Below are 72,089 nucleotides of genomic sequence, written 5' to 3'. Positions count from 1 at the left end.
TGAAACGTCACGCGCCGATGCTCACAAGTCAGTGGTTAGTAACTTTTTGACTCCGACTTCCTCTACTCCGTGCGTTTCTCTGCCCAGGAGGACGCGATCATCTCTGGCTTCATTCACTCCGGCACCGACACAGCACCATGGACCCTGGGTGATCCCACAGCGGAAGACACGAGCCAGGACCAGAGCAAGAACCTCTCCGCCCCTCCCGGTCTTCGAGATCTCCACCCGGAACCGCTTCTCCCCTCTTCGCGAGTCGGAACGCGACGACGCCGTGATCATCGGCACTTCCATGGTCCGTCAGGTCCGTGCTACCTCAGGTAAGGGTAAGGTGCGCACTCACTGCTTTCCTGGTGCTCGTGTTCTTGATGTCGCCGCACAGGTTCCCGAGATCCTGAACGGTGACGAGCGCGTCGGAGCCGTTGTCCTCCACGCGGGAACGAACGACATCAGGCTGCGGCAGACGGAGGTTCTGAAGAAGGACTACAGGAGCCTGATCGAGACGGTACGCAGCACAGCACCTGAGGCAACGATCATCGTGTCTGGACCGCTTCCCACGTACCGACTAGGACAAGAAAGGTTCAGTAGACTATTTGCTCTAAATGAATGGTTAATGTCATGGTGTAATGAACAGAAACTGCTCTTTGTAAATAATTGGAATCTGTTCTGGGAGCGACCTAGGCTCTACCGTGCTGATGGCCTGCACCCCAGCAGAATCGGAGCGGCTGTGCTGTCGGACAACATCTCCAAGACGTTGCACACCATCTGACTAGTAAGTCAAAGTCCAATTCACAGTCTTTGCTGTCCCAACTTAATTGATATAAGTGGTGTAGAACATTATATAGAAACTGTGTCTATTCCTCGTCTAGTGAGGCCAAACAATAAATCTAGTGTAGGATCTAGGAAAAATCTTATTGTAATTAAACCAGAAAATCTAAATATCAGTGAACAAAAACAATTTCTAAAACTAGGTCTTCTAAACATTAGATCACTCACACCTAAGGCGGTTATTGTAAATGAAATGGTCACAGATAATAGCTTCGATGTACTTTGCCTTACTGAAACCTGGCTTAAACCAAATGAGTATTTCGGTCTAAATGAGTCTACTCCGCCAGGATACTGTTATAAGCATGAGCCCCGTCTGATCGGTCGTGGCGGCGGTGTTGCAACAATCTATAGAGATATTCTTAATGTTACTCAGAAAACAGGTCACAGGTTTAATTCGTTTGAAGTACTTGTGCTAAATGTTACGCTCTTAGATGTAAGAAAGAAATCCCTATTATCTCTAGCCTTGGCTACTGTATATAGACCTCCAGGGCCATATGCTGAATTTCTAAAAGAGTTTGCAGACTTTCTCTCGGATCTATTGGTCAATGTCGATAAAGCAATAATTGTTGGAGATTTTAACATACACGTAGACAACAAAAATGATGCCTTAGGGGCTGCGTTTACAGATTTATTAAACTCCTTTGGGGTCAAGCAAAACGTCCGTGGTCCCACTCATCGTCTAAATCATACACTAGACTTAATTATATCACACGGAACCGATCCAACCGATATAGATATTATACCGCAAAGTGACGATCTCACTGATCATCACATGGTAACTTGTATAATACGTACTGCTGAAATTTGTCATGTTGCGCCGCGTTATCGACCAGGCAGAACAATCCTTCCGACCACTATAGATAGATTCTCAAATAGCTTACCTGATCTATCTCAGCTGCTCAGTGAACCCAAACAAACAGATGAACTAGAGGAAATGACCAGCAGTTTGAGCACCATTTTCTCTAGTACATTAGATATTGTTGCACCAATTAGATTGAAAAAGGTTAGAGAGAAAACTAAAGCACCATGGTACAATAGTACTACACATGCTATCAAGAGAGAAACTCGTAACTTAGAGCGTAAATGGAAACAAACTAATTTAGAGGTCTTTAGAATCGCGTGGAAAGACAGTGTGTCACGTTATAAAAAGGCTCTAAAAGCAGCCAGGGCTGAGCATCTCCGCAAACTAATAGAAAATAACCAAAATAATCCAAGGTTTTTATTTAACACCGTGGCTAGACTAACAAATAAACAGACATCACCAGAGCAAATTATTCCGTTACAGTATAGCTGTAATGATTTTATGAACTACTTCAATGAGAAAATAGAAAGCATCCGAAACACAATTGTAAATGTACAATCCTCTATGGTGTCTTGTGATTCAGCCTCAATTATCGCCCCTCAAGCACAACTACACCGCTTTACAACTGTAGGACAGGAAGAGCTAAATAAACTTATCATTGCATCTAAACCAACAACATGTTTATTGGATCCAATACCCTCTAAACTACTGAAAGAAGTGTTACCTGTAGTGGAAGAGCCTCTTCTCAATATTATTAACTCGTCTTTATCTTTAGGTCATGTTCCAAAAATATTCAAGCTGGCAGTAATAAAACCTCTTATTAAGAAACCGCAATTAAATCAAAATAACGTAGCAAATTACAGACCCATTTCAAATCTTCCATTTATGTCTAAAATACTAGAAAAAATTGTGTCCGCTCAATTGTGTTCTTTCTTGCAAGAAAATGAGATATATGAAAAATTTCAGTCAGGATTCAGACCGCATCATAGCACAGAAACTGCGCTAGTTAAAATTACAAATGATTTACTTTTAGCTTCTGACCAAGGCTGTATCTCAATACTAGTTCTACTCGATCTTAGCGCTGCGTTCGACACTATAGATCATAAAATACTCTTGGATCGACTACAAAACTACACTGGTGTTCAGGGACAGGCATTAAGCTGGTTCAGATCGTACTTATCGGACCGTTACCATTTTGTCTGTTTAAATGGGGAAAAATCGAAGATAACGTCAGTAGACTATGGAGTGCCGCAAGGATCGGTGTTAGGCCCTCTGCTATTCTCAATATATATGCTGCCACTTGGTAATATTATAAGAAAACATGGAATTAATTTCCACTGCTATGCTGATGACACTCAATTATATATTTCATCACGACCAGATGAATACACTAACTTATCTAAATTGACAGAATGTCTTAAAGATATAAAATGCTGGATGACGTGTAATTTCCTGCTATTAAATCCAGATAAAACTGAGGTATTACTTATTGGTCCAAAAAACTACCCACAAAATCTCTTACAATACAACTTTAATTTAGAAGGATGTCCTGTTACCTTATCCACTACAGTAAAAGACCTGGGTGTTATACTAGACCGAAACTTGTCTTTCGAAAATCATATTTCATATGTTACAAGAACTGCCTTTTTCCACCTTAGAAACATTGCTAAATTACGTAACATGCTATCTGTTTCTGATGCAGAAAAGTTAGTTCATGCATTCATGACCTCGAGACTAGATTACTGTAATGCTTTATTAGCTGGTTGTCCTGCATCCTCAATAAACAAGCTACAGTTAGTGCAAAATGCAGCCGCTAGAGTTCTTACTAGGTCAAGAAAATATGATCATATAACACCGATTCTATCATCTCTACACTGGTTACCTATTAAGTTCCGTATCAATTACAAAGTACTACTACTGACCTATAAAGCCCTAAATGGTTTAGCTCCTGTGTATTTAATGGACCTTCTATCGCCCTACAATCCATCGCGTTCTTTAAGATCCCTAAATTCGAGGCTTCTGGTCATTCCTAGGATATCTAAGTCCACTAAAGGAGGGAGGGCGTTCTCACATTTAGCTCCTAAACTCTGGAATAGCCTTCCTGATACTGTTCGTGGCTCAGACTCGCTCTCCCAGTTCAAAACTAGATTAAAGACGCATCTCTTCAGCCAAGCATTCACATAATGCTTACCTTTTATACCACTGTTGAATCAGATCGAATGCATTAATATTATGAACAGCAGCTACGCTAATTATTTCCCATCTGCTTTTCTGCTGTTATCTCGGGACGCTAGTCCCGAGGTAAATAGCGTTCGTCAGCTCCAGTTTGTATCCAGCCTCTCACGGAGACTTCAGATGCCCCAACACCTGCGATGAGACGACTCGACGCCTGTGAAGAGACGACTCAACGCCGGCGATATGTTATGCCCTAAATTAATACATGATGATTAACTAACTGTATTCTTCTATGTACATTTCTGAAATGCACTTTCTGTAAAGCTGCTTTGAAACAATATGTATTGTGAAAAGCGCTATACAAATAAATTTGAATTGAATTGAATTGACTGGCCCTTACACATCTCTTTTATTGTAGGATTTTTCACAACCTACCCCAGAAACTGAAGCCTCTACCTCAATGGGCTTCAGAAGGAATGTGAACAAGGTAATGCTTTAAACCCTTGACATAAATTACAGTCAGTCCTATGTTTGTAGATAGTCATGCCACTTTTTGTGATTTGATCAACCTCCAGAAAACTTGTAATGATCATGTTTGTGGTGGAATTGTTTCAGGTGGAAACAGACTCAGTCAGGGCCCTTTATAAAAGGAGCCTAGAACTAGACTGTGAGCTAAAGGAGCTAGACTGTGAGCTGAGGAGGCTCCAAATTAAAAAAATTAAATTGGAGATCAAACAGCTGGAAAAAACAGATCTCAGTATGTGAACTTTTTTTTAAACAAGTAACGCTTTAGTATGAACACTATGAATGTCTATTAATGTAATTTTCTTGCTCTCTTTCTTACTCCCTAGCCACATGACCAATAAAACAGTTTGAGTCCTATCTGCAGTGTCAGTGTGCTTTTATTAAGTAAAATATTGTGTTGTGATCGCATCTCTGACAGCTGCCCCAGCTGGGTGGTCAAGTGTGATGGGGTCAATTTCATCAGGGAGAAGCTGGTTTTGTGGTGGTTCTCGCTCCTTTCTGATAGTGGCTATATTATGCAGAATGGCACATGCAGCCACTATCTGTGATGCCCGCTCTGGTGACACTCTTAAACGCCTAAGACAGTTGAAACGTGCCTTTAGGATGCCAAAGGTCATCTCGATCTTGACCCTGGTTTTACTGAGGGCCACATCAAAGCGGTTTTGTGGCCCTGTCTGGGGGTCAGGATAGGGCGTTAGCAAAAACCTCTGGCATGCATAACCTCTATCTCCTACCAACAGGCCATCAAAAAGCCCTGTCATAGAACAGAAAAGGGGAAAAATTTGTAAGTTTTGCCATTAAAATAAAAAATGTAAAGTGTACTGTACCAAATTTAACTTGCCTTCCTCAAAGCCGCTGACACAAAATAGACTCACTGAAAATGCGTGAGTCATGCACTGAGCCAGGCCATTTGGAATCCAAGCTTGTGATCATGCATTCATGATCACAAGTCATCTGCAGATGAAATGTACAGTAAATCATTGTCTGAGATTGCATTGAGATCAAAGATTGATCTCAATGCAAATAAAAATAATTTCACATAGGGTATAGTAGCCCTACCTGAACATTAAGGCTGTGAGAGGACTTTCTGTTCACATAATCTGCCTCATGTTCTCCTAGAGCTGTGGAGATTGCAACATGTGTGCAGTCTATTGCTCCTATGACTCTAGGGAATCCTATCATAGGAATTAAACATATATATTTAAAACATTTCTTAACAGGTAGCTACTGCAGACTATTGTATAATAGATTTCTAAGTGTGAATTTTTTTTTTTTGAAGAAAAAAAAAATTTGTGTGAAAGGCTACATTTGTTCATGTGATGTCACCCTATCAATATATCTTACCAGCAATTTTATAAAAGCCCTCTTTTATGGACATGGTGGATAAATGTCCAGGGAACACAATGAAGCTATTTATGTACCCCTGCAGAGCGAGGACCACCTTGCGAATGGTCCGACAGACCGTGTTTTTCCCTAGATTCTCTGCATCACCGACCGCATACAAGTATGTACCACTTGCAAAAAACCGCAACGCAATACATACCATTTGCGGTACAGTAAGTGCATGGCTTCGACGAGTCACATTTGTTATGTGCGGCTCAAGAAGTTCGCAAAGATAAGACATTCCTTCCGCGGAAAATCTGTATCTTTCATACAAGTAAATATCAGGAAAGTCAAAGGAATTTTGTCTGTCCCTAAAAACTCTTTCTCTACGAAGTGCTCGTCTAACAATTTGCGCGGAGATGTCCACGGGATTTGGGAGAAAAGGTGAAGCCATTGCAACAGAGAACAGACGCTGGGAATCAGTTAAGTCACCTATATGTTTCTTTGCTCACAGCTGATTGGTCAAACTTCAGTCTGAGCTCTCGAATCCAGAACTTAACCTGCCCCGGAGCAGGTTAGCCGTGCAGCGTAAGATACCATGGCAACGAACACCGATTAAAGCCGAGCTGCTTTCATAGTACCTAAAACCCAGAGTTGGCGGAAACTAAGCTGAAACATAGCTGGCTAGCCACCTAAACCGGCTTCATGGTATAGGCCCCAGAAAGTGTTGCTTAGTAGCTCGATCCGAGGCCAGCTCTGTATTGGCCCAAGTTGAGGAAACAGTCGGTGAAATGTTTGGAAATTTCCAGAGAAAATAAAATTAACCCATTGTTTCTTCAGAGGCTCAGATGAAGGAACTAAAAAATACTTTTGTGTTCATGTGTACATCCACACTGAGCAACTGCCATGCTTCGGCTGCGCAGTTCCGCCTGGCATTGAGGGCTGGCATTATGCAAATATTTGGAGGCGTACATATTAATGATCCCGACTATTGCGTCACAGTCGGTATTGTGTGGAGAACCGACCGTTTTTCAGGGGTGTTTTTCATAAACGTGAATTAAATGAGAACGCGAAAACAGTCCAGTTTGAGATTCACTCTATGTCATGTCCATGCACTGAACTCTTGTTATTTGACTATACCAAGGTAAATTCAATTTTGAATTATAGGTCACCTTTAAGTTTATTTTTAAATAGCTGTGAGTAAATGGCTTTTGATGTTTTTCTTTATTTTAAGATAATCTGCACTGAAATACACCATCCTAACAGTCTATACTGTTCAATATTGGAGTAAATTAGTCTAAAATAAAACCTAAATTATATGCCAGGCTATGTAATAGCTATCAAATGTTCAACAAACCAGAGATAAACGTTATTTCGTTACATTTTAATGGTATAGCGTCTATACCAGTCAATTTATTCAAACATTTATTCATTTTAGCTATAAAACTGTTCTGTTCTAGATTATCGAAATGTATCTATCTAAACCAATGAGACTTTTATGTTGGCCTGTTAAAAAGTTTAAACTAAATAAACAGCATACACGATAGGTATATGTTACACTTTTAGGAATCAGCAATGTCACTTCCTGGTGCAACACATTTATTTATCTGTATAAAACACAAGAAAAAGCATTGTTCAAACAAGGAGCACATTTCTCTGCACTTTCGCGCTTCATCTCGTGCTGAATACTACTTCTACACTCTTATCCTGCGATACCTTCACAAATTATCCTAACCAATCACATGTCTGATGTCTAAGCTGATACGTCACATTACTCTTTATACAATACTCAATTCTCAAGAAATACATGTTCTATACACAAACACATTAACATAGATCTAAACATGTGCTGTGCCCGCTATCAAACGACATAAAAGGAAAGGTCTGACAAATAACATCATTAAAGTACCACAACCTCTATGAGTCATGCATTCAAACTCAATAAACATAAACATGTAAATAGCATTTGGAATTAGAATAGATATTCAGATATCAGCAATAGTTTAGTCTATATTCACATTACTCTAGCATTGATAACTGCACATATATTTCTAATACTCTTTCATATCACTGTTTCACTTGTCTTTAATCCGTTTTACTCTTCCATGAAATATGCTAATGAACTGACTACATTATGAACTAGGTTTCAACCGTTTAACAGTTACCGTGTTATCACTATAAACTCACAAAATAATTAATAAACTATTTTACCTCTAAATCTGACTGGGGTTCTTATTTAACAGTATTGACTTATAGCTAGTGATGTTAGGTCTGACACCGACGCTCCGAAGCTTGCTTCAAACTCGATCAGTCCTTGCAATGAACCACTGCTTCGGAGCTTGTATCAGTACGTCACTAGTCACGTGAAAATGACGTCTGAAGCAAACACACTGATTCACTCCTGTAGTGAACCACCTGACTGCTTTGACAGCCCGATCCAGTGTTGACAGATTTGAATCCTGGCGGCTGTATTTCTTATAAAAGTGAAGCCAAACCATGGCAACACCGTGGGTTGTAGTAGTCAGTGTTTGGATTGGCGTTATTGTTGAGGAGAGTGGATTTTATTTTTTATTATTAATTAGAGAACATATGAACATTGTTACATAAAAACATGTATCAAAGACAGAAACTTCAAAAACCCTCTGCTACATTATACAAGTACAACCAGTTACACAAGCACATCCTTTTCAACATACAAAAATATCAGTCCCACCAGTTAAGTTATAGAGTTCTGCTTCCTACAGCTAAACAAGATAAAGCTTTCACACATGATGCTGCCCTGCTAAAAAAAACCTATAGAAAACATTACAGAAATTCTATTGGATTTAATGGTTTACATAATGGAATTTATGGTTTTCATAGGAATTTTATTGGTTGTAATGGTAATTATAGTGGTCTCTGTGGGTCTCTACTGATATGTGTTGGGTTATATTGGTAGGGGCATTAAATCCTAATGGAATATGTCCCAAACACACTACAAAAAAGAAATTATTTTATTTTATTCTTTTATTTATTCTTTTATATTTTATTCTATTATCATTTTAATAGAAACCATTAGAATTTCTGTGATGGTTTCCAACTTTTTTTAAGCTGGTCTGATCTTCTGTCTTTGTCTAAAGAAATAATTACACACATTATGCTTAATGTTTTATTATCAAGGTGAACACATGAAATTCATCAGTATCTGAAAACTTCACCTACATAAATGAGTTTCACAGCACTAACACTGTTTCAGCTTTGATCGCCTCGGTAAACACGTAATAAACGGGGCGTTAACATTAGCCTACTTGCATTTTATGGTTGTCAGCTTTGTTGCATTACATTTACTTCACCAGGAGATGGTGCTGCAATTTCTCTCTGAATGAAGCTTCGAGTAATGAACCATTTTCGACACAATTGTATCAGAAAGCAATAATGCTTCGAAACGCTTCATTTGGCCATCACTACTTATAGCTGACAAATATATGCGAGGACTAATAAACACGATCTCGTGGCACGAGATCTCGTCACACCCCTAGTTAAAAGTTACTAATTTTCCTGTTGAGTAGTTAACACTCTCGTCCGCCATTTCACGCATGACACTCTTAATCACGGTCAAAACTTCACACTTTTCTTAACGTCTCAGGCACGAACTACGGCTCTATAAGAATACAATACTGTTATGCATTTACCAGTATATAGGTTATTGTCAGCTTACCTGTATAAAACACAAGAAAAAGCATTGTTTAAGCAAGGAGCACATTTCTCTGCACTTTCGCGCTTCATCTCGTGCTGAATACTACTTCTACACTGCTAGCTAGTCAGCCACCCATGCGCTGTGCAACTCCCGGGTGCCCCCTGCTGACGACTCCGAGTCTCACCAAATTGAACACAATGCAATAAAGTAATACAAGCAGAGGTGGGCTGTCAGGGCCATCAGGGCCTTCTCTGCTGGCCCTGTCAAAATATAATATAATATAATATAATATATAATTAATATATAAAATATATATATATTTTTTCATTTTTACGATTATATTTCCTGAAAGAATATGGTTATTTTGTTGAGGCTGAGCTGGATTTTCCATATGGTCATCGATCTAAACGCATCACAGCTCCGTGGACCAGCATTAGTAGTATAGCTAGCCTTCCGTTGAAGCTGCCATTTCCCATTTGATCTTAACTTTGACTGACGTGTATCATTAGCCAATCAAAATTTGATGCGCAGTGACAGAACGCCCCAGGGGGGAGCGATGTGTATCGGCGCTAGCCCCCGCTGATGTCATCAGCCGTTTGAAAATTCGGCGGGTTGTGAGCAATGTCAGTAAATGTCAGCTTTATGCCCTCACATGCTTGATCGCGATTCGCGACCATTCCAGAGTCCACCGCATCAGTTGAGCGATCTTTCTCCGCTCTCAAGCGCATCAAAACGTATTTAAGGAATTACTGGACAAACACGACTCTCTGCACTGGCATCTATACACGAATCCGACGAGCGTTCTGTGTAGACTGCCATCTTGTGGCGACGCCATTACGAGCTGTTACCGGGATGTAAACAAACCTCCGTGATAACGCTCCGTCGATGACACAGCCAGGCAGAATGACTTGTTGGGTTGATGATGTCAGACAGTGGCCTCCAGTCACAGATGAAGGTACAAATGATCTTACAGATTATTTATGAAAATAGCTTGGCAAGCTAGCTTGGAGGAAACTATAAAAAGATCTGTCCATTTGGCAACAATAAATAAATGAATGACATCAAATAAACAAATTCATGTTTTTCATTTGTGTCCATTATTTACCTCATTTTCAAATTACAAAAGGCAAGGGTAAGGTACAGCTAGAAAGTATACATAATATCGACCAATTAGTGTTTTAAACCATGGAAAGAGGTCTATATAACCGCAGGAGAACAATTATGTCACATAACGTTACATTAAGCTCAGGAAAGCCATTTATTGACCATAGCATGTTAATTGAATAGAAAAAATAGCTAGAGAGGAGATTTTGCTGAGCACTATATTACATAGCCTATTTATTATTATTTTTTTTTACTTAAATCATTAAATAATTGTTATTATAAAAAAACTTCATTATTTAAAAACCGTTAATTTAATTTGTTATTTAAAAAAAATTCTGTCACAGTCAAGCAAATCCAACATTAACAACAGACATAACAGTAATGTTACTAACGTCACTGCCCCAATGCGCCCTTTACTGCCACCACTGAAACAATTTAAAACGGAACATGTTTTCCCACTCGACATTATAAAAGTTGTAACGTTAGTGACAGTCGTAAATCGCGGGCTGTTTATTCCAGTGGACGCAAGTTGCAACTAAAACAATAGGAGGCAATGGCGCAACGCTACCCAGCAACAGCTCAGTTATGGCGCCCGCTTACTTCCATAGATAAGGAGCTGCTTATTCACCCTAAGCAGGACGCACAACTGCATGAGGAGGTCATTGAACGTTTCATCAGAAATGATCGGAGGATGTATTTTATTTACAAGTAATGAGTGAGTGTTAGGCCGATGACACACTGGCTGCGTAGCGTGAGCGTGGCGTTTCTGTTGCGTGGCGGCTGCGTCGCGTTTTCTGTGTCTTTGCACACCAGAAACGTGTCTGACGCGGCGCTGCTGCTAGGTGACTTCATAGGTGACTATAGGCTACTTCATGTTAAGCATAAATATAAAGCCTTAAAGACACTGTCAGCACTATTGACAGCAAAATAGACTACACAATATTTCGTTCTGTATTGACAGTGCAATGTTTGAAAATTTATATTTATTTATAAATTATATTTGTATCTAAATTTATGTCAAAACCTAGACTTTCAACCATCAAAATGTAATTTATTAATATGTATTCGTGGACAAAATAAAAATCATCTTTTCCTATTCTATTTTGCCTGGAAACGCTTCGGAAACGCTTCAAACACGCTTGCGTGTCGCGTAAAAAATAGGCGTCTGTTCTATAAATTTAAAGGGGGGTGCACTGATATCTGTCCCGTTTTACATTCTTAGTGCTACATGTATCTTGTGAAACAACTATCTGTTATACCTGACACTCAATACTTGGATATTTAAATAATAAAAAGGATTTACAGGGGAAATAACCAAATACAATTTAAAATATTATTAATATTATTAAAGAATTTTTCTAGTATGTTGTCGGTATGATATATTCTTCTTGTCTTCGACCTTCGGGTAACAGTTTAAATCCTGCAGCGGCTGTTGCGATTTTCATGCGATGATGGGATGTAATATTTAACCCGTAATTATTTCATCTGAAAATTGTAATGATTTAAACGGTCTATTTTGGGTAGAGTAATTCTAACCAGAGTACATGACATGTTGGTGAAAATACGTTTTAATTATTTTTATTATTATCAATATTAATGAAGACTGTATCTAGAATAAGCTTAATTCGGCTTACGATATGATGATAGCGTATTGTTAGCATAGTCAATGGATGATTACATAATTTCTTATTTATTTGGTTGACAATCGTAATTATTACATCAATCTTTTTGGCGAATCTGATCGACCTGAAGTCGTGTTAGTCTCGCGAAAGCTGGTGCGCTATAGTCATTTCACAATATGATTTTACATGTTTATTATTGGTCGGGGATGGTTTTCATAGCAAGGAGTTTTGGTAAAACTCTGTTTACTGTTTGATATAAGTTAAATGAGTCTATGAATACAGGCTACATTTATTACTAGCAAGCGTCAGGTACTTTGTAAGTCTTTTTCAGAAGTGTTTCACATAGTAACGCATATCGTTTGGGACCATCTGAGGTTGTTACGTCATTTGTTTCACCGGTATGTACCCACAGTAAAATTATTTTATTTTCACATAAGGTTGTTTAAAGCTTGCATAATATTCTGTAGCATAGAGACCCATAACGTGGGATTTGTTGTGATGTAACCGTGACAATGGGTTTTCTCTTATGGTGAACCGTGTTATTGTGTCGACATATTTCATAGTAATAAATGGACTGCATTTATATAGCACTTTCACAGACCCAATGGCCACCAAAGCGCTTTACATATTTGTCTCACATTCACTCACTCATTCATACACTGACGGCGGTGTCAACCATACAAGGCGCCGTCCAGCTCGTCGGGAGCAGCCGGGGTTAGGTGTCTTGCTCATGGACACCTCGACACTTGGTCAGGTGGAACCGGGGATAGAACCACCAACCTTTCGGTTTGTAGACAACCTACATGAACCACTGAGCCACTGCCACCCCAGCTACTATAATACTATTCTCTTAATAGATGTAATTTTATTACAGTCTCTGATTTAAAAGCCAATGGTTCTATTTGCTGTGTTTCTATTATGGTTAATAGAGTTGATAGATTAATCATGTTTGAAAAGCATACTTTTTGGCCACCAGGGGTCGACATGCTTAGCCATGCTGATATTGATTGTATTTGCACGTATTTGTGTTATGCAGGGTAATTGTTTTAAAGTGCGATTTAAATGTCTTATTCATTTTATTTTTCTATAGATATGCTTTTAGTAATTAACATGCATTCTAGATTTTAATTTCTAAATTTTAATGTTTTTAAATGTTTAAATTTCTATTATTATTTATATAGATTATATAGATTCATAGATTATAAAAATTTGTTCATCATATGTTTCGTTGTAACAGGTCTTTTATTTTCTAGAGCCAGACATTGAACTGCTGGCTTTTCAATCCATAGACCTCTGTAAGTACATATTTTCAATCTTTATACATTTATAAATATCTACAAAAATGTACAAATTAAATTTACAAATTTTCATGCTGCTCCACCCCCATGTTATTTTTATTTATTTATTTTTAGTAACAGCCACGCAGGCCCATGCCATAGATGACTCAGACCACAGTAAGATAGATTTATCTTACGATAGACCGCAGAAATGTAAATGTTTGCCATTTAACAAACCATTCCACCACTTTTCATCTTTCCACAGAATTGATACAACTGATTACCCCCCCAGGATTTGTGGATTTGACGTACGAATCTCCCGAAGAACAAGCCCCAGCTACCAGTCACCCTGCTAGAATCATTAGTCCTATTTCGACGACTTCGATATGTTCTGATGAGCAGATGATACAATGTGATGATGTGATTGACCTAACGCTGGACTCCGATGAACAGCCAGGAACAGGTTTTCGCGAACCAACCTGAAAACGCCAAAATGTGTTGGATTCCAGGCTAGCAATTACGCCTAAGCTGGAGCAAAATAATGGTAAAACCATAATTTATTAAAATCCATGTCTCATTAATTTGATTATGAGTCATGTATTTAGTTATTCTAATCATACGGCGTTGTGATATACTTTCAGTATGAGTATTTAATGTGTGTTTTGTCATTTCTCATTCTACACAGATGAACAAGGAGATGATACAGAAGATTTGACAGCATGGACAGAAACTCAGCAGGATCGATGGGACCAGGTCTCCTGGACAAATGATGATTACGACGTGGATGCCGTGAGAGCTAGACAAACACCGTATCCTTTTCACGATCTGCCTGCAGCTGAAGAAGTAGAAGAAGAACCTGAAGAAGAAGTGATTCACCCTACGACTGTGCGGACTGATCAACCTTGTTGCGATAGTGCTCTGATACACGTACTCATTAACAGACTTATTGCTCAGGGCGATGAGATTTGTCATAGAACAGTCGCGCTACACACCGAGTACCGTGCCCAGTTAGATGCATACTACGAATCATTATGTCGTCGAATAGACGACGGTTTCAATTCGATTAATGATCGAATGGATGCTCAGGACATTAAGATTTGTGAATTACAGGTTATTTTATCCGGACAGCATTTCAGATTCCAAGCCGCCGGGGATGAGAATAACGAATTAGTACTTTTCATATTAACCCTCTGGGGTCGGCTATCGCGCCGGCGTGACGAGCTCACTTTTTTCCTTATCAGTGCAAAAGAGACTCAAAATACTCTGCTGATTTTGATCTTACATATAAGTGTTGTACATCATTAGATCCTGTTAAGTGTCTATTTTTTTGTGGATACTCAAAATAAAAACAAAGTGTTCTGCTTTTTGTCAAATAAAGAAAAATAAACATGATGCAAATTTTGCCTTCTCTCTGTAAGTGAAGTTCATTCTGAAGCGCGTCGGAAAATGAACTGTAACTCAGTAATTACTTGTCACACAGGCACGAAAGATTTTGCGTTATGAAGCTGAAATTCTCTTCTTTTAAATGAAGTAACTTATATAAAAAATAAGTATTCTCAGTTTATGTAATCTGTATGAAAAGAGAGAGATGTCAGTCTTTTTCCTTTCAGCTAATTATAGCGTATGATACGGTGGCCGAGACAGCTCAACGCGCTGCAACTGAAGCAAACACATGCAAATAGAAAAAAAACACATGCAAATAGAAAAAAACACATGCAAATAGAAAAAAAACGCGTGCAAATAGGAAAAAACACCTGCAAATTAAAAAAAACATCTTGCATCAGTTTCACAACACACGTGTGCTCCAAATCCAGAAACGCGCTGCAAAAGTTCACAACACAACCAAATACATAAACGCGCTGCAAATAACACAGACCACAACGGAAATGTTTCCAGGGGAACCAAATAAGTGACGAACCCGGCTGGGACGTGCTTACTGCTCGTGAGCGTTTCTGTGCCCTACTCCCTTCGAATGGCAGACGGCAGAGCCCTTAAAGTGGGACTTTGGAGTGAGCAGGGCTCTAGTCTGCCATTATAGCCGTGTGGAACGCACTTGATGAAGGAGCAACTAAAGACAACGTAATTCCTCATTATTTTCACCTGGGATGTTCCCATGACAACGCAGCACGGCGTCCATCAGCTGAAGAGCTGGTCTTACGACAGAAATATAATGCTGTTAACATAACGGTTGCAAATACATTTGTATTTTTACTTTTTTTTTTATATGCGTTATATATCTGTGTGTCTCAACTTTCAAATTTTGGACCCTACATTACCTAACATTTCTTACGAAACTTTTCTTTATGAAAATGTAAACATAACATGAAACAATTTGTACAGTGTAACTGATGTATAGATAAATATCTTTCCTTCATGTTTTTCTTCTTTATCTTTTTTATTTATTTATTTTAGTTTCCAATTCATTGTTCTTTTCTCATTTGTATTCTGATGACATTGAACATATTGTTAATACATTTTGTATCTATCTATGCCAGCACGTCCCAGCCGGGTTCGTCACTTATTTGGTTCCCCTGGAAACATTTCCGTTGTGGTCTGTGTTATTTGCAGCGCGTTTATGTATTTGTGTTGTGAGCTTTTGCAGCGCGTTTCTGTATTTGGTGGTGTTGTGAGTATTTGGAGCACACATGTGTTGTGAAACTGATGAAGATGTTTTCTTAATTTGCGGGTGTTTTTTTTATTTGCACGTGTTTTTTTCTATTTGCACACGTTTTTTTCTATTTGCATGTGTTTTTTTCTATTTGTATGTGTTTTTTTCTATTTGCACAAGTTTTTTTCTATTTGCATGCGTTTTTTTCTCTTTGTATGTGTTTTCTTCTGTTGCAGCGTGTTGAGCTCTCTCGGCCACCGTAGTATGACGTGTTAATGTGACCACGCCCACTGAGAGCGCGCGCTATTCAAACGCAAATGTTGAGGCAAGTCATGAAAACGGCCACATCAGCTGGATAAAACATCCAGTTTAATAAGAATCTTGTACTTTATCTCGTCTTGCTGCGCTGAGTATCAGTATATAGTATGTTTTGTCAAAAATAAAATAATCAACTGTTATAGTGTTTGTTCCAATGCAAGCTGGCTATATCAACATAATGAATCCTTAACTTTGAAATATGTATGATACCTAAAAAATAATACTTTTTAAGAGATTTATGGAAAAGACCATTTTCTTTTCAAGAGGTTTCAAACTCTTTGAACCAATTCTATAGCCCATATAAACTATTTGAACAGGATTTGTTTCCAGGTATGACTAAAAATGTGCTTTTGACTTTCATTTATATTTTGATTATATATATATATATATGTGTGTGTGTGTGTGTGTGTGTGTGTATATATGTATATATATATATATTGTCCTCGCATTCTTTCTTGTGTGACACACCTGAATGAAAGGCTCATTATGCGGGTCTTTGTCTTCTCAGGTGAGAACCAACTAATTATTCATGAGGGGGTTGGGCCGTTCACGCCCATTCGCATATTGCCTTTCCAAACAAAAAAATGTTTTTCACAATTTAAAACAATCTATTGTTTTATGTGAATGATTAGGAAGGATGATTTTCAGATCATTTTGAAGCGACAACATCCATTAGTCAAAAGTCTTGTGGACACATATTTAGTATGTGTTTTGTGGCCTTATTTCAGAAACTTTAATATTTAGTTTTTTCAATAACATGCATTAACAATATTCTCTCAAAAATACAAACATGTACATACATGTTGCTCACATATTATGGTAGCCCTGTTTGTGCTAAATAGAGTGTAATTTCACCTGTGCCATAAATATGTTTATAAGCAACTGAAAAAGCACAAAGCATGTCAAAACATCTCAAGGACCCCAAAAACACCATAGACCCTAACCTATTCTGTATTAATTGCAATTTAATCTATTAGGATTGTTTTCAACATTATGTTGTCTGATTGTATTACAATTTCTATACTCAGGCATGTGTTATTTTTTTACATCTGTGTGTTTGATTGATTGGATTTTTTATTGTCATAACTGTGAATTCTCAGGGTTTGTGATATCACATAATTGCAGGTCAATAGTGAGATTGGTCTAAATAAAAAATTAAAATGGATCATGATGAAAAAAATTCCACAGCTAATGCACAATGCTGTCATCCAGACCAAAATCTCTCAGACCAGTTAAGTCGAATGTTTGAAATGCAGATGTGTGAACCCCATCGTATGTGTGATGCTTTACAACAAATTAGTTTTTGAGTACTTATGTTTTTTTTTTTATTTTGCGACATAAACAAATGTTTACCATACCAATGTTTGGTATAATTTTTTTCAGCACAACATCACCTATATGACCAGACAATTAGTTTTTCACTTTGATGTACTTTATCAACATATTGGACCCAAAATCACACAAAAAAACACAAAATCCGAATAGAAAAATTATAGCTTTTCTACAACAAAAAACATAAACATGCTCAATAAAGCATTTTAAAAGGTTTAAAATGTAAACACAAGTTGTAAATGTCAACATATACAGGTACAATTAAGATATACTCAAGCTATATACAAAAAAATATGATTTACACAAAAAGCGGGTGTAGCCATAGGTTTTTTTTTCTTTTCAGCTTTGCCACTTAAAAAAAAATAATTGTGCACACAATTATACAGAGAGCTATATTTAAGGCCTTGCATTCCCAGAGTATGAGGGTTCCCAAATAGTGCAAATAAAACATAAAAAAGTTAAAATTGAGATAAAATCAAACTATATACAGCAAAAAGCAGGTTTTGCAATAGGCATTTTTTCTTTTTTGCTTATAAACTCTACAAAACACTTCATGTACAATTACACAGACAGCTACATTACAGGGCTTTCATTCCTTGAGTAAGAGGGGTTCCTCAATAGTGCAAATATACCATACAAAAGGTAAAATGAACACAAAATCAAACTATACATACAACTATTTACAGCAAATATCAGATGTGTTTTTATTTTTTTTTTATCTGTGCCACTCCACAAAACAGTTTATCTAAATCTACTCCTAAACTATCTACACTACTCCTAAATCTATTCAAACTCTTCCTAAAACTAGCAATCTAGCTCTAGCTCTCTCTCTATATATAATGTATTTTTGTCTCTCTTTGTCTACTCCGTAAATCTCCTGCCTTTCAATTTCGCTGCTTTGCTCAGTTGGCTCCTCCTCCATTCCTTTAAAGCAGCCTGAAGAGCAGAGTCAGCAGATTCACACATTTTTTCACATCCGTTTTGTTTTATGACAAAAAACGACAAAGTTATTAGAATAAATGCAAGGCCTGTCGCATCCCATCTTGCGTTCTTTTACGAACGCGAATATTTTTTTTATATAAAGTTTAAATGATCATATCTCCGTTTTTACTTGGTCTATCAACACAAAACAAAAAGTATAATAGAATTTCAAGCCAGCACTTTCGACAGAAGTGGACGGCAGCGCTCAATGCGACTTTGTTTTTTTGCTTCGTCATCTGACGAACTTAAACTAGTCATGTGGCTTGATCACGCCGGCGTGATCGGCGACCCCGAAGAGTTAATGTAGATGCAACACCACAGACTTCTAATTTATAACATTTAGAAATAGCTAGTCAACAATTCCCCAATATTGATTTATGTGATCGGTTACAGGAAATATTAAACGAATGCTATATACAGATTGAACTTAACGAGAATGATATTTTCTATGATTTTGAAACCCGTTATGAAAATGGCAGACACGTTGCTAACTTTGTATGTGCGATCACTTTTGAAGGTGAGCAATTTGTAGCGGAAGGTACCGATTGCATCGCGATGCTAATCACGCATTTCAGACAACCCCGATACAAAGGTAACTGCTTCATAACCCATTAAGCGTCAAAATTCGACTCATTTCTTATTCTGGAGTATTTTTGCAAAGCGGGACTTAAGGTTGACCTCATAATGCAAGGATGTAAATTAATCTTCCTTTACGATGATGTTTTTGCGCAACGGTATATAGATAGCTATGCTTTTATCCCCATGGCTCTGTCTAAGAGGCCTGCGGCATTAAGCTTGACCACTACTGAAAAAGGTTACTTTCCCCATCTTTTCAATAGGCTGGAAAATGTGGGGTATAACGGCCCCTATCCTGAATAAAAGTAATACAATCGGGATAACATGTCCGATAAAGATCAAGTAAAGTTTGATGCTTGGTACAGCACGACAGCGGGTAAGGTGTTTTACTTCAGGAAAGAGCTGTACAAATATGGGATAAACGATGTTATGTTATTACGTGACGCATGCATGAAATACCGCGAGGCATTCATAAAATGTACTGAACTCGACTCTTTTGGGTTCACGATGCTAGCTAGCTGTTGTATGGGCGTGTTCAAAACACATTACTTGGACAGGGCTACGTTAGCACTGACCCATAATAATGCATATGTCCAACAGAGTAAGACCTACTCAGACGTTTCAATCAAATGGCTCGAGTATGTAAAAAAGACTCGGAACGTAGACATTCACCATGCTGTCAACCATGGCGAAGTGTCGATCGGTCGCTACTTTTTAGACGGGTACTACGAGCAGGCCGGCGTAAGGTACGGCTAGAATTTAACGGCGGCGTAAGGTACGGCTAGAATTTAACGGCTGTATGCATCATGGACATGAATGTCGCTTTCCCCCTTATCAGACGCACCCCTTGTTAATTGTCCCTTATGGAGTTCTCAGGCGTCAGTTTGATGATAAGGTTGAAATTCTGCAGAACGCGTATGGTTTGCGAATTGAGGTTCTTTGGGAATGCGAGTGGGCCAGAATGAAAAAGACAGACCCCTCTGTGATAGAATTTATGAGCACTTATTCGAAACCTGAGAGGACTGGAGCCGAGAGAGGCTCTGTTTGACGGTCGCACTAATGCTTATAAACTCTATCACAAAACGACAGATGGCGAGAAAATAAGTTACGTTGATTTTACCAGCTTATACCCCTTCTGTCAGGCCAGGAAGAGCTATCCGATCGAACACCCCCAAATCATTTTCAAAGATTTCGAACCGATTGAAAATTATTACGGGTCTTATCAAGGCTACAGTATACCCCCCACTTAAATTACTCCACCCGGTTTTCCCTTACCAGGGAACTACACTGCGACCAAAATGGTAGCATATGCGACCTTTTGAAATGCCATTGCGACCCTAATTTTTAATGGGTCGCAAATGTATCACTGACTATTTTTGTACCTACCTTATGTTTTAGGCAATATGCTACGATTTACTATGAGCATTTATTAAAACAGAAATGTGTAGCCTATTTTAAGTATACGTTTGTATAACGTGCTCTGAGCATTCAACACATCAGTTGGCTTCAGCCCCGCGAGAGAGAGAGAGAGACGCGGGCGCGATCGAACTCTGTGTGTGTGTGAGAGAGAGACGCGGGCGCGATCGAACTCTGTGTGTGTGTGTGAGAGAGAGAAGCGCGGGCGCGATCGAACTATGTGTGTGTGTGTGTGTGTGTGTGTGTGTGAGAGAGAGACGCGGGCGCGATCGAACAGTGGAAACATAAAAACATACTCCGTCATTTTGTTCATACAGGACATGATTCAAACTGCAAAGTGTTTACTTATATTTGTGTACAATCGCAATAAAACACAACATTGTGCTTTTGTCACACACTAAACTCTTGTCAAACTGTAACCTACAACTGTAACCCAACCACACACACACACACACACACACACACAAACACACACAAACACACACACCGTTTTAAAAGCAAAACATTTATCCAACCCCATTTAAAAACAGTCTGTGTGTTCCATCTTTTGGAGATTCATCATATCGCATTGGTTTCCATTTCTTGTCCTCGGAGTCGGAGCACTAATCTGTTTATTTTTAAGTTACACATTCTACATTGATTAAAAAAGAAAATCAAATGTGTTTTTAATGGTAATTATTTTATACGGAAATCATTTATTTATAATTCAGATGATAATAAAGTTAGGGTTAATTAAAATTAAGGAAAACAATATATATTGATCTGAAATATAGCAAATTAATTTTAAATTCATTCAGGTACAATTACCAAACATATATCAAGGTCATTTTGTCTTTTTATTAATTTAATTAATAAACTAATTATATAAAACTATTGTCAGTGCACTACAAATAAACTGGTTCTATGTCTTTATTAATAAAACTTAAAAATACAAGGCTTAAGACATTTATAAAAATACCTTCTGCATTTTTGTTTTGCTTTTCACTCCATTGTACCGAAATCGTACCGAACCGTGATGTCTGAACCATGGTATGAACCCAACCGTGATTTCTGTGTACCGTTCCACCCTTAATGCAGTACAGTTTCATTATTGTTCATTATTATCCAGAGAGCGGCTTACTATAAATAATTTGTGCGACCAAATCATGTTTTGCGCCAGTAACTGAAAAAGTTAGTAGCGCAAGTGCCACCAGTGGAAAAGGTTAGTGTAGTTCCCTGCTTACAGATGTGGCGGAAAACTCTTCATCAGCCCCACGTTACGGCAAAACAGACCGGCCGAGAAAAGTTATTCCAACGCATCCTTACTGTAGTTGATCAGACTCTCTATAATGCACCCGTAAGGATACGTGCTCGAACTCTGGCTCACATCGACTTGTGAATATATAGTGGCTTGTGAATATATAGTTTATCAGAGCAACCTTTGCAGGGTCTGCAATCTCTGTGCCATTAGGTTTTGTGATTTTAAGTTGTAGATATAATAACGTATTATTAAGATCCACATAATCATCGCCATTCCCAGCTATGAAATATATAGCTGATAAAGGGGGGACTTCTAAATAGCCGTTTTTCTCAAGAACCGTTTGCGTTAGTGTTGCTTTCGTCAATGAAAATTATGACTAAATATTGTCGTCAACGAACCTTTATCACGTGACGAAAACGAGACGAGACGCAACGTAAATGCTGGTCATGTGATGATGACTATAATTAAATGTATAATGCAATATTGTTGACGAATAAAAACGAGACTAAATGTGGTTTACAAAATAAAAACTATGCTAAAATGTCTCTTCATTTTCGTTGACCAAAACGAGACGAGACGAAATGTTAACGTTATTTCGTCTCGTTTACTTGCATTATTATTATTATGCAGCATTTCTGTTTCGTGTGTCACTTCAGGGGCGGCATCAGATCGCACTGCGCAGACGCAGGCGACTTCACATCCTCAAGCCCCACTCGCGGCATTATTTAGAAGATGCAGCTGCGTGAGTTACGGCTGTTTCACACATACTCCGTGTGTAGTGCGTATGCGGTGCGTGTTGCGTGTGTATGCAGGAGCAGCACGTGCTATTGTGCTTTCATATGTGCTGCGTTTGCCGTGCGCAATTGATCTACGGCTGTACCACAATCACAACATTTAATCTCTATTTTTTATTTCAAATCAATATTTTTAGCCTACATCCATTATGTCGTGTTGTTGAGGTACTGTGTAGATCTCTGCTCTGCTGTTATGCACGCATCGCTCCTGGAGCGCAATGCCGGACTGCATCCGCATGTGGTGTGAGCGCTCTAACCCAGTGGTTTTCAAACTTTTTCAAGAGGGACCCTTTTTTTTTTCTTTTTTTTTACGCGATCCATAGGCTTGTGCGCAGAAAAAAAATCATCTCAGCACTTTTTTTAACCACTTTTGATGATGCACGTGCACTTGCTGATCCTTGACGCGATTGCAACGCAAAGTCGATTCTGAAATAATTTGATCAAGCTATAGTCCTACATACAGGACTTTTAACCAATTAATAGCTTATAGTTTGCTGCATGCTTAAAAAAATACAAATACACAAAACATATTCCACAACAAACTCTTTAAATGTAATATTCATTATATACAGAACAGAACAAGAATAACAAAAATAATAACTAAACAAGCCAAAACGAAATAATTTAAAGGGAAAGTAAAAGTAAGGGGCATTATGCTCACGTAGCCTAACTCTCTCATTAGAATCAAAATATTTTAAAATTCGCGATGTATTTTATGGTCAACTATTCTTTATTATAGGCTTTGTAGCAACTTCACTCACGTTGCAATATCGACAGGAAAAAAATCATCCTTTCACAAAAATGTGCTTGGAAACATCACAGTTGAGCGGTGCTTACGCTGAATGGTACGAATTGTACTACTGACTATTTAAACAGAGCAGTGTGATTTTTATATTAGGTTGATTATTTTATTATTATTTAAAAGCAAACATATTTATAATTCAAATGATAATTCAAATGAGAATAGGGCTGTCAACGAATATTCTAAATTCGAATAGGCCTATATATTCGAATAGGTTTAAAAAAAACAGAATTTCGAATGTGAAAATTAATATACGAATGTGGAAAAACACGCCCGCGGTATCAGAGGCGCGGATGTCTGCTTTGCGAGTGGGCGCTGCCTGAGGGATCAGGGACAGGTCACAAGAGTCGCACTGGCACAGCACTGCTGAAAGTCTTATTTATTGCATGAATAAGGTAGGTTAGATGCAGCAGTTTCATGCACCGCAGGCTTCCACTGGTTTGATTATTTACCGTTTCATGTCAAGGAAAAGTTCCATGTTTACCACAGCACAGCTCGCCCGGAGCGTTCAATGTCGGTTCTATATACTGTAAAACTTCAATTAATGTTAATATTACTTGTTTCAATCACTGAATTAGGCCTGCTAAATTTGGGACAAGAGTCACGACCTTACATTGCTTGCACAAAACTCTTGATCAGCACTCAACATTTGTTTATTGTTGTTGTTCATTTAAACCGTTATGCGCAGAGAGCGTGAGGTGAGGGAGAGAGAGAGAGAAAGAGTGCCTGCGAGTGCGAGCGAGAGTGAGCTCTGCGGTCTTGTCCATTAGTTGAGTTAGGCTACTTGTTTTTGTGTAAGTTAATACGTTGTCAAATATGTTTAAACTTAAAGGTGCTCTAAGCGATGTCACGCGTTTTTTAGGCCAAAACATTTTTTGTCACATACAGCAAACATCTTCTCACTAACCGCTGGCTGCCTGTCCCCTGAACACACTGTAAAGAAACGCGATCTCTGTAGAGAGCCCAGGCTCCACAAACAGCAACAAAAACTGGGCTAACCCGCTCCACGAAACATGACAAACAGTTCCAGCCAATCACCGACAAGAAGGACTTTGGGGCGGGGTTTGGGGGGTTATGCCGCGTTCCAGGCAACCTGTAACCCGTGTTTTTTCAACTCGTAACCGGGAGTACATCGATCTAGTACGAATTCACGGGTGGGAAATCACGGGTTTGAAGGCGTTCCAGTGCACTTTCACGGGTATAAGGTTGGAAAAACACGGGTTACAGGTTGCCTGGAACGATGTACTCCCAGTTACGAGTTGGAAAAACACGGGTTACAGGTTGCCTGGAACGCGGCATTAGTGCGCGGATCAGGAGGAGGGAGGGTCTAGCTAGCCTCCGTTTTGTTTGACAATACTTTAAACGTCAACAAGAAGTGAGGTCACCCGACATCGCTTAGAGAACCTTTAAATAAACTACCTATACAAGTAGTTATGTCTCTTTGTATTAATTTGACCTGTTATTGACGTAATGCGCGTCATTGACAAAATGCACATCAGATGTTCGAATAGTTCGAATATAGCCTATGTGTTTTTTTAGAACGTCATTTTGTCAGCCCTAGGAAGGAATGACGAGTGTTAGTGTGTTGCTGCCGATGGAGCGAACGTGTGTGTGTTGCGGGTGGAGTGAACCAGTGCGTGTTTTGTGTATATATTAATGAGAAGGGCCTGCTTATTCTGCATAATCTGGTCCCAAGCCGGTTCGCTGGACGAGAGGGCAACACGCATGTCAGGAGAAGCATTCAGTTTGTTTCGTTGTTTCAAAGCTATTAATATAAATTTTATTAGAAAACGGAATTCTTTTTATTTTATTTTATTTTTTTATCACTGGCGACCCATTTTTTAATTCTCGCGACCCTCGGTTTGAAAACCACCTACTCCGTTTGCAGTGCATATGTGGTGCGTATTTTTCCCCGCAGGGCCCGCACCCATGTTAATAGGTTAGAGCAGTGGTTTTCAAACCCTGTGTCGCGACCCAGGGTTTGAAAACCACTGCTCTAACCTATTAACATGGGTGCGGGCCCTGCGGGGAAAAATACGCACCACATATGCACTGCAAACGGAGTATGTGTGAAACAGGCGTTAGCATAAACGACAACAAACAAAGTTAAGTCTGACACAGAGAAAGGGATTCGTCTTTGGGAGGAAAAGAAGAAATGACATTTGGAAAAACTTTCATTTCATCATGTGTGTAGGCTACTTCTAACATGTTTGGTTGGTAAAATAAATATGTTGTAAATTCAAATCAGAGCGTCTTCCGTGTCTAGAATGGATGTATTCTTGAGTCTATAAGGCAACAATAATATAATAAGATAACTATAAGAAGATAAGATTGTTTGAAATGGGTTTGGCTAAAAGAAAATTTTGGTTTCCTCTATACTACTAGGTAAGGTACTTATACTATATTGACTGGGTTAAATAGAATTGCATTACTAAAAAGAGACTAAAATACAATTTGCATTGACTAAAACTAGACTATGTCTTTCGTCGACTAAAACTAGACTAAAATGTCATCAGTTTTCGTGGATTAAAACTAGACTAGACTAAAAAGAGTATGAACGTGACTAAAACTAATAAAAACTAAAATGACAGCTTGACACAAAGACTAGACTAAAACTAAAATTAAAACAGGCCGCCAAAAACAACACTAGTTTGCGTTAGTGGAACCGTAAATAAGTCTAACTTGAGGGGGGGGGGGGGACTTATTTACAGTTCCACTAACGCAAACGGTTATTGAGAAAAACGGCTATTTAGAAGTCCCCCCTTTATCGCGTGACTTAACAAAAATCAGCAAACTTATCAAAAATCAATGTCAAAACATCCTTGAGGCTTAACCTCTTAACCGTTGCCAGAGCGCCGGCGCACTGAAGCGTTTTTTTTTAAATAGTTAAAAGTTTCTATCATATTTAATGTTATTACCTTGACAAACTATACATCATTAAAAAGATATAAGACTTAAGTTTCAGTATTTGACCACTATTGTATTCTGAAAAAATTTGTAATGACAGTTATGTCTTAATTTGTGCCAGGAGTTATGTAATTAAAAAATGAGTCGATACCTTTAATATGAATTTTGAGCGTCAGCCGCTCCGATTCTGAAAAAAACTCCTGTGTCGTCGTCATGACAGCGCTTGACAAAACAACGTCCCTGAGGGCTTTTAGTTCAACAATGTGCAGATGTGGAGAAATATTGATAGATTCTCATAGGTTTACATCAGATTTCTATAGACAGGAATAATATTTATTGAATTTATACCCAAATGCGTCGATGTAATCATTATGAGCGCTGGATACTCTGATGTACTGTGTTTTCAATCCATACTGGCAGTCTGAGGGCGCCGTGTGCACAGTAAAGTCCATATATGAAACACATGAAGAAGAGCCATTACCATGTGACATTCCAGGAACTGCCTGACAAAGCTTCCAGAGATCGCTGTAACATGCAGATAAAGATGTTTTGAAGACAATAAACATGATCGCATGTTTTTTTTTTTTTCATTATGACTAATTAATTCCACATTTACAATAAACTGCCAGGTGTCAGCTTTCAAATGAGATCATACTTGTGCTTTTAGTACACAGGGTTCATGAACTGTATCTGTTTCAGTTTGGGAATGCCATTTCTGGGGATTTTTCAAAAGTGGGGTTGAAGCTTAACAGGTTAACCCATATGAACCTGGACCAATTTCCCTTTATAGGAAAATTATGGGGCATATAAAACAGACTAAATGGACCACACTAAAACATGTTTCTGCAGCTGTTTTCTAAATGCAACCACTCCTTGTCAAAGATCTGTAATGTTACATATATGTGACATTGGGGGTTTATGATAAATTTTTTATGTTTGGGCTTTTATTTCTCATTAAAAAAACAACAACATTTAGTCAGTTTTCTTGCTAAATAATAGTTTTTTCTGTTTATTTTCTTTTCCACAACATTTTTAAAATTATAACTTTTCTGGGAAGATAAATAAAAAAACCTTTTTCAGAAGTAATACAGTTTTTGCATTTTATTTCCTTTGCCACATATTTCAAAACCAAAAATGAACAGAGAATGACACGTTACACTTACTCTCGCATCAGCTGTTGTGTAAACACTCACATTTAACTTACCCACATCACGAACGACTGCCTAACGCGTGAGCGCGCACGACAACCTATTATTCAGGGTAGCTTTCGAGTAGTAGCCGTATATCTCGGAAATCAGGGCAGAGTTAACGATAAGCCTAGCTAACGTTACAGGGATATTCCACCATTTGGGGAATTAAGCTCATTTTTGACCTCCCCTCGAGTAAAACAATTGTTTGTTTTTTTACCGTTTTGGATACTTTTAGCATAGCTTAACGTAATTCATAGGTATGACGACAATACAATATTATTGTAAATTATATCGCATAAAAAAGCGGTAGCTAAAGTTCATTGAATCAAGCAAACAAATAGCTGTTGTTTTTGCTCCAAAAAGCTTGACTTAAAGGGGTCATATAATGCCATTTTTGTACAAGCTAATATGATTCATTAGGGTCTAAATTAAAAGTTTGTAATATACTCTAATTAAAAATTCTCATTAGTATTGTAAGAAAACACCTGGTCAAAAACAGCTCTGTTTTCAGCACGCCGTTTCAGTGCATATGACTTTAAATGATAATGAGCTTTGCTCACTCCGGCCCTCTGTTCTGTGTTCACCGTTTGTAACACAAAATAACACAATAACCATAACACGTTGTTCATTATAAACGGGGGATTATGAATTATATTGAGAACGTCGTACATAGAAAACATGCCGTAATGTACCCTAAGTGTAAACCTTAGCCGCATTCATCGTGAAGCGTGCAAGCGATTTGCAAAGATTAATATAAATATTAATATAAATATTAATATAAAGATTAATAAAACGTTACACTCACTTCAGTTCTTCTGGAGGTGCAGCAGGAACACGAATAGTTGGTACCGATCCTTTATTCAGGAGCAGCTTCTTAGCAAAACCAGCTCATACTGACCCTCGTTTATAAAGCAGTCTGCTGTGAAATGATTCGCGCAAACATGAAAGCATTGACGTTGCTCGTGGGGAATATTCCCTTCGAAAACAAACTCAGCCACTGCGTCTTCAGCGGTTCGGATTTAGGAACATTAAAATGACTGTGTTCGTTATTACACCCAAGAACAGAACACCACAATCGCTTAGACGCCATTCTGCTCATAGACAGTGCTCCAGCATATCAACAATGACCGCGCCGGTCCACACAGACTATGATTGAATCGTGGGAGGGGCGTCCGACCATGTGACGTCAAGCGGTCGAACGGCTTGATTTGAGACAGGGGAAAACATAAGAAAAAAAAAAAAAAAAAACTGGATGGATTATCATTTTATGATGGTTGTGTACAGGCACTGCCAACACACATTTCAGTACAATAAACTTGTAAAAGTGCATGTATCATTATATGACCCCTTTAACTCGAATTTCACAAAAGATTCCTTTACGTTATGAGTTTCCATTAGACTGACGTGGTAACCAGGTGTCTCATCCAATGGCGAGCTCAGTTTACGCTGTGTGCTTCAAGATTCTGACGCAAGTGCTAAGATTCCGATTGGCCAAGAGAAAAAGTGCTAAGATTTCAACTGGCCCAGAGAAATGTCAATTATAAGAATTATACAATAATGTTTCACAATTCCCCCCCCCCCCCCGATTCCACGTGAGTCACGTAAATGACCCAATTGACCAAGAAAACGACGACAAGTTTGCAGCTGTGTTGTTAAATACGTGTTCGTCTTTCTGCATCAAGCCTCTTATCTTAAATTATCTAGTCAAGCTAGCGTGTGATAGTCACTGATTTATCATGCAGCTCAAATAATTTTGGGTAGAATCTCTCTAGAATTTGTTCTGATCAATCAACACAGTTTCACTGGTGATCCAGAATAAACCCTAAACCCAGGATAGAGTGTGTGTGTGAATGTGGTCTGGACTGTGTGTATGAGGCTCATTGTATCAGAGACGTTGTAGAAGGACAGAGTTCCTGCACTGTGATCCACATACACTCCTATTCTCCTGCTGTCACACACACACACTCCTGTTCTCCTGCTGTCAGACACACACTCTCCTGTTCCACTGCTGATGTGCTCTACAGGGAGTTTAGTCCTTATGTTATTGTGTCTGAATGAGTAACTGGAAGAAGAGCAGGACAAACTCCAGGACTGACGATTATATCCAAACATACACTCTGTACCCGATCCCTTCCTGCTGATGCTCTTATATGACACTGATATATCCACACCATACCCACTCCACTCAATCTCCCAGTAACAGCGTCCACACACACTCTCTCTACACAACACCTGATGATACACATCAAATCTGTCTGGATGATCAGGATACGGCTGGACTGTGTTAGTGTTAGTAATCACTCTGTTAGTAATAACAGACAGAAGAAGGTGGTTATGTGCTGTGTTCTGATCCAGATTGAGCTGATGGGAATCTGATGGAGATAAAATCATATCAGAATCAGGAATTATGAATCTGATCTTTTAATGTACATTGTAAAAAAAATACTTTTGGTGCTTGTTAAACAATTAAAATGAGTTAAAATCACACAATTACTGAACATTTTGTCTTAACCTAATTTTATTGTGTAAAATCCACTTTAATATGTAAAACTGAAATTTACTTAATCCATTTGAACTATCTGAATAATTAGTGTTGAATTAAGTTAAACTGTGCAGTGGATTTTTTGTTCCCAGCATGCTTTGCATATGTCTTGATCAGGAGAGTAAATGTTGAAATGAAGTGCTATTTTATGTGTTTTTGAGGGAAATGCATGTTAGTGTTTAATGTTCAGTTATGTTTGACATATTTTCACCTTCTACAGGAAGAACATGAACACACTCAGTTCCCTTTCGTTGTCACTCCGAGTTCCGTCGGATGACGACGAATGGGGGTTTCGCTTAGAAGCCAATCAACTTCAAATACTTCAAAACGAGCCAATGGCAAAGAAATGCCATGGGTCTGCGGAATTTGCATAGCGTAACTCCGCCTCACCTCGTGAGTATATAAGGAGAACGCTGGCAGCAAATAGGCATGTTTTCGCTTTGGAGCCAAGTTAATCCTTCGTTCCACAAGCCATTCCTGAAATTGTCAGTTCTTCAAACGAGCAAGATTCTCTGGTGTTGGTGTGACGGCGATCTTCGGCGAGCGCGCACTTCCTGCTTATCTGTCTGTGGTTCGACAGCGAGTGTGTTTCTCCCCGAGCGCTTCAACACAATCAGGTTTCTATTCTCACAAAAGAGCTTGCACGTGGCACGTCTTTTTAAAGATGCCTCGCCCGTGCACTTCTGGTTGCGGTAGGCTGGTTGACGACTCTGATGGGCACGGGTGCTGCATAGTGTGTTTGGGCATTGATCACGCTAGAGCAGCACTCGTGGATGACTCATGTTCTCTCTGTGGGAACATGACCATCGCAGCATTACGGTCAAGACTCGGTGATCTCGCAAGAGTGAGGGTCCCCTCATCCACACCCCGATCTACTGACTCTAGAAATAGAGCTAGTACTTCGGCTGGTGGCCAGGGTGATCTGAGGGTGACGGTTTGGAACCAAGCGCCGACTATCAGTCCGTGCCCAGCCGCACCCTCTCCAATGCTGCAACCCGTGAGTGTTCAGGGGATTCCGGCGAGATCATCTTCGGGTGTCCCGCGGGTTTCCTTTGGCGCTCCAGAGGAAGATGCCATGTCTATTGCAGCATCACAAGGTGGGTCGGAGTCTGCTGGAAGTGAAGACTCATCACAGCTGCCGCCTTCGGGTGTGACTACAGTTGTGCCAGAGTCAGATCCAGAGATGACGGCCATGCTGTCTCGAGCCGCCGCGAGCATCGGGTTAGAGTGGAACCCTCCGCCCTGTCCCGAGCGCTCGCGGCTGGATGACTGGTATTTGGGTCAGGCTGCGGACCCCCGTCCGCGTCAGGCCCCGATACCTTTCTTCCCGGACGTGCATGATGAGATCTCGAAGTCCTGGAAGACTCCCATGTCTTCCCGTGACCGCTCGATGATCTCATCCGCCTTTCCTCCCCTCGATGAGGCCGCTGCCCGTGGGTACACTGGGCTTCCCCCGGTCGAACGCTCTGTTGCGATGCAACTGTGTCCTCAGAGCGCTTCGTCTCGTGGTGAGCCAAAGCACCCATCCAAAGCCTGTAGGTATTCGTCTACGTTAGTGGCGAAGTCCTACAGAGCTGCGGGACAGGCAGCCACCTCTTTGCATGCCATGGCCATTCTGCAGGTCTACCAGGCCCAGATGCTCAGGGACATGCACGAGGGTAGGACGGACCCAGGGCTCTTCAATGAGCTGCGCGCCGCCACCGACCTTGCTCTCCGAGCGACGAAGGTGACCGCACGCTCCCTGGGTTTGGTGATGTCCACAGCCGTGGTCCAGGAGAGACATCTTTGGCTTAATCTTGCCGATATGAAGGATGCCGAGCGGTCCCGGCTGCTCGACACCCCCATATCGCAAGATGGCCTTTTCGGCGGTGCAGTCGAGGACTTTGCCCAACAGTTCTCGACTGCGCAGAAACAGACTGAGGCTATCAAGCATATTCTGCCCCGACGGCCCGCTGCTGCCTCCACCCAGCCGACCGGGCAGAGTACTCAGTCTGTTCGCCGCCGAGGGCGCCCTCCTGCGACTCCCGCCCCTCCCGCCCGGCCTAAGCAGCAGCCTCCACCCGGGCCCGGTCGCGGAGGAAGTCGCAAGAAGGCGCCCCAGCCCTCTCCAGCCCCGCCCCCCGCTAAACGCCGGGCCAAGCGGCGCTCCTGAGACGGGCTGCTCAGGGATGACGTGTTTTTCTCAGGAGGTGGTTGCAGGACCACTCCTTCCCCCGGTGGAGGGCCGGGGGAGAATCTTTTGTTCTCCACTCCCCGCTGGTCACCCACGGGTGGGCAGTACCCTAATGTGGTTAAAGAAAGAAATAACACGTTCATCCCTGAGCACACAGAGTTCTTGGACGACACGGTGCGCCGCCCCCGGGCCGTGCACCCCTCGTCCTCCTCTGTCCCAGAGCCGGATGACAGTGCGTGCCGTCCCCGGACCGCACCACTCTCATCCCCCTCTGTCGCCAGACCCCTGGCAGAGCAGACCCCCGTGGAACGTTCGTCCTTCCCTGGTCTCCTCTGTCAGGGCGCGGTTCATGACTGCACCCCCACATCGGGCCGCTATGCCGTCCACGTCTGGGTCAGTCATACCGCCTCGCTGCCCCACCGACGGGAAGTCTGTGGTTCGCATGACCCCGCTGGTGCAGTCCTTGGGAGCTTGGTTAGAGCTTCCCAACCTGTCCCGCTGGGTCGCACGAACGATCAGGCTCGGCTACGCGATTCAGTTCGCGCGGTCTCCTCCCCGCTTCAGGGGAGTCCGCTCCACTATGGTTGGTGGCAATGCCCCTATCATGAGAGCGGAGGTTGCTACCCTGCTGGCGAAGGGTGCGATCGAGACTGTCCCTCCAGCCGAAATGAGGTCCGGGTTTTACAGCCCCTACTTCATTGTCCCGAAGAAAACCGGTGGGTTACGGCCAATCCTGGACCTGCGCGTATTGAACCGCTCCCTGCACAGGCTGCCGTTCAAGATGCTCACCGCCAAACGCGTTTTCGAATGTGTGCGGCACCAGGATTGGTTTGCAGCGATCGACCTGAAGGACGCCTACTTTCATGTCTCCATTCTCCCTCGACACAGACCGTTCCTACGGTTTGCTTTCGAGGGACAGGCATATCAGTACGCAGTTCTCCCATTCGGGCTAGCCCTGTCCCCTCGCGTCTTCACGAAGGTCGTCGAGGCAGCCCTTGTTCCCCTCCGGGAACACGGGGTTCGCATTCTGAACTATCTCGACGACTGGCTGATTCTAGCTCACTCTCGAGATCAGCTTTGCGAACACAGGGATTTGGTACTCCGCCATGTAGCCCGTTTGGGCCTTCGGGTCAACTGGGAGAAGAGCAAACTTTGCCCCGTGCAGAGGATCTCTTTTCTCAGTATGGAGATCGACTCGGTCGCCATGTCCGCGCAGCTTACGAGCGAGCGCGCGCAGTCACTGCTGACTTGCCTGAGACAGTTCGAGGGCAAGAGTGCGGTTCCACTGAAACTTTTTCAGAGGCTCCTGGGGCATATGGCATCTGCAGCCGCGGCAACGCCGCTCGGATTGCTTCATATGAGACCGCTTCAGCTTTGGCTTCGCGACCGAGTCCCGAGGTGGGCATGGCAACACGGCACGCTCCGAGTACCAGTTACTCCGACCTGCCGTCAGACCTTCACCCCGTGGGGGAACCTCAGCTTTCTACGGGCAGGAGTGCCTCTGGAACGAGCTTCCCGGCATGTTGTTGTAACGACAGATGCCTCCACCACGGGCTGGGGTGCCATGTGCAATGGACGTGCTGCCGCGGGCTCCTGGACAGGACCCCACCGCTTATGGCACATCAATTGCCTCGAGTTGCAGGCTGTACGTCTTGCTCTGCGCCGCTTCCGGGCCGTGCTCAAGAATCAACACGTACTAGTCCGAACAGACAATACCGCCACTGTAGCGTACATCAACCGTCAAGGTGGTCTGCGCTCCCGCCGTATGTCGCAACTCGCCCGCCACCTCCTCTTATGGAGTCAGAAGCATCTGAGGTCGCTTCGAGCCATTTACATCCCTGGAGCCCTGAACGAGCTGTCACGGCTTCAGCCCCTCCCCGGAGATTGGCGACTCCATCCCCAGACGGTTCAGCTGATTTGGGACCAGTTCGGGGACGCACAGATAGATCTGTTTGCCTCTCACGACTCGACCCATTGCGCCCAGTATTATTCCCTGACCGAGGGCACGCTCGGCACGGATGCTCTGGCGCACAGCTGGCCGCGGGGCCGCAAATATGCGTTTCCCCCAGTGAGCCTTCTTGCGCAACTCCTGCGCAAGGTCAGGGAGGGCGAGGAGCAGGTCACTCTGGTCGCGCCGTACTGGCCCACCCGGACCTGGTTCTCCGAACTTGTACTCCTCGCGACAGCACCTCCTTGGCCGATTCCTCTGAGGAAGGACCTCCTTTCTCAGGGACGGGGCACCCTATGGCACCCTCGTCCCGATCTGTGGAACCTCCACGTGTGGCTCCTGGACGGGACGAGGCAGGTTTGAGTACCCTGCCACCAGCGGTGGCGGCTACCATCACTTCCGCTAGAGCGTCGTCCACGAGACACCTCTACGCGTTGAAGTGGAACCTCTTCGTCAGCTGGTGCTCTTCTCGCCGAGAAGAGCCCCGGAGTTGTTCGATCAGTGTTGTGCTTTCCTTTCTTCAAGAAGGGTTGGAGCGAAGGCTGTCTCCCTCCACCCTTAAGGTCTATGTAGCCGCTATTGCCGCACAGCATGACCTTATAGAAGGTAAGTCTTTGGGGAAGCATGACCTGATCGTCAGGTTCCTGAGAGGAGCGAGGAGACTGAATCCTCCTCGCCCTCCTCTCGTACCCTCTTGGGACCTCGCAGTGGTCCTAACTGCCCTGCGTAGTGCTCCCTTTGAGCCTTTGCAGTCAGTCGAGCTAAACTTCCTATCTATGAAGACAGCGCTTCTGACTGCATTGGCCTCCGTTAAGAGGGTGGGGGACCTGCACGCATTCTCCGTTGACGAAGCGTGCCTAGAATTCGGGCCGGGCTATTCTCACGTGATCCTGAGACCCCGGCTTGGATATGTGCCCAAGGTTCCTACCACTCCCTTCCGGGACCAGGTGGTGAACCTGCAAGCGCTGCCCCCGGAGGAGGCAGACCCAGCCTTAGCACTGCTCTGTCCAGTACGTGCTCTTCGCATCTATGTAGACAGAACGCAGTGTTTCAGGACCTCAGACCAGCTCTTTGTCTGTTATGGTGGGAAGCTGAAGGGAAAGGCTCTCTCCAAGCAAAGGTTGTCTCACTGGATAGTGGACGCCATTGCTTTGGCATACCAGCAGCAAGGTCGACCGTGCCCCCTTGGTGTGACTGCCCACTCCACCCGGAGTGTGGCATCCTCTTGGGCTCTAGCGCATGGCGCCTCGCTAACAGACATCTGCAGAGCTGCAGGCTGGGCGACACCTAACACATTCGCCAGATTCTACAATCTCCGAGTGGAGCCTGTGTCCTCTCATCTACTCGCTTCAACCAGCTAGTACCGGACCCGCTCAGGTGTCTTCGCTTGCTCGCCATTCCACTCTACGGACTGGATACGTGCGATATTCTCCTCAGGTGAGCTTCTCCGAAAGCCCTGAGCTCCTCCAGCACTCCTGACGTCGGCGCCAGTGTCTTTTGCCTGTGCGTCGGCTAGGTGCCTCCCGTGTGCATGGTACCTCCCGGAGCTACCTCCACATGTGTATTCCCACTGTAAGCCTCTCTGAGCATGTGTCTTTCCCTTGGCAAGCCACCTTGCCACCCCTGGGGTTGAAATATTCCACCTGCGGCTGGATACCCCAGTGATTCCCCATATGCATCCCTCGGGGTCATATGTGTATTTCTAAGTCCCCCCCTCTGGGTTGGCAGTAATTGCATACTTCCCTAAGACCTGGGATATGCTCCCCAGTGTACCTTGGTATTCCTGTGTTAAATAGGAGTCCTTCGTCCGTGCTAGTCTCACGACAGGGATCTCAGATTTACGCAGGGCACTGGAAGACAGCTGAGAAGTGGCGTGATTAGACTGGTATCCCCATTCGTCGTCATCCGACGGAACTCGGAGTGACAACGAAAGGGAACGTCTCGGTTACGGATGTAACCCTCGTTCCCTGAGTAGGGAACGGAGACGTTCCGTCTTCCTGCCACTTCCGCTGTACCGCGGGGATCGCCTGAACTCAGGTTGGCTCCTCAGCGAAGAAACATGCCTATTTGCTGCCAGCGTTCTCCTTATATACTCACGAGGTGAGGCGGAGTTACGCTATGCAAATTCCGCAGACCCATGGCATTTCTTTGCCATTGGCTCGTTTTGAAGTATTTGAAGTTGATTGGCTTCTAAGCGAAACCCCCATTCGTCGTCATCCGACGGAACGTCTCCGTTCCCTACTCAGGGAACGAGGGTTACATCCGTAACCGAGACGTTTTCACACTGAGTTTTTCTGCTTGTTTTCTTAGTGACTTACATTGTAGGAAGTCGTTCCTGGTCTTGGGAACAATGTTGGTGAAAGTGACTGTGGAAATCAACAGACATGAAGAGTGTGATTATCATGTCAAGAGAAAATGATCCTTGCATCTGTTCCTAAGACATTTCTAATATGATCTTCTACATGTTATGAGATGATGGAGGATAATTTCTGAGAGCAGAATCTCCAGGACTTTACCTCTGTCAGAGATCTTATTCTCTTTGCAGAAATCCTCCAGTTTGTCTCTCAGCTGACGGACAGCATCTCTCACGCCATCAAAAGAGGAGAGAGAACTGAAGGGATTGTCATTCACGTCTGTAAATCCAGGAGGAGCTGAGAGAGACTGGAAACTCTACAGAAAACAGAAATCAAAGCTCATCACCTCCACACCTCATCAATAACCTGCTCTACTGTCAGATTTGTGCGGCTCTTGTTGATCTTTAGTAACTCCTCAATCCTACAAATTATAGCGTTTGCCATTTACTCTATATGTGAACTTTCTTGGAAACCATTTGGATGATAAATCATCTACCAATAAAATAAATGTAACAGATCAAGCACATCAGTGGTGTCACATTCATGGTTGTTTCTAGTCATAGGTGAAATAGTTAACACTGTTACATAATGACACTACATTTTAGCAGAAAATCACCATCTGCTAAGAACATTTAAGCATAAGACACATATTAGCATAAGAAAGATATAATTTTTAAACGTTATTAGAAAGACTGTGATCATGAATCCAAATATTTAATGTATATTGAAATTATATATTAAAAAAGAATTATGACAGCAACAGCAAAATACCATATTGGGTTGGTTATAACCACATTTTTAAAAAAAATTGTTGTGTTATAACCACATTTTTAAAAGAATTGTTGTGTTCTCCGCTTTACATGGCTCGCTGCAATCACACCGGACCACGCAGTCCAGTCCGAGGGGTTCTTAATCTACCACGCAGATCGAACAAGCTCATCTGGGAAAAAAGAGGAGGAGGAGTATGCTTTTTCGTAAACAAAACATGGTGTACGAATGTGGAAGTTATGTCAGAGAAATGCATGCCGGACATTGAATACCTTCTGATAAAATGCAGACCATACTATCTGCCAAGGGAGTTCTCTTCTGTGATTATGGCAGTGTATATTCCACCTCAAGGGAACGCACACAGCGCTCTAAACGAACTGTACCATGTTATCTCCGAATATGAGAACAGGCACCCGTCGGTCTGTTTATCATCACCGGGGATTTTAACCCTCTGGGGTCGGCGGTCTCGCCGGCGATACCAGCTCACTTTTTTCCTTATCAGTGCAAAAGAGACTCAAATTACTCTGTTGATTTTGATCTTACATATAAGTGTTGTACATCATTCGATCCTGTTAAGTGTCTATTTTTTTTGTGGAACCTCATAATAAAAACAAAGTGTTGTGCTTTTCGCCTAATAAAGAAAAATAAACATGATGCGCGTTCTGCGTTCTCTCTGTCAGTGAAGTCCATTCTGAAACGCGTCCGAAAAATGAACTGTAACTCTGCAAATACTCAGTCAAACAGGTATACAGGCACACAGGCATGAAGCCTGAATTATCTTCTTTTAAATGAAGTAATTTATATAAAAAACTAATTTTCTCATTTTATGTAATCTGTACGAAAAGAGAGAGATGATAGTCGTTCTCGTCTCAGGTCATTAAAGTTAATTTGACCACGCCCACGGAGCGCGCGCTCTATTCAAACACAAACGCTCTGAGGCGATCCACGCCCACATCAGCTGGATAACCCACCGAAAGAGACTCATATTTACGACGCTGTGAGGAATAATACTATCTTAATAATAATCCTGGAAAAAATTACCTCAGAAGTAGGCTACAGGTAGTTTCATTTGGAGGAGCAACGGATCCAGCTGAGGAATAGGTACATTCTTTATTTTCAAGTGCTTTGTGCTAATCGCGATATGGAATAGTGTCTGTAAACAAAAAGACTGTTTGAATATGAATCCATTTTTGTGTGTGAATGAATGAACAGCTTTTACCTAACTATATTCCAATACTGAGATGAGTAAAAATCGACTGAAATATGTTGAAATAAAATATTTTTGTATAAGCAACGTATTAAACTGCAAATTAACATTTATATGTCCTAATCATAAAAACGATATGTTACATATGAAAGACAAGATGTCGTTTTTACTGTAAAATACTGCCACATCAAATAAGCTTGTTTGCTAAGATGTTATTATAGTGTTTGTTCGATTGTAAGCTATATTCAAACTAATTAATCCGCAACTGTGAAATATGTATGATAAAATGTATACTTTAATATATACAAAGAAAGATTACATTTGAAATATAGTTAATTTTAATTGTTGTTGTAATTGTAACCTTTTTATTAAAATAGCAAAAATATATGTAGGCTACATATAAATAAATCTTAGGTAAATCTTAAAAGCTCAATATAAGCCTCCTCTTTAAATTATTTGTATTGTGTTTTATTAGTGACACATTTGGGATATATTCCCAAACTTTCTGTAAAAACAGTATGAGAATTAACTGCACAATTACTAGAAATGTTTACATTTGATATTATACAATTTGCAAGCACAATTTGAAAAATAAATAAATAATTGGAACTGTGAACCAATTTTGTATTATATAGGCCTATATATATATATATATATATATATATATATATATATATTGTCATTGCATTCTTGTGGTTCAGTGACACACCTGAATGAAAGGGTCATTAGTTATGTATTTGATATTGAAATTTTATTAGAGTTGCTTGTGTGTGTATGTGTGTATGTATTGTTGGATGTTATTTGTTACACTCAAACGTGCTGTGTCTGTCAGTTTTGGCCAGGACGCTCTTGTAAAAGAGATTCTTAATCTCAATGTGCTTCTTTCCTGGTAAAATAAAGGTTATAATAATAATAATAATAAGCGATGTAAAAAAAATTGTTTCGTTTTCAAATGAGCGGCAATTCAGCGCACAATAACAAAACAGTGTTGCTCCGCACGACCACCATTATGCATGCATGCCCGTGCAAACGCGCGCATTTTACATGTGCCTTTAAATGAGCGATTTAAAAGCCCCCGCCGGTGATACCGGTATTACCGGTGTTGTAACACGTCGATTAACCGGTGTGAAAAAATCCTCACCGTCACATCCCTATGGAGTAGCATTCAAGTAAGTATTTCATTGTACTTGGTAACTTGTACACATGACAATAATAAATGACTAGACACATACACACACCAAACTGTTGTAAGGAATGAATAATCTCCATTCTTGTATGACTAAGCATATTCCAAGTCACTTCTTAGATCTGCATAGGTGGCTTGCATTGGAAGATTCATGAACAAACACAGTGATTATTTTTATATATATATATGTATTTCTTTATAATTGTGATTGAATATTATTATTATTATTGTTATAACATTATTTATTGACGCATACCATCTATTTGATTGTTTAGGTTATACTGTCCTCTTGCTGCATTCCTTTGAGTAATTCAGACCAAGAATATTGAAATTCCACTACCATTTAACTTCATCACAGTGGTAGTGAAGAATTGAATGTTTAAAGGGTCATGAAACCCAACATGTATGTGTGTTGAACACCATTGAAGACAATGTTAGCATCAGTTAGATTTAATAGTAGGGTTAAAATGGTTAAATTTGATTTTTTTCCCGCTTTTTTCGTCTTCCGGGTTTAACCCTCTGGGGACCAAGAACGCGCCCGCACGTTTTGCTGGGTTTTTTTTTCACATAGCAGCAACATAGACTTAAAATACTTCGTCATTTATGGTCATATAAATAAAATCAATACATGATTATAAACTATAGAGGGTCTTCTTTTTTTGTGTACACTCACATTAACATCAAAACCTTGTGCTTTTTTTAAAATAAATAAAATAAACAGGGTGCGCTTTCAGCTCACTCTGTCTCCGCAAAAATCTTTCTGAAACATGTCTGGAAAATGAACGGAAACTCCGCTAATACTTATCACACAAACATGAAACATACGTCTAAAGAACGCTTTAAATTTCTACTTTTAAATAAAACAATTCACATTTAAAACAAATATTCTCCGGCAATGTAATCTGTATGAAACTAAAGAGAAGTACAGTTTCTCCTGTCTCAGCTCATTATCGTTAATTTGTTCACACCCACTCGCAGAGCGCGCTATTCATAAGATAATGTGTTGAGGCCATTTGCAAAATAGATAAACGCCCCCAGGCAAATGCTGTAAACACACAATATTTTTTAGTCAGATTAAGATTCGTCTTGCGCGGCTATGAGGAATAATCCTGGGACATTTACCACAGAACAAGTGCTGGTTTCACTTCGAGGAGGAGCAACAGATTCAGCTGAGAAGTGTAAGTGTTTTGTGCTTTGTTCTAATCGCGATATAGAATAACGTTAGTGTCTGTAAACGGACAAATAGCATATCCTACTGTTTAAATGTGAATTATGTTTCTCTCTCTGTGTGTGTGTGTGTGTGTGTGTGTGTGTGTGTGTGTGTGTGTGTGTGTGTGTGTGTGTGTGTGTGTGTGTGAATGAATGAATGAACGCACAGATACGCACTGTTACAGACGAAATAAAAGAACATTTCTTTGACTAGTTTTGGATAAAGTTTTTCAAATCAAATAAGCATCAAATAAGCTTCAAAATAAAGACATCAAATAAGCTTATGTTTTGTCAATAAACTAATCAACTAAGATGTTTGTTCCAATGCAAGCTATATCAAAATAATGAATCCTCAACTTTGAAATATGTATGATCAAACTAAGACATTTATGGAAAAAGACTATTTTCTTTTCAAGATGTTTCCAACTCTAACTTTGAACTTTGAACTGAAATAAAACCATGTCTATAATGGTGAAGGGTGTGTGATAGAAGTGTCCAGACGTATGCACCCAGTATTTTCCTTATATAAATCCAAACAATCTAAAAGCCATTCTTTTTTAAATCTCCTCATTCTTTGTGCAAGGCTCCTGTAATGATATGGCCTGATAGCACCTAATAGGGCCATTATGGGGAGGGTCTTTGTCTTTCTCAGGTGTGGAATGCCACACATATTAATGAGAGATCAAGCCTCCTGCATAAAGCTTTCTCAAACAAAACACGTCATTAAAAATGTAAAAGACTTTATTGACTTATCTGAATGAGCAGTCAGGATGATTCTCACATAGTTTTGGAGCAAATATTCTAGGCTATGTGATACAATTTTCAAAAGTCTTGTGAAGAAATAATCAATATGTGTTTTGTGGTCTTATTTCAGCAACTTTCATTTTTATTTTTTTCAATAACCACGCATAAACATTATTCTATTAAAAATACAAACATGTACATACATGTTGCTCACTTATCATGGTAGTCCCGTCTGTGCTATATAGAGTGAATTTACACCTTTGCCATTAACATGTTTCTAAATAACTGAAAAAAGCACAAATGTCAGTGCATGTCAAAACATCCCAAGGGCCCCAAAAACACTCTGGTCCCCAGAGGGTTAAAATCTTCATCGTGTCCACGTCACAGGCTGTGACGTGTCAGTGCACTGTGAGTGCGTTGATGACTCATCGGTGTCTCATAATTATTAATGAGACTGAGTTTTCATATCCTATGAAAAGACACTGTCTCTTAATTATTCATGACACCACGTGGATCTTTCCAATGACAGACATGTCAAACTGTGATATTGCGCAGTAGATGAGAGAGGCAATCATGGGACGCACGCAAGTGTTTGTTTTCGTGGTGCAAAAGTCCAAGTGGGTTGAATATGTTTCCCCGCGATGCTGCCCGGGCTAGACTCTGGCTCCGGGAGGTTGGTTTTCCACCAACCACGGACACATCTAAACGTGTGCCGCAAACATTTTTTTTGCGAGAGAGAGCTTCGAGAAGTTGAGAATGGTGGACTTCGCCTTGTTGACAACCAATGCAGGTTGCGTCTTGCGAGTGATGCGGTACCAAGTCCCGAGGACTTTTCTATTCCTTCAGAGGTGTGTGTGTGTGTGTGGGTGTGTCTAAAATGCGAAGTCATCCACTTCCACAGAGCCATCTTTATTATGGGGGTTCAGGGGGCGCGTAGATCTAGGCTATGCACGGAAAGTTTTTTTTAGCGGAAAATTAATCATTTTCAAATATTTGTATTTATAGTGTCTATAAACAACTATATATTTTATAATGGCATTATAATTATACATGTAGCCTACATTAATATGTTCTCAATAGAATTACTATAACTGTAGGATAATATAGCAGGGCATTCAGTTACTTTTGAAAGGACAATAATAAAGTGTCGTATTTCATAAGAAAAAATCTAGCATTTCCTCACGTTTTACCACTGCTTTTAGTGACAGTCGATATGCATGGGATACTGGCGATGACAGTGATGGCCATACCACACCCCTTCTCACAGCCATCCACGCCCATTTAAGTTGCATTTTTCAAAAAAGATTGTGAGCTAGAGTTGAGCTGAAAGAGGGGGGTTTCATGACCCTTTAAAATGGGACCACTCTACCATACATGACCTTGAGAAACACTTGAGACCAGATGTGCCATTCGCACTTGGTGACATGAACCCATTTATTGTTTTTTGTTTTGTTGCATTATGTGTTCCTATGAATTTCCTTATGGCTTCAAGTTCATAAGTGTTCAGTCGTCAAGTGGCCATTAACCCTCTAGGCGGCACAGTCGAGTTTACTCGACAAGATGCGGCACTGAATAAAACGGACGATTTTGTCAAATAGGGTGTCAAATTTCGTTTGACCTCCCCTCCACTAGATGGCAGACATGTCATACTTCATCCCTCACTCAAAAAAACGTCATGCTTCTATACAAAATCTTCGTGCTAGAGCGCATTGAATCAGTCTGAACAAAAGCGGAGCTAGTGTGCGAGTGAGCCATTTTATCAGAGCAATATTGTCAACGTCAGCAAGTATTTGCATTAGATTATTATTATTATTATTATCTAATGGCAACAATAAAGCTTACCCGCAGTGAAGTGTTGGGTCTTCTATTCGCGGACCCTTATTCTGAAGGGAAATATCTGCCTTCAGAAGATCAGGGTGGTTCTGAAAGTGAAAGTATAGCCCTACACCATGCACAAACGATGAATCCTTTGCCCAATGTCAGTGGTGATGTAACTTCTGTCTTCTGACCATGTGCCTCTCCGCAATCGCGGCGACAGTATTGTGGTGGAGACTTTGTCTAATGCCACTGGGTATGTTAGACGAGGTCGAAGTATTCATAGGACAGTTAGGGGGCAACGTGGAGGCAGGGTGGGGAGTCGCAATGACAATGACAGTAGTCCGAGCTGTGCACACTCGGCGCGCGCGCGAAGCAGATCTGGCCGCGCTGCTCGTAGCAGAAGCAGAGGCGGTGTGACACGGGGCAGAGGGGCTATTTTGCATAGTCTATCGCATGCTGATGGGAATGAATATTATAATGAATAATATATATGTGCCCCACACATGAAATCAGAGTGCCTACTGTGTGTAGTAAATGGAAAATCTCTACAGCAAAAGGCCAACCGCTACATGCATTCGGTTTGTTTCTACCATTTATTAGTAATGATTTACACAGCTTGTTTACTACTTACTATTTACCTGAGCATTCAGTATTGTGCAATATAGCATACAGAAGGTGAGGGAAATTTTGGGGGGAAAGAAGTGCTGCATTTTATCATTTAAACGTGACTTTTCATGAAAATTCTATAATCCAAGATTGCCGCCATCATTTGACGTCATAATATGCAAATTAGATGGGAAAATGTAATCCCTACATAAACTTTGGGTCATCCTTAACATTTCTCTAATTTACAGAAAGTCTCTATCTTTTATCACTTTTAAGATATAGCCTTTTGAAATTAAGATGTCAAAATCGAACGTTTTAGGAAAAAACCTCTAGCGCCTAAAGGGTTAAGATGTTTTTCAGGTGTCTCACACAAAGCAGTGTGGAACCAAGGAGAACCCCTTCAAACATTGAAGTCTGCCCAGAAAAACCACACCGCTGGAGGTGACAGGATTGGTCAAGAAGGGACAGATTATCGTCATGGGGAAGGTGCCACAGAAGCAGAAGTTTCTCCATGAATGAATGACACGTAAACTGAACAAGACACAAAGGCCCAGATTGACTCTATGCTCACATTCTACGCTGGACCACGGGAAGAAAACCTGAACGCATTCATCCACCTGCTGAGCTCAAGCTACAGTGGGGAGAACAAGTATTTGATACACTGCTGATTTGGCAGGTTTTCACACTTACAAAGCATGTAGAAGTCTGTAATTTTTTATCATAGGTACTCTTCAACTGTGAGTGACCGAATCTAAAACAAAAATCCAGAAAATCACATTATATGATTTTTAAGTAATTAATTTGCATTTTATTGCATGACATAAGTATTTGATCACCTACCAACCAGTAAGAATTCCGGCTCTCACAGACCTGTTAGTTTCTCTATAAGAAGCCCTCCTGTTCTCCACTCATTACCTGTATTAACTGCATCTGTTTGAACCCGTTACCTGTATAAAAGACACCTGTCCACACACTCAATCAAACAGACTCCAACCTCTCCACAATGGCCAAGACCAGAGAGCTGTGTAAGGACATCAGGGATAAAATTGTAGACCTGCACAAGGCTGGGATGGGCTACAGGACAATAGGCAAGCAGCTTGGTGAGAAGGCAACAACAGTTAGCGCAATCATTCAGGCCCGTCTGAAGTTTGCCAATGACCATCTGGATGATCCAGAGGAGGAATGGGAGAAGGTCATGTGGTCTGATGAGACAAAAATAGAGCTTTTTGGTCTAAACTCCACTCGCCGTGTTTGGAGGAAGAAGAATGATAAGTACAACCCCAGGAACACCATCCCAACCATGAAGCATAGAGGTGGAAACATCATTCTATGGGGATGCTTTTCTGCAAAGGGGACAGGACGACTGCACCATATTAAGGGGAGGATGGATGGGGCCATGTATCGCGAGATCTTGGCCAACAACCTCCTTCCCTCAGTAAGAGCATTGAAGATGGGTCGTGGCTGGGTATTCCAGCATGACAACGACCCGAAACACACAGCCAGTGCAACTAAGGAGTGGCTCCGTAAGAAACATACTGTGAAGCACGTGTATAATCAGTCCAATGGAGAGACGAGACGTCATAGGCGGGTGATGTCATCGACCAGGAAACTATAAAGCACACCTGAAAACCGACCGCGCTAGCTTCTGATAGGCCAAAGCAAGTCGATCACAGGCATGCAGGGAGTATGGCAGGGCGACGCAGCGTCTCGTTCCCTCTCAGGGAACCAGGGTTACAGTCGTAACCTGAGACGTTCCCTTTCAAGGGAACTCGAGCTGCGTCGAGACGCTGTGGGAACACTATACACACGACCCCATAATAGCAAATGCCTGTTTCTGTGTGAAGTCATTGCGCACACTAAGGGTGTACTCACACTAGGCACGGTTGCCATGAACCGGGCCCGAGTACGATTGTCCCCCCTCCCCACTCCCCCTCTGGCCTGCACTCACATAGGGTTTTCAGCATTCGTGCCGGAGCACGCTTACGTCATTATGGTGCGTGCGACGGTTTCGGGATAAACAAGAAGAGCGGCGCTCTCTGAACACAATGGAGTCCATCGCTCTGTTTTCTTTGTGGATAATTTTGTGTCGTTTGGTCCACGGTGGTCCACAGCCCTCTCACAGCCTGTTGTTAAACCTTAGTGCCTTAGTGGCGCGAAAATTTTCACGTAGTCGTGCTGCTCGTATGAGGAGGTTTGCAAGGTACCAGCTGAAGTGCAGCAAGGATTTTGCAGCTTTGATTACGGAATGTGTTGGTTTTGGAGCGTCGCAAAACCATGACATCACGCGTCCCGTTCCGTGCTCCAGCATGGTTAGCGCTCACACTGCATGCGAACCGCGCCCGAGTCCAACTGAACCGTGCTCTGGCCCACCTCTTCCAAGCGGGCCAGGGCCGGCTAATCGAGCCGCGCCCGGGCACGGTTCGGAGCACTCACACTAGTCAAACGAACCGCGCTTTGGTGGTCAAACGCACTCGGGCACGGTTCAAACTGGCTAGTGTGAGTACACCCTAAGAAGCAAGCACCCTAGACCCCGGAGTGGAGCCTAGATCCAAGTCATAGCCTTTGAGGCAGCCATACTCCTAGTATCTTGGTCAGACGCCTCACAGTGCCGTGAAGGAAACGTATTACAAGGTGTCTCCCCAAGGATACACCACTTAAATGGACGTGGTAAGCAGCTAAGGCCGCCATGTACACCTTTAGTGTGGAGGGGGATAGACCTGCGGAGAAACGCTCCTGCAGGAACTCCAGCACTGCAACCACAGGGCAGATAACTGGGTCCAGCTGGTGCTCTCCGCACCAAGAAGTGAACAATTTCCACTTCAAGGTATAGAGTTTCCTCGTGGAGGGAGCTCTGGAGTTGAGGATGGTCTCAGCAACCTCAGTTGAGAGACCTGAACTTATGAGCTGGGCCCCCTCAGTTTCCACAATTCTGGGCGGGGTGAAGGATCAACCCGCTAGACTGAGAGAAAAAGACGAAGAGCCGTCGAGGAGAGACTCTAGGTCCGAGAACCGTACTCGGGCCTGCCAACACGGGGCTAATAACAGAAGATGGACCCCGTCCTGGCGAACTCTCTCCAGAACTCCCTGGAGCAGAGAGATCGGGGGAAATGTGTGCAGACGTGACTTCGGCCACGTCTGCATCATAGCGTCCAGCCCCAGAGGAGCTGGCTGACTGAGTGAGAACCACAGTGGACAGTGTGTGTTCTCTTATGATGCGAAAAGGTCTACTTCCGCCTGACCAAAGTTTTTCATAGGAGCTCCACCACCTCGGGGTGAAGTCTCCATTCCCCAGGCCTCGGCCCCTGCCTCGACAGGATGTCTGCTCCTGGATTATGTAAGAGGCCACCAATGTGTTGTCCGTGTGGACAAGCACATGGTGACCTCTCAGGTCTGGCAGGAAGTGCTTGAGAGATTGAAACACCGCCATCATTTCTAGCCAATTTATGTGCCAAGAAAGTAGGTGGTCCTGCCAAAGACCTTTCGCCGAGCGACCACTCATGATCACCCCCCCCCCCCCCCCCCCCCCCTTCCAACCTGTGAGGGAAGCATCCGTCGATAGCGTAAACGTCGACAAGAAGCCCCCAGCACTGGGCCTTGGGTGAGGAACCAAGGTTTGTTTCACATGACTAGGGCAAGTAGTCATGCGAAACGGATTTCCCCTAGGAGAAAACACCTTGGTCCTGAGCCACCACTGCAGGGGTCTCATGTACAGGAGGCCAAAAGTTATTACGTTGGAGGCAGCTGCCATGAGACCCACCAATCTCTGAAACTCTTTCGCAGTGAGTGACTGGCCTAGTTTTACCTAGGCCGAAGGGAAGAATTTAATATTGGTACAATATCCGAAAGCAAACCTCAGGTACTTCCTGTGATGAGGACGAATGGCTACATAGAAGGACGCATCCTTCAATCTATCGTGACAAATCAGTCCTTGGACTGAATCTGTGACACAATCTGTTTGATCTGTCACGATTTGGTCTTGTCTGTCACTTTTTGGTTTTGATCATGTCATGTTCCATGTCTGTCATGTGATTCCCTGTTTGTCATGTGATCCTGCCATGTGTCTTGTCATTGGATAATCGTCTGTTCATTGTTCACAGGTGTCCCTTGTCTTGTCATTAGTCTTGTGTATTTAAGCCCTCATGTTTGCCATGTGCCTTTGTCAAGTATTGTTTCCTGTAACCTCTGTTGCGTAAGTCCATGTCCACAGTTTTGTTTCATGCCACGTCATGCTTTGTTTTATGTTCTGATCTTGTTGTATGCTATTTTTGAGTAAATAAACTGCACTTGGGTTCTCTATACAACTTGCCTCCAGAGGATCCGTACAGTAGAAATTTTGGTTTAAAAGACGTTTTAAAAATATTGGTTTTAAAAAAAAAATTCTGGAAGTATTGAACTGTTCTTTGCACTAGTGGAGTTTGGCAGCTAAATATATCTCCCAGAGGAAAGAGCTCAGAACATGTTTCCTAAGAGATTTGCAGAGCTGAAATGCATTCATACAGTAAGTGTAGTCTATTTTTAAAGCAAAATGATCAGATGAGAATCTACCTTATTAATATATAATACTACAAATAGAATTCCTGGCAACATTGCAGTCAATAGCTCATTCTGCTCTCATGAAATGTTTCTCTGAGTCTCTTGCTCAAGTTCACTATAATCCTGTTCTTCTAGATCTCTGTTACCTGCAGGAAATGTATGTGATCCTGTGTGTGTGAAAGCTGCTCCAGCTCAGCGTCTCTCCTCCTCAGATCATTGATCTCCTGCTCCAGTCGCTCCAGTTGTCCTTCAGCTCGACTCACTGCAGTCTTTTCCTGATCTCTGATCCGCTGTGTCGCCTCAGAACAGCTTCTCTCAATGGAGCGGATGAACTCAGTGAAGATCCTCTCACTGTCCTCCACTGCTGTCTGTGCAGAGCGCTGTTAGGACACACATCACAATCACACAGTGAGCTTTAGTGAGTCCTGACTGAGACGTCTCAAACTTCTCTTCTTCTCCAGACTCACCTTATGAGACGCCACAGCCTCTCTCAGCTGCTGAAGATCTTTCTCTCTCTGCTGGATCCTCTGCTGGAACGACCTCTGCGTCTCCTTCAGCTGCTTCTGCACCACAAATCAATAACAGAGATGTCAGTTGATAATGCTGTCACATATCTGTCAGGGTTCTGTCACTTTGGTCTAGTTTATTCTTGGTTTTGTGCCATAGGCCTGACACACCCTCTCTTGTCTGTGTGTATTGTTTCATGTTCGAAGCGTGGTGTTCGGATTCTGGCACTCATGTCTAGTTTGGTTTCGGTTCTGTGCCGGGATTCGGACATTCATGCTCCGTGTGTTTGTATTCTGTTGTGAGTGCACAGGATGAGCATTTGCTCGTTCTCATGCACTCTGTCTTGTTGTGTAAGCATGCTCTTCTGTCTGCGTGTGGTGTTGTGTTCTGTGGAGCACGCCATTCGTGTTTCCATCGGCCGCATGCTTTTATGTTATTTTATGTTAAGCTTCACACTGACAGTGTTTCTGCTGCGTAACAGTATTTCTGTTAATAACTGCAATCAGTTATAAAATGATAATCAGGAATCGGTCATTCTAATTTACATGAAGACGGGCATCCTATTTCCATCAAAAATTGATTTTGAAAACACAGAACAGAAGCCACAGCCTGAAGAGAAGCTATAAACGACTGAGTTCAAATGGACTGAGACCGATTTACTAAAAAGAATGTATTTTTGTCTGTCGCTGCATTTATCTTGTCTTGTTCTTGAAGGTAAGATAAACATCAAATATGCTCTGCTACAAGCAGTAATTGCAAGAGCTACTAATATTTTTTCAAACAATCTGTGAATATTTTAAATAATTTTATGTTGCTTCATCAAAGGTTTTACAAAAGTTTGTGGTGGTAAATATGTTTATGGTTCATTTAGACTATTTTCTGCTAAATTCAGTGCTGTGCACAAATACGCTCAGCAGTGAAAGTCCATTTGCAGCTTCTGTTCACTTCTGCTGAAGTCTGCAGTGTGAATGATGTTACCTGATCATACCAGTACCAATATAAATAGTGTCAACATTGTTTCATCAGTGTCTAGTTTAAAGTTCATACCTGATTCTCTGTCCTCTGTGATGCAGCTGATACAGTGTCGTGGTTTTTATGTTCATCCATCGTACACAGCAAACATATAAACTTCTGATCAGTGCGGCAGAAAACCTCAAGGAGTTTATCATGTGTTTGGCAGATCATCTCCTGCAGGCGTCTAGTGGCATCAGTCAGATTGTGTCTCTTTCTTTTAAAGAAACTCTCATGTCGTTCAAGGTGACTCTGACAGTAAGAGTTCAGACACCCCAGACAGGACTTGACGGCTTTGCGTTTTCTTCCATCACAGACGTCACACTGCACATCTCCAGCTCCAGCGTAACAGTCATCAGGAAGTTTAGTCTTCTTCAGTTTCTCCACCACTTCAGCCAGCATGGTGTTTTTAGCTAAAGCAGGTCTTGGACTGAAGGTCTGTCTGCACTGAGGGCAGCTGTAGACTCTCATCTGATCCTCCTGATCCCCGCAGCCTGTAATACAGATCTTACAGAAACTGTGTCCACAGGGAGTGGTCACTGGATCCTTCAGGAGATCCAGACACACTGAACACTTGAACTCATCCTGAGAAATTCTGGCGTCTGCCATTTTACTGCATGAGACACACAAACACACAACAGCTCAACTGCACTTCAGTTTCAGTTTCTCTGAACTGAAGAGTTTCCTGTTTCCTGGTTCTGTGTTTGAGTGATGTGTGAAAAACATGTGTCTGCAAATCTGTAAAGCAGCTTCCTCAATATTAGTGTAGTGGGTTTCCGTCTGCGTTGTTTTCTTCTTAATAAAAGAGATTGACGCAGTTGTGATGTGATTTACTCTCGGCTTCTCTCAGTTTCTGTATCAAAATATAACAGACCCCATCAGACACTTATAACAAGGAGAATCTCTGGTCCGTGCCTCTCATCGCCATGACATCCCGCGAAAGAGAGAGGGCGCCCGGAAATTACATCAGCTTCACACTCACGCTTACACAACGTAACTTACGTAATGGTGCTTCCCTAACATTTTATACAGATTATAAAAAGGGTAAAACAAAGACAATAACACGGAAATTCATATAAATATATATACTGTATATATATATATATATATATATATATATATATATATAGAGAGAGAGAGAGAGAGAGAGAGAGAGAGAGAGAGAGAGAGAGAAATGGAAAAACAACATATTTTCCTTATGGTCACTTGACCATAGATTACTCGATTGTAATTTCTTCCAAAAAATATTATTTCAAAAATGCCCTTAAATTATTACCATTAGTTAACAATTCTTTCAATAATCTAGTGTAACAACATCCCCACTGTTTCACACTAGATTATTGGACAGACCAACATCTTGACATATCAGTGATGTCATATATAAACCACCTTATACAGCTTTAAAGGCATCTTGTCAAAGATAAATCAAGGGTATCTAATTCCCAATCTGTCAGGGAGCTCAGATAAATGGAGGACTAAATTGCGGTGACAAACGTGAGTAAAGTTTATTATAAAACATTTATTGTTTTACAACATTTTCTATTGTTCATTTATTATGAACAATAGAAACAGTTCAAATTAGTGATTCTCTGTATGGTGGTTCCCGTCGCTCCGCACACACACCAGCGGACACACAGACAGAAGACAGTGCTACAAGGCAGCGCTGATTGCTCAGATCACAAGCTGCAGAAAATGACAGGACCATAACAAACAGAGAAGAACTGGTGACACACCCAGACCCATGACACAATCTACCATTTGAAAAACAATACCATATACAGTCCCAATTATGACATACACTAACAATCACTCTCTATGCTTATTTTCTTAAGCAAACTCATGCATTATAGAACATAAAAGATCATTCCACCCATGACCAGATTTTCTTGCAACCTGACAAGAATCTGCTGTATGCTGAGATGAACTCACATAGGGCTGGGGCGGTATGGATTTTTTCTAACCGCGGTTGAAAAGATAGATATTCCCGCGGTATAGCGGTAAACCGCTTTAACCCCCCCCCCCGACAGATCACCAGAAGGCGTTTTTGCTAGACAGACTTTGTTAAATATTTTCACCTACATCCGGAAAAAAAATTAGCACAATTTGAAAGAGTCAAATTTTCATCAAGCTGTAATTTGGCATGAACCAATCACTGAATAGATTTCCTTATTTAAGAATATTCTCAGATACATTCGCATTGAATTCATCATTTTCAGGAGAATACATTATGATGTTGAACGAAATGAAAGATGAACACCTTTTCCAACATGTCTTAATTACAAAAATTATATTCCATATTTATGTTATGTTATTTTTGTTATTTATGTTATGTTATTTATTTATGTAAAAAAAAAAAAAACGAGCATCGGTTATGGCGGTCTTCCGCTTCAGGCAGTCGAGAAGGGTGCTCGGAAACCACCAGAGGCCAGTCTCGAGAGGCTGGTTCTCTTAGATCGGGTTCTTCCGTTCGGCCTAGCACTCTCTCCCCGCATGTTCATGTGTAGGTTTATGGATGCGACTCTGGCTCCACTGAGGCTTCAGGGCATCCGTACACTGAATTACTTCGACGACTGGCTCTTATTGGCCCAGTCTCGAGGAATGGCAGTTCTGCATTGAGATGTCGTCCTTGGTCAAGATTAGAATCGGGGGTTGAGACTCAACACTATGTGTTGGAACCAGCTCAGAAGACTGCTCTTCTGGGCATGAAATGGAATTCGGTTACAATGCAGGCACGTATGTCTCCCGCTCGTATCGAATCCATCCTGGCCATGGTGTCCGGGATAAAGCTAGGCCAGGCCATCACTGTAAAGCAGTTTCAAAACTGCTGGGCCTCATGATAGCGGCATCCAACATTATACATTTGGGCCTTCTACACATGAGGCCCCCTTCAGTGGTGGCTGAGAGCCAAGGGTTTTTTCCCTCAAGGGGAATCTGTTCCGTATAGTCAGAGTTACGCGCAGATGCCTTCGTTCTCTGGTAATTTGGAAGAAACCTTGGTTCCTATCCCACAGGCCAGTGCTGGGAGCGTCATGTCGTCGGAAAACCGTTTCGACAGTCGCCTCCCTCACTGGTTGGGGCGCGGTCATGGACGGCCGCTTTGCCAGGGGTCTGTGGCAGGACCATCATCATTCTTGGCACATAAACTGTCTAGAGATGATGGCTGTGTTCAGGGCTTTGAGGAGCTTCCTCCCAGACATTAATGGTTACCATGTCTTAGTACGATCAGACAATACGTCTGTGGTAGCTTATCTGAACCAACAAGGGGGACTCAGATCGCGCCCTCTGTGCATACTGGCGCATCAGATCATTCTTTGGTCCCAGGGGAAAATACTCTCTATCAGAGCAATGTATATTCCGGGGGTTCAGAATCAGGGAGCAGACATCCTGTCGAGGCAGGGGCTGAGGCCCGGGGAATTTAGACTTCATCCAAATGTGGTGAAGTCAGTATGGGAGAGGTTTGGACCATTGGAAGTGGATCTGTTTGCGTCTCGAGAGACGTCCCACTGTCCACTTTGGTTCTCCCTCTCACATCCAGCCCCACTGGGGTTGGATGCCATGGTACAGGCCTGGCCGAGGCTTCGCCTGTATGCATTTCCCCCGATCGCTCTGCTTCCGGGAGTCCTGGAGAGGGTCCGTCAAGAGGGCATCAGTCTACTTCTGGTTGCCCCAATGTGGCCGACCCGAGTATGGTTTTCAGACATAATATCACTCCTGATAGCTCCGCCATGGCAGATTCCTCTAAGGAGGGATCTGTTGTCTCAGGCGGAGGGCACAGTCTTCCACCCTCACCCAGAGCTGTGGAAGCTGTGGGTCTGGCCTCTGAGGGGGTTCAGTACCTAGATGCTGGTCTATCAGCTGGAGTGGTTGAAACCATACTTAGCTCTAGGGCTCCGTCTACTAGGAGATTATATGGCCTCAAGTGGAATGTCTTTTCCACTTGGTGTAGAGAACAGGAGTTAGATCCAGTTAACTGCCCAGTGGCTTCAGTTCTGGAGTTTCTTCAAAATCGTTTTTCTGCGGGTCTCTCCCCTTCCACACTTAAGGTGTACGTGGCTGCCATTGCGGCTTTCCATGCGCCTTTGAGTGATGGGCCTCTGGGGAGGCACCAGTTGGTCATTCGTTTTCTCCGTGGTACTCGGAGGATGAGACCGGCAACCAGGTCCAGGGTTCCTGCCTGGGACCTGGCAATAGTTCTTGAAGGGTTATCCCTGGCCCCCTTCGAACCTTTGCAGTCGGCTTCGCCTAAGGACTTAACGCTAAAAGTGGTATTTCTCTTGGCTATTACCTCACTTAAGAGGGTGGGAGATCTCCAAGCCCTGGTACACCAGCTTGCTTGGAGTTTACCCCTGGCAGAGTAAAGCTTTTTTGCACCCGAGTCCGGGCTACATGCCTAAAGTATCAAATACGGCTCGGTCTACAGTTCTTCAGGCATTCCATCCTCCACCTCATGTGTCGGCAGAAGAAGAGAAGCTTAATTCGCTCTGCCCCGTCAGAGCTTTGAGCGTGTACCTTGAGAGGTCCTCTTCTTGGAGAAGGTCGGACCAATTATTAGTATGTTTTGGGTCACCTAAGAAGCGGCTCCCGGCATCCAAGCAAACTATTAGTTTTTGGATTGTTCAGGCTATTACTGAGGCTTACAAGGTGCGCGATTTGCCTTCACCTTTAGCCGTGAGGGCTCACTCAACTAGAAGCATGGCTTCTTCTAGGGCCGTTCTTTCGGGAGTTCCTCTACAGGAGATCTGTGAGGCAGCCGGTTGGGCTACTCCACATACTTTTATTAGGTTCCACAGTCTCCACCTTCCTAGTACGCCTGGCACACACGTGCTCAGTCCTTGCTGAGTGCCTAAACAGTTTCACTCCGGGACAGGCCTATTCGGTGCGTGGCCTAGTGGGCACTCGTTCCCCAAAGTATCGATTCTCGACGCAGTGTATAGTTCCCTCGAAAGGGAACGTCTCGGGTTATGACTATAACCCTTGTTCCCTGAGAAGGGAACGAGACACTGCGTCGTTCTGCCACGCCCCTTGAGGCCTTGGAGCGTCTTGCTTCATCGCGAGGCTAGTGTGTGTTGTGACAGTGTCACTTTTATACTTCCGGGTATGCCGTCACATGTTACGTCACGACGCAACACCAATCAGGATTGGATTAGTTTCATTCATACTTCAGAGGCGCACGCTTAGGGAGCGTCCCCAAAGTGTCGATTCTCGACGCAGTGTCTCGTTCCCTTCTCAGGGAACAAGGGTTATAGTCATAACCCGAGACGTTTTGTAGAAAGCCTTTCTTTAAATTAAATTTCGTTTTGTATAAATTGTATCTTAATTTTAATCACTGTTTCATTAACTAATTGCCTGGAATTAATAAATAAGAAGCAAATATAGCAGACATATAATCAGGAGGAAGTGGAAGCGCCGGTGCGATCTCTTGCGCGTGAACTGGAGCTCGTCTCATAAATGAACCGAAACTCAATAAATAGAATGCTTAAAATGTCTACTTTTAAACAAAATTCAAAACGAAATGATAAAGGTAAGGTCAGGTTTGCCGATGTGCGTTATAGGCTATATTTATTTATTTATTTTTATCCCTGTGCGCTGATCGGAGACGGAGTTCACTGCTGATATTCTGAGGATACAACATAGCCAATAGGCTATACTAGGGACTTTAGCCTTTAAATATCTTTGCTGCATGCGCAGTCTCCTTTCTAGAACAGCCGAGAGCTTTCTAGCCTCGTGGCAGCAGCGCCTTGCATTGCTCATAGACCTTAAAACTGATCAAAAAACGAAAATTTATCAAAAAACGTTGGTGCGGATGGATGGCGGACAGATGATGAGTTTTGTGGTGCGGTTCCGTTGCGGATGAAATAATAATAGCCCATCTGCGCATCTCTAATACGAATGTAATGTTATTATGTGTCATGGAACATATTGCGATCCCCAACTCGCGAAAGGTCGGATTTGCTCCATCTTTTGATAAGTTTTGTTTAGAAAACCTTGAATCCATGTAAGACACACTATCATTAGAAATAATCAATGTCATTAGAATCAATGAATCCATATCATTAGACACAACGTGCACACATGTGCAGGCCAATGTTTTGGTTTTTTTGCGGTGATGACGGTGACGACCTCAGACCTGCGGTTGGAGTCACGTGACCGCGGTATTGCGGTAATGCGGTAACCGTCCCAGCCCTAAACTCACAGGTATCTCCTGCAATATAATCTAAATCAGCGATCCACTGACAAGTTCGGTTCAGCAGTATCACTCTTCTTACAGTCAGTATGTGATGAATTACAGTTTGAACTCAATTCACACTCTAAATTCACAGAATCATCCTAAGCAGGCAATGGTAAAAAGTTCACAGGCACTAACAGGGTGACGAATAAACAGAAAGAACAGATCTTACTGACCACCATATACACTGTGCTTTCCCAAAAATCTGCTAATTACCTTTTCCCCTTCTCCCATTTGTTTGCCAAGAGGACTCTATCACATAACTCCAATGAATGACCCTTCAACTTGTTATTATAATATTCAGCCTGTTTGTTCTGCTGCTGACGTGCATTTTGTTGTGCAAATAACATTGCCTCCCTTAAATCCTTTCCCAGAGACTGGACATATTAACTGACATCAACAGTCACCCATCCAAATTACATTCTCAAAAAAAAGAGAGATTTAAAAAATTTGATTTGGCAACACATGACAATTTCAACATTTCCACAATCAGATAACTTTCCAAATTTGCACCCTTATCTGAATGGATCCATCCTGGAAACCCATATATACAAAAGAAATTGTTCAACAGAACACGGGCAACAGACTTTGCAGTTTGATTCAGTCAAATGTACACATATGAAAGTTTTGTGAAGTGGTCGATTATTACCAACACATCAACAGACATATTATTGACATCCCCAGCCAACCAGAAATTGATACAAACCAACCCTAGTGGTGCTGTTGTGGTTATAGACACAAGTAGTGCCCTGGCCTCAGGTGTCTCACTCAACACACATCTCTTACATTGCGTCACGTACAGTTTTTTGTCCATCTCTACAGAATTCCAGTAAAAGCTTTGTATCGCTAGCCAAAGAGTGTGGTGCGGGCCCTGATGACCTGTCTCATCATGCACCCCTTTCATTACCAAGCCTCTTAAGGCTACCAGCACAACATTCTGGAAAGACCTTCTCTTGGTCGTCGGATTCTTAGACGCATGGTAAAGTATACCTAACCTGATTGTAAATTTGCCCCATTGTCTGAGTGTTCATACCATTTATTTTTACTCATTACCTTTTTCTCTTCTAGAAGGCTGTCTACCTGGCTCTGCAAATAACCTCACCCTACTAATCACTGGAACATGACATTGCTTGTTGAGCAAATCTGCATGGGTGTTTACTGAGTGGACAATGCACTGCATCCTCCAAACCCCTCAAATGCTGTACATAAGTGACTGCTCTAACAGCTGCACCTTCCTCCCAGGGATGGTGAGAACAGAGTACATCTGACTTCTCCTCACAGGACACTTGCCCCACAACAAAACTCTGAACCAGGTGAGTGACCTCAAGACACTTCTGTGATCCAGACAATTCCTCCCTTTTGTATGCTCACAGGACAAATTAACCATACCCAGCCTCCGCTTCATGCTTTGAGATGTCATATGGTGTTCTAGTAAGTCTGTGCAAAATTTTGGAAGAGGCAAAAGGTTCCCCGCTCAAGGCATCAGCCACCACATTTTTTGGGCCAGGTATGAATTGTATGTTAAATTCAAAAAGAACCAACTTTGCAACCCATCTCTGCTCGCAGGCATCAAGTTTCAGTTTAGTAAAAATATACTATACTATATTCAGCCATATTCAGAATGAAGCAAAAACTATTGCTGTTGCAACCGCATTACCCTTCTGTACTTGGGAGAGCACGGGCCCAAGTCCACTTGTTGAAGCATCAACAGACAGTATAAACGGTTTTGAGAAGTCAGGGTGGGCAAGCAGACCTTGCTTAACCAGCACAGCCTTCAAGTTCTCAAATGCCTCTATACATTCCTCAGGAGTGAGTTTTCGGACAGACCCTGACCTTTTTCCTACACCCCTTACTTTCCTAGGTTTCTACTCGCCAGACATCAGCTGAAAAAGAGGCCTCGCAATCATGGAGCCATTTTCAATGAAATGCTGATGAATGCGGGCAGAGAATTCTAGGAAATGTAGTTTGTGAGGGAATGATAATAGTCTGATGTGGAGTGCCCTCTGGTGATAGTAACTGTTACGCTGATAATACTGAGCTCTATAATTCGTTGTGCCCAGACGAAATTTAATAATTCACAAAATGAATGGAATGCATAGCTGATATAAAAAAATGGATGACTGGTAATTTCCTAGTACTTAATTCTGAAAAAACAGAGTTACTATTTATTGGACCAGAAACCCTCCACACTAAGTAACCTAGAATACTGTATAACAATTGATGGCTGCTCTGTCAAGTGTTTATTGTCAGTTAGGAACCTGGGTGTGCTCTATTATACCAATATTTCTTTTAAAAGCCACGTTTCTAGCATCTGAATAACCACATTCTTCCATCTTAGAAATATATCTAAATTACAAAATGCGGAACAGTTAGTCAATGTGTTCATGACCTCAAGGCTAGATTTGAGAAGTTTGCGATTTGTGAGAAAGTGGCCCCCCGAATGAACCTGGTTTCTCCCAAGGTTTTTTTTCTCCATTCTGTCACCTGATGGAGTTTTGGTTGCTTGCCACTGCAGCCTTTGTCGCCATTGTCTTTTGGATTGCTTAGTTGGGGACACTTAATATTCAACAATATTATCGATCTGCCTGCATTGGCACCATTATATGAGAACTGAACTGAGCTGGATGATGACATCACTGTTTTTTCCAGAGCGGCTGTCCAGATAAATGAACTAAACTAATAACATTTTTAAAACATAAATTAACCATCACTAAACTTACTTAAGATGGACCATAACACTATTTTCTTCGGCACTTCCCTGAAATGGAGCAGATGGGAGCTCTTGTTAGTTGATGCCAGTGCTGATCACCCAGCCAAGAAGGCATATGAGAAGTATGTCAAGGAGTGCCACAGATTAACGTCCCTGCAAAGAGTTTTTTTTTTTACATTCAAAAAGTTGCAAATGATGTAAGTAGGAAGTGCAGAAGTAAGTAAACTTAGTATAGTGTCTGCTTAGGTTAGCTGGAAAGATAAGGCTTCGGGAATCAGAACTGAATTGTCATCCTCTGTCCTTTATTCTGATTGCATGAAAAAACTGTGGAAAGCGTCTACAGAGGCAAAACACATCTTGGCATGTTGAATGTTCGGCAGCCTCTGAGTTAACACTAAATTTAATGTATGAAAGTAACAGTGTGGATAAAGTGCATGTGGGTATTGTTCTATTCACATGGCCCACGCTGCCCACATATGCCGTCATATGTTTGACAAATTAATATAGCGTTGTACTTCTGAATGACTTTAACACTTCAGAAAGTGATTCAGCGTCTCTGCCTGAGCCAACGTCATAGAAACCCAAAAATCTTTTGCAAATAGTGCTAATGACATTCACATTATGCCAGGGCTTAATTTGTGCCGGAACAAGCCAGATACGGATCCAGCACGTCATTTGTGGGATGCCCCAATTAAAGATAATTATGTGTACAGATGTTCAGGGAAATTAAGAATAAAAATGATAATGTTGTTAATAACTTGCCATGTTAAATGTCACGGGTGACAATCGGAGGTGGCGGAACTATTATTTTGGGCCTTCGTCCCCCGGGGGACACTTCCGGGGGGAGACCCAGGACCTCTCCGGTTCCGGCAACATCACTCCGGTTCCTGGTAGATGCGCATCAGGTGCGCAGTGTACGCACACTGGCCGCTGATTGGGACGCGCGCTGCACCAACGCAGCTAAAAGGTCCTTGGTTGGTGATTCTAGGAGAAGAGAGGAACGATAGTGTCTGCGCCGGTTGAAGTCATCGGCGAACAAGGAGAGTACAACGGGGCGCAGTATACTTGGGCTGGCGGTAGTGCAAGGGACATGAAAGAGGAGAGAGAGACCCGTCGAGTAAACAGGAAGTTAAGTGACCTTTTGGGCTGAAGTGAATGATATGAGGAATGCTTACAATTATGAGGACTGTGGTAATTTGGAATTAATGGTTGTCTGAAGTATTGCTGCTGAGAAGTGCTTTAAGATTGGCTGTGTGAGATGCTAAGCCTTTATCGATGAAGATGGCAGAGACGCCGCGCTGAAGCCCAATTTGTGAGTGAAGTGATTTATGATCTCTTAAGAGTGTGTATTCACGTGTGTTTGCCTGTGTGGATAGCAGTGTACACGAGAGTGGGAGTGTAATGCCTAGGCTGCGGTGGTCCGGCCTAATTCATCCTCGTACCACGTCTGAAGAGTGAAGTATTACAGTACTATTGAACCTAGTTTCTGGCACAATTCATCATTGAATCCCGTAAGAAGTACAGCCCTATGTCACCCGTTTACCATTATAATGCACCATTGAATAAACGTCTGGGTAGAAAAGTAACAGAGTTGATTGTACTCCATCGTAACCAAACTCACTGTTTGTATATTCTCTCAACCTGATTTCTCATTCTTTCTGCCTGAGCCCTACAGAGAAGCATTCGCGCTGCGAGTACGCTGACGAGCAACCGAGCCCCATTCTTTCTGTCTGAGCCCCACAGAGAAGCAGTATCACTGCCAGCACGTTGGTGAGCAACCTGATCTCTCATTCTCTCTGTCTGAGCCCCACAGAGAAGCATTCGCGCTGCGAGTACGCTGACAAGCAACCGAGCCCCATTCTTTCTGTCTGAGCCCCACGGAGAAGCAGTATCACTGCCAGCACGTTGGTGAGCAACCTGATCTCTTATTCTCTCTGTCTGAGCCCCACAGAGAAGCATTCGTGCTGCGAGTACGCTGATGAGCAACCGAGCCCCATTCTCTCTGCCTGAGCCCCACAGAGAAGCAGTATCACTGCCAGCACGTTGGTGAGCAACTTGATCTCTCATTCTCTCTGTCTGAGCCCCACAGAGAAGCATTCGCGCTGCGAGTACGCTGACGAGCAACCGAGCCTCATTCTCTCTGCCTGAGCCCCACAGAGAAGCAGTATCACTGCCAGCACGTTGGTGAGCAACCTGATCTCTCATTCTCTCTGCCTGAGTCCCACAGAGAAGCCCCTTGAGGAGTGGCCCCCTTGTGCGACCAATTGAGGTTACGGAGTCCAGTGGCCCCCCGATTCCGTCCAGACCTGCACAACAAACTCACCGCTCAACACATTCTTGAACTTTTTTTTATTAATAAAAACATTCCTTTTTAAAAACTATTCATTGGTCTCTTTGTCCATTCATTGGTGTACCCGTGGTGTCGGCTCCTCGCGGTGGGGTGTACGTCCGTCTGGGGGTGTGGGCCGGACCATTCCGGCACCCCGGGGCGGTGACATAAATGTTTAAAAAAATTAAGCAGTTGAATAAATGCGGCTCCAAAGAGGTCCATGCCATGGTGATGATTTATTGGATTTGACCACTATTCACATTCCCAAGGCATGCCAAGCAACAGATATAGAATATAAACTTCGATGCAGTTCTGTTTTCTGGGAAGCAGGTATGCAAGTGGCCATGGATATTTCAACATTTGGGATTTCAATCTTTGTGTGCTGAGCCGGCTTATTCAAGTTCTAGCAATGGATTGTTCCTCCAACTCCTCTTCTCTATTCCTGAGATCCTAGAGCAGTAGTCAGCAACAGGCAGCCCGCGAGCCAAAACTGGCCCGCCAGCAATAATATCTGGCCCGCGCCCGCAGCCAGATTATTTTGATAGCGGTTGGTTCTGAAATAGATCTGTCATGACAGCAACAGTTACTCACAATCACTTCGTCTTTAGTGATTTTGCCTTCAAAATAAAAGTATGCAAAGGGACATTTAGCAAAACAGCAGCAATTGCCACATTTTAAAACGTAAGTGGGGCAAATGTCAATTAACAGTAAGGATGAAATACTACAACTATGCTAATTTCCAAATAAGCCTACAACAAACATGAAAAATCAAAACAGGAGCTATTGACATTTGCTGTACAATAATGAAACAACTTAAGATTTGGTGGGGATGAAACTGCATGTTATAAAGTCATAATTTTATTATTAAATCAATAAAGAAAATTTGGTTAATGTTGTTTAAACAAATGATCATATACAAGTTATAGTCAAAATAGTATACATACACTCACCTAAAGGATTATTAGGAACACCGGTTCAATTTCTCATTAATGCAATTATCTAATCAACCAATCACATGGCAGTTGCTTCAATGCATTTAGGGGTGTGGTCCTGGTTAAGACAATCTCCTGAACTCCAAACTAAATGTCAGAATGGGAAAGAAAGGTGATTTAAGCAATTTTGAGCGTGGCATGGTTGTTGGTGCCAGACGGGCCGGTCTGAGTATTTCACAATCTGCTCAGTTACTGGGATTTTCACGCACAACCATTTCTAAGGTTTACAAAGAATGGTGTGAAAAGGGAAAAACATCCAGTGTGCGGCAGTCCTATGAGCGAAAATGCCTTAAAAATGCTAGAGGTCAGAGGAGAATGGGTCGACTGATTCAAGCTGATAGAAGAGCAACTTTGACTGAAATAACCACTCGTTACAACCGAGGTATGCAGCAAAGCATTTGTGAAGCCACAACACGCACAACCTTGAGGCGGATGGGCTACAACAGCAGAAGACCCCACCGGGTACCACTCATCTCCACTACAAATAGGAAAAAGTGAGCAATTTGCAAGAGCTCACCAAAATTGGACAGTTGAAGACTGGAAAAATGTTGCCTGGTCTGATGAGTCTCAATTTCTGTTGAGACATTCAGATGGTAGAGTCAGAATTTGGCGTAAACAAAATGAGAACATGGATCCATCATGCCTTGTGACCACTGTGCAGGCTGGTGGTGGTGGTGGTGTAATGGTGTGGGGGATGTTTTCTTGACACACTTTAGGCCCCTTAGAGCCAATTGGGCATTGTTTAAATGCCACGGCCTACCTGAGCATTGTTTCTGACCATGTCCATCCCTTTATGGCCATCATGTACCCATCCTCTGATGGCTACTTCCAGCAGGATAATGCACCATGTCACAAAGCTCAAATCATTTCAAATTGGTTTCTTGAACATGACAATGAGTTCACTGCACTAAAATGGCCCCCACAGTCACCAGATCTCAACCCAATAGAGCATCTTTGGGATGTGGTGGAACGGGAGCTTCGTCCCCTGGATGTGCATCCCACAAATCTCCATCAACTGCAAGATGCTATCCTATCAATATGGGCCAACATTTCTAAAGAATGCTTTCAGCACCTTGTTGAATCAATGCCACGTAGAATTAAGGCAGTTCTGAAGCCAAAAGGGGGTCAAACTCAGTATTAGTATGGTGTTCTTAATAATCCTTTAGGTGAGTCAGTGTACATATAGACTATTATTTGTACGAACAGTGAACTCTTATATATCCCCAATTCATCGGGGGAGCAGTGCGATAAACAAACAAACAAAAATACACTAAAAGACCATAATAGGCCTATCTCGCAGTCAGTGAAAAAAAATAATGTGCAATGACGCTGATTATTTATTCTATTCTATTGAGGAATGAGACGAATGAAGAGCGCTTCTCTCTCGTGTGCGTGCACAAACTGACTGCTGGACAAACAAACTTCTGGGCATTTCTGTTCGAGTGGTAGAAATGGAAGCTTTAGCGTTAAGTTCTGCCAGGAAGACTCAATTCCTACGTCACTTTTTACCTTCTCATCTATCCAATCGTGTCTAATACTTGCGCTATAAAAGACTGGTACTTACACATGTTTGAGTTCGCAGATGCTGACGCTTTCATTTACCTCCATCCTCCCCACCACCTCCAAGATGGTTCCTTCCCCCCCATCCTCCCCACCACCACCAGGATGGTTCCCTTCTATATACCTCCCAGGGGGTCGGCTGCGCCCCTGCCTTCGTCTTCAGGCAGAAAAAGCAGAGTCCGGACCCTCGGATTGTGAGCTATGGACGGGGCCTACGCCAAAGAACTTTATTGCTGGCTGGGCTATCAATAAATGTATTTATTGTTACAGTATTTATTCTCCCGAGTCTTTCTGGTAGAACTTATAATTTAGATGAAACATGTTCAAATCCCGAACAAACACGGGCATCCCTGGGCTGTTAAATCTTGAGTAGTAATGAATTGCTTTGACTTGTGAAGGCGAAAAAAGGCTTCCTTCACGACAACAGCTTCGTTGTCCATGTTGTAGGACACAAAGGAGGAAGGCGACCTTTGTTCCCAAATCGGTGCAGCTTTTAAATTCTCAACCATCTCTAGCCCCCTTGTTTATCATGTCTTTATTTTTTTTTTTTTTAAATATATATATTAGGTATTTTTAAAAAAGGCCACTATTAGTGTTATATTCAAGTGTCTTAGTTCCTTTGTTAGATGACAAAATTGACGCATTCGTCGCAGCATCCGTCCAGCGGGCCAATCAGCGCCGCGGAAAAGACGTGCAGGTCAGTGCTCCCGCCCACTGAATTGAGTCTGATGATCGGGAAAGCGGATGGATGCAAGCTACTTTAGTGTAGTGTTTACCTTTGCTAAAGTTGTGTGCGTGCCTGTAAAGTGAGTAGAAGCCTGTTTATACATTGTTTTCTATTTAGTTTATAAACGTTTGAATAGCCCGGCTTGTGGAAAAGTTAATGTATGCGAGTGACGATGCGAACTAGCTCGTAAAGATGTTTGTGTGTATATTTGCATACTAGTTTCCTCAGGTATTTCGTTGTTATATTTAGAAGACATAATCTATGTACCTTTTAGTCATTATATGGTTTATTTAATATATATATCGCTCACTTCTAGAGTTAAAGCACGCTTTGGGCGCATGCGCACTAATGTGCTAGACAGAGCGGCTCCATTTCTATCCTCAGCGCGCAAAGGTGTCACATTTCAACCGCTCAGTATTAATAATTTCTAGCAGTGCATTTTTCCATATAATGGCACATTTGTTCCTATTGTACTGTATTAATCATAGTAATGTAATATTCATTGTGGAGATTACTGTTACTATGTTTATTGTGACTACTATTATTGGTTATTGTTATTTGTACTTATCTATTTTTTTATATCTGTATTTATAGAAAACCACACACACATGCAAAGTCGAAGTTATTCAGTATACTGAGTTGTGGTGACAATAAATGGGTTATTCCCGAATACCTGATATAAGTCTCTCACCGGACGCTCTGTAGTGGGTCTGTTATCAACCGGCAAAGTCAGCTTCTACTAGCCAACATTTCTACAGTATTCATTAATGTGGCAGGTGATGAACACAAAGGACAAGAGGGATCCTCTCCTACCCAGAGGTTTAGGTTCTGCGGTGATGGGAGAACATCATATGTTGACCTAATAAGGAAACTGATTCCTACTCTCTTCCATTGACCAAAGGTCTTGCCAGCCCATCTTGCGTTGTTCCACACTCTCCCATCTCATTCACTCTCCCTGCTTGGCTTGGGAAATGGCCTTTAAACACCTCATCCTCTCCTCCTGCTTTCGCACCTCGTTGACTACTAGCTTCCTCCTTTGAGCTGGGCCCACCTTGTGCCATTTAGGAGGAGCTAAACTGACCGCAAAACCCCCTCTTTCATGCTGTACCTGTCCCACGATATCCCCAATTTGAAGGTCAGCCTTTGCCTCTCCTACAGCTTTCTTTGCTGACCAATTTCTACCAGTTTTTAACACAGGGGCTGCCTCCCTTACACATTTGTCACGTGACTCTACTAATGTCATTTCCAGTCTGACCTTGGCACACTTAAACTCCTCGGTTAAAGCAGAGACTGGCAGCTGCAATATTCCTTTACTATAAAGTCCCACTCTGCTGAGGCAGCGTGGAACTCCCAACCATTTCCTGATGTATGAACTTATCAACGCTTCCAGCTTTTCCACTGTTGTCAAAGAAACCTCGTACACAGTCAGTGGCCACAGCAACCTCGGCAGTAGACCAAACTGAAAGCACCAGAGTTTTAGTTTGCCAGGTAGAGCACAGCTGTTTATGCTCTTCAACCCTTCCACTGCTTGTCGTCTAACTTCTCCCACTCGAACTGTGTCCTTTAGATCCCCATAGTACCATCTCCCAAGACTCTTCACTGGCTTCTCAGAAACTGTTGGTATTGCCTCACCATTAATGAAGAATGTTTTATCTACTACCTTTCCTTTAACTATTGAGATGCTCCTTGATTTAGAGGGTTTAAATTGCATTCGTGCCCATTCAATATTATCTGTTAACTTCCCCAATAACCGATTAGTGCAGGCTACTGTTGTAGTCATGGTTGTCATGTCATCCATGTATGCTCTGATTGGTGGTAGTCGCATCCCAGAAGCCAAGCGCTCTCCTCCTACTACCCATCTTGATGCCCTAATGATTACTTCCATTGCCATGGTAAAAGCCAGTGGAGAACTGGTGCATCCTGCCATTATTCCAACCTCTAAGCATTGCCATGCAGTGCTGAATTTTTGAGTTGAGAAACTAAAATGCAAATCTCCAAAATAGGCTTTCACTAAATTTGTTATTGACATTGGTACTCTGAAAAAATCAAATGCTGCCCAAAGAAGCTCATGTGGCACCGAACCATATGCATTAGCCAAATCCAGGAATGTCACATGGAGCTCCTTCCTCTCCTTTTTTGCTGACTGAATTCGTTGCCAGATAACATTGATGTGTTCTAAGTGTGGCAGGGTGGGTTTGACCCCGCCCTATTTGTGGTTGTCACGTGAGTGATGTGTGTGACAGCCTATTGGCAGCCGTACCTGGCCTATTTAAGGTGGAGTTCAGGCCACCTGGATATGCGTCATTGTCACGATCGCTTCTGTGTGGGTGCGTGCGCAGCTCTGCGGGAGCCAGGTTATGGCTGGGATCGGTGCGACCTTGCTTTTGGGTGCAGGCTGTCTTTTACTACAGCTGAGGTGTGTGATCCGATGGAACACCTGTGCATTTGTGGTTTGCCTATGGTGAACGAAGCTGTGAGTCACTGGATATTTTGTGGGTCTAGCGATCCACTACTGGTGCGTCAATCCGCTTGTGAGCGGTTCGTCTCTGTGGACTGCGGGGCAAATGCGCCCTAGACAATGCTGTTTGTAGCTCTGTTAATGCTGGTGGCTTAGGTGAAGAGCGGCTAGTCTCAGAGTCGTCACTAAAAGTTTGACGTGTCAGTAATTATGTACATTAGCCCCACCTTTTTTAATATTGCCACCAGCAGTCTGTTAACTTTTTTTTTTTCTTTTTTTTTTTTTTCTGTGATTTCATCTGTTTACTCTGTCCAAACAGTAGTTTTCCGTTTGTATTGTTTGATTTGCAAAATGTGTTGTTCTGTTTTTGTTTATAGCAGTTGGCTGCTCCACGGTGTGTTCAGGCTTTAATGGCTAAATTGTGATAAAGTGACCTTTATTTTTATATTTTTCATTGACCACTTTTTTTTTTTTTTTGCCATGAGTCAAATAAAAAGCTGGTTTTGTTCTCAGGAGAAGAGTTGTATTGTCATGTTTCCCAAAGCCTGTGTTTTAAAACGTCCTCGGGTTACGACTGTAACCCTTGTTCCCTGAGAAGGGAACGAGAACTGCATCGAATGACACTTTGGGGGAACGCCCCTCAGCGTAGCGCCTCTGAAGCATGAATGAAACTGAGCCGATCTCCGATTGGTGCAACGTCATGACGTAATGTGTGACGACACATAGGCGGAACTATAAAGGGATGCCGGCAAAACAAAATGTCAGCCTCTGTGATGAGGCAAGCGCTCCCAGGCAGGGGAAGGCGTGGCCAAGGGACGCAGTTCTCGTGGATGGAGCTCTAGAGCTGAGTATGGTCTCCACTACTCCAGCTGATAGGCCGGCCTCTAGGTACTGTGCCCCCTCGGGGGCCAGACCCACAGTTTCCATAACTCGGGCCGAGGGTGAAATATTGAGCCCTCTGCCTGTTTCAGCAGGTCCCTCCTGAGGGGAATCTCCCAAGGAGGGCCGTCCAGGAGCAAAATTATGTCGGAGAACCATACTCGGGCCAGCCACAACGGGGCTTCCAACAGTAGACTGATCCCGTCGCGACGGACTCTCTCTAGAACTCCCGGGAGCAGAGCGATCGGGGGAAATGCGTACAGACGTAGCCTCGGCCACGTCTGCACCATGGCATCCAACCCCAGCGGGGCTGGATGGGAGAGGGAAAACCACAGTGGACAGTGGGTCGTCTCTCTTCCACTGGGCCGAACCTCTGAGATATTGACTCCACCACCTCGGGGTGGAGTCTCCATTCCCCGGGCCTCAGCCCGTCTCGACAGCATGTCTGCTCCCTGATTTTGATTCCCCGGGATGTATGTTGCTCTTAGAGACAACAATTTCCCCTGGGACCACAGGAGGATCTGATGCGCCAGTCTGCATAGAGGGCGAGACCTCAGACCCCCCTGATGGTTTATATAGGCCACTACCGACATGTTGTCTGACCTCACAAGGACATGATGACCTTTGAGGTCCGGCACGAAGCTCCTCAGAGCTCGGGACACCGCCAACATCTCCAGGCAGTTTATGTGCCAGGAGGCATGATGGTCCTGCCATAGACCTGTCATAAAGCGGCCGTCCATGACCGTGCCCTAGCCCGTGAGGGAGGCGTCTGTCGAAACGGTTCGCCGGCGACATGACGCTCCCAACACTGGCCCTTGGGACAGAAACCAAGCTTTCTTCCACAAAGATAGGGAACGAAGGCATCTGTGCGTAACCCTGATCATGCGGAACGGGTTTCCCCTTGGTTTTTAACCACCACTGAAGGGCCCTCATGTGCAGCAGGCCGAATGGAATGATACTGGACGCTGCTGCCATGAGCCCCAACACTCTCTGGAAGTGCTTTACAGTGATGGCTTGGCCTAGACTTATCCCGGACACTGTGGTCAGGATGGACTCGATCCGCGCGGGAGACAATTGTGCCCGCATCGTGACCGAGTCCCACACCACTCCCAGGAACGTGGTTCTCTGGGCTGGTGTCAACACGCTCTTTTTCGTGTTGAGTCTCAACCCCAGGCTCTGGATGTGGGCGAGGACGACATCTCGATGCCGAACCGCCAGCTCCTGTGACTGTGCTAAAATCAGCCAGTCGTCGATATAATTGAGCACCCTGATTCCCTGAAGCCTCAGCGGTGCCAGAGCTGCATCCATACATTTGGTAAATGTGCGAGGGGAGAGAGCTAGGCCGAACGGAAGAACCCGATATTGGTACGCTTCGCCCCCGAAAGCGAACCTCAGGAACTTCCTGTGAGATAGAAGGATGGATATGTGGAAGTATGCGCCCTCTAGATCTATCGTGACAAACCAATCCTCGGACTGAATTTGACTCACGACAATGGGAATAGTGAGCATCTTGAACCTGAATCTCCTCAGAGAACGGTTCAGGTGCCTGAGATCTATTATTGGACGCAACCCCCCATCCTTCTTGGGAACTATGAAGTAGCGGCTGTAAAACCCGGACTCCCTGTCCGGTGGAGGAATACGATCTATAGCCTCTTTTGCCAGCAGGGAGTTTACTTCCTGTTCCAATATCCGACCCTGCACTGGGTCGACTACAGTCCAGACCACCCCATTGAATCTGGGTGGGCGGGAACTGAACTGCAGCCTGTACCCATTTTGAATGGTGCGCAGGGCCCAAGGAGAAATATTCGTCAGATTTTTCCATGCCTCGAAATATTTTACCAAAGGAACCAGGCTCTCGAGCCTGGTTTCGGGTATTAATCGGGATTCGTTCTCGGCCCCCTGAAGCGGATTCCCCGGCAGGGCTGAACCGACAACGATTCTTGATGGGCGGACGCGAATGCTGCCTGACCGCAAGCCTGTGGGGCGGACAGTGCAGCCTGTGTTCGCTGGATACCGATGTGTCCCGAAGCGTGTTTAACGGCGGGAGAGCAACATCGATTTCCTGCGGGCTCCGTGAAGGAGACGACCTCGTTCGTTCCACCACGGGTGGGGCCGCCCGCAGAGATCCTAGACCAGCTAGGACCTCTTTGACGAAGCCTTTTTAGCCTGCAGGACGGCCCTCAGGTCGCCCTGCTTCTGCTGAGGCTTCGCCTGAGAGCGCTGTCTATGCCCCCAGGCTCCTTGAGGGGGGGCTCTAGACGCAACGCTCTGTTTTTGAGCCTGTCTATAGGCGGAGGAGCTGGTGGATGTCTGTGGCTGCGGCTGCCCACTGGGGGCAGACTTCTTGGACACCGAGCGGCGAGGGAGATATTGCTTGAAGGCCGCTGTTTGTCTTTCCGCCTCCTGAAACCTGTCGACGACGGTATTAATGGCGTCGCCGAACAGGCCAGAAGGCGAAATCGGGGCATCAAGGAGGAAAGCCCTGTCTTTCTCCTTGATGCCCGTAAGGTTTAACCATAAATGTCTCTCCGAGACCACCAGACAAATCAGCGACCTTCCTCAACTCCGCAATGTCTTCCGGAGTTGGGCCCTCGCCCTCATCGATGTCTTTAAGAAGGTCGGCCTGGTACGCTTGGAGCATAGCCATGGTGTGAAGACTCGCACCAGCCCGACCCGCAGCCATATAAGCCCTACCCACTAGCGATGATGTGTCTCTACACGGCTTAGTGGGCAGCACCGGGGCTTTAAGGGATGATGCCGATTCAGGGGATAAATAATTCGCTAAAGGCTGTTCAACCCGCGGCATCATCCTATAACCGTTCTCTCGTGCCCCCATGATGTTACTATAATTCAAGACAGGGTGATTGGAAACACGAGAGGAATGAGGTTTCTTCCACGATTTACACAACTTGTTGTGCAAATCGGGAAAAAACGGCAAGCCCCGGTGATGAGGTTGTTCCCTGTGCTGCTTATCTTGTGGCCAGCTGATATTTAAATGGGCCACTGCACGGGAAACAACCTCCACCAACTCCTCATACGCGGGGACACAGGGCGGCGAGTCGTCCCCGAAATCCCCGCCCTCGATGCTGAGCACGTCTACCTCTGCATCGGATCCTCGACTCGAGCAGAAGAAGCCGCGGGGCGGGCTTCTGCACGAGCCTCGAGGACATCAGAACTGCCCGATGAATCCCGAGAAGGTGCCTCAGCAGCCTCGGGATCCCCGGACAGATCCATTTGCGAGCCCCATGAAGAGCGTCGCCGTGCCGCCTCAGCGGACGCGGGTCCCGCACCACGGGGCTCGCGAGGCTGACCATCTTCGTCGAAGATAGCCAGCCGGGAACGCAGTACACGGATTGTCATTTTCTCACAATCCTCGCAAGCAGCCCCCTCGAGAGCTGCCTGCGCGTGCTGCATTTCCAAACAATGTGTGCACAGTCGGTGTGTGTCCCCGCCCGTGATGTAGCAAGGGCAAGGATGCACACACTTCCTGAAGCTCACACTCGCCATTTCACTCACTCAGTTGACAGACAACAATAAATAAGACAAACAGTCACAGATAGCGCTTGCTGAAGAACAGAAAGCTGACATTTTGTTTTGCCGGCGTCCCTTTATAGTTCCGCCTATGTGTCGTCACACATTACGTCATGACGTTGCACCAATCGGAGATCGGCTCAGTTTCATTCATGCTTCAGAGGCGCTACGCTGAGGGGCGTTCCCCCAAAGTGTCATTCGACGCAGTTGGAGTTCCCTCGAAAGGGGACGTGTGTTGACCCCGTTTGAAAAATGACCCCACCATAGCTTCCTTTATCCTGTTGTTTGTGGATTTTACAGTGAGGCATATTTCTTTGTGGAGACAGGTATATTGTTCTTTCATATGGTTTTGCACATTTATATATACATATAATGTATTACATATACATTTATACAATAAACACTTTGTAGACAGGCTAAGTGATGATAGGGGTATGATATTTGTCCATGTATCTACACGGTAAATTAAGAAACGGGAAAGTAAAGTAATAAGTAGTGAAGTTACTTTTCAAACGTAACTAGTAAAGTAATCTCATTACAATTTACAGAAGTAACTAGTAACTAATTACTTTTTTTGA

General features: G+C 43.0%; 1 protein-coding gene and 1 pseudogene across 1 annotated transcript; both read right to left on the bottom strand.

Annotated features, from left to right (window-relative positions):
- Positions 1–4,707: 4,707 nt before the first annotated feature.
- LOC130070149 (putative nuclease HARBI1) lies at positions 4,708–6,104 on the bottom strand (annotated as a pseudogene).
- Positions 6,105–29,162: 23,058 nt separating this feature from the next.
- On the bottom strand, positions 29,163–50,729 carry LOC130070039 (tripartite motif-containing protein 16-like). Its single transcript, XM_056234317.1, has 6 exons — positions 50,136–50,729; positions 49,049–49,144; positions 48,728–48,961; positions 36,673–36,826; positions 36,475–36,522; positions 29,163–29,865 (listed from the first exon to the last, which is right to left on the bottom strand). Exons 1-6 carry the CDS (start codon positions 50,706–50,708, stop codon positions 29,282–29,284), a joined length of 1,689 nt encoding a protein of 562 aa, XP_056090292.1. The 5' UTR covers positions 50,709–50,729; the 3' UTR covers positions 29,163–29,281.
- Positions 50,730–72,089: the final 21,360 nt, after the last annotated feature.

The sequence above is a fragment of the Rhinichthys klamathensis genome, unplaced genomic scaffold (assembly GCF_029890125.1).
Source record: "Rhinichthys klamathensis goyatoka isolate OS25496 unplaced genomic scaffold, OSU_Roscu_1.1 h1tg000018l_1, whole genome shotgun sequence".
In the NCBI taxonomy this organism is placed as follows: domain Eukaryota; kingdom Metazoa; phylum Chordata; class Actinopteri; order Cypriniformes; family Leuciscidae; genus Rhinichthys; species Rhinichthys klamathensis.
The sequence above is the reverse complement of the archived record's forward strand: the minus strand, read 5'-3'. Positions and strand labels throughout refer to the sequence as shown.

Excerpts from the sequence above, each read along its gene's own strand:
- LOC130070039 (XM_056234317.1), bottom strand. The coding sequence starts at position 50,708 with ATGGCAGACGCCAGAATTTCTCAGGATGAGTTCAAGTGTTCAGTGTGT. Across the intron at positions 49,145-50,135 it reads CACAGAGGACAGAGAATCAG|AAGCAGCTGAAGGAGACGCA; the intron begins GTATGAACTTTA and ends TTTGTGGTGCAG. Across the intron at positions 29,866-36,474 it reads CAGGAACGACTTCCTACAAT|ATTCCCATCAGCTCAATCTG; the intron begins GTAAGTCACTAA and ends TATCTCCATCAG.